General features: G+C 35.7%; 5 protein-coding genes across 5 annotated transcripts; 3 read left to right on the top strand and 2 right to left on the bottom strand.

Annotated features, from left to right (window-relative positions):
• The first annotated feature begins 31,839 nt into the window (after positions 1-31,839).
• Positions 31,840-33,091, top strand: LOC143590002 (DNA-dependent metalloprotease WSS1-like). The gene is made up of 4 exons (XM_077070609.1): positions 31,840-32,000; positions 32,083-32,278; positions 32,342-32,740; positions 32,833-33,091. The coding sequence occupies exons 1-4, from the start codon at positions 31,843-31,845 to the stop codon at positions 33,034-33,036; spliced, it is 957 nt and encodes a 318-aa protein (XP_076926724.1). The 5' UTR covers positions 31,840-31,842; the 3' UTR covers positions 33,037-33,091.
• Positions 33,092-36,277: 3,186 nt separating this feature from the next.
• LOC143589573 (tyrosine-sulfated glycopeptide receptor 1) lies at positions 36,278-39,571 on the top strand. The gene has a single exon (XM_077070299.1). It carries the CDS (start codon positions 36,278-36,280, stop codon positions 39,431-39,433), a length of 3,156 nt encoding a protein of 1,051 aa, XP_076926414.1. The 3' UTR covers positions 39,434-39,571.
• A 1,321-nt stretch (positions 39,572-40,892) lies between these two features.
• Positions 40,893-43,600, bottom strand: LOC143589562 (triacylglycerol lipase OBL1-like). The gene is made up of 5 exons (XM_077070294.1): positions 43,234-43,600; positions 42,167-42,372; positions 42,055-42,088; positions 41,298-41,968; positions 40,893-41,210 (listed from the first exon to the last, which is right to left on the bottom strand). The coding sequence occupies exons 1-5, from the start codon at positions 43,598-43,600 to the stop codon at positions 40,962-40,964; spliced, it is 1,527 nt and encodes a 508-aa protein (XP_076926409.1). The 3' UTR covers positions 40,893-40,961.
• Positions 43,601-50,893: 7,293 nt separating this feature from the next.
• On the top strand, positions 50,894-54,316 carry LOC143589550 (protein STRUBBELIG-RECEPTOR FAMILY 6-like). Its single transcript, XM_077070284.1, has 16 exons — positions 50,894-51,115; positions 51,271-51,403; positions 51,484-51,555; positions 51,645-51,710; positions 51,802-51,873; positions 51,937-52,008; positions 52,096-52,167; positions 52,233-52,298; positions 52,391-52,453; positions 52,530-52,798; positions 52,861-53,150; positions 53,221-53,492; positions 53,559-53,691; positions 53,758-53,876; positions 53,957-54,113; positions 54,194-54,316. Exons 1-16 carry the CDS (start codon positions 50,971-50,973, stop codon positions 54,314-54,316), a joined length of 2,124 nt encoding a protein of 707 aa, XP_076926399.1. The 5' UTR covers positions 50,894-50,970.
• A 2,018-nt stretch (positions 54,317-56,334) lies between these two features.
• On the bottom strand, positions 56,335-59,174 carry LOC143590115 (O-fucosyltransferase 14-like). Its single transcript, XM_077070701.1, has 3 exons — positions 57,973-59,174; positions 57,639-57,888; positions 56,335-56,683 (listed from the first exon to the last, which is right to left on the bottom strand). Exons 1-3 carry the CDS (start codon positions 59,172-59,174, stop codon positions 56,507-56,509), a joined length of 1,629 nt encoding a protein of 542 aa, XP_076926816.1. The 3' UTR covers positions 56,335-56,506.
• Positions 59,175-72,089: the final 12,915 nt, after the last annotated feature.

Below are 72,089 nucleotides of genomic sequence, written 5' to 3'. Positions count from 1 at the left end.
ATAAAGCCAAGATGGTAAGACTTGGCAATAAGCGATTCGCGTCGCGAAAGACGACGCGAAAAACGCTCGTTTTGTTAATAATTGAACAAAACTGACAAGAATACATTTTACAAACTAACTTGTGATATATACACACACACACACACACACTTTAACCATAAAAGACTAAAGTTTTGCTTAAAAACATTGAAATATAAGAAAAACATTGACCGAATTGACATTTAACAAAAACCGGCAAAATCAATAAAATATCTTGTAAAACCTAAAGAACTATAAGTTTTGAAAAGACTTAATTAAATAAGTAAAGTAAAAAGGTAATTTCATCATATTCAAACTTAAAATACCATATTAATATTTAATAAGCAATTTTGAGGTAATTTTGCTTAAGTATCTTATATGCAAAAATTAATGCTAAGTACATTTAAGTGCATGTGATAATATGGAGACATATATATACATATGTATGTGCTTGCATATATATGTGAAAATTTATAAATACTTGTGATGTGTGCTTGAGTGAAAATAAATGAACTAAAAATAATAAATTAGTAAAACTAGTTAAAACTAAAGAGCTTGTGTGAACATTTAAATTTGAAGAACAACTTATGAACTTTATGGGAAATAAATTATTAAAAATGTGTACTAAATAAATAGGACACGAGAAGGGAACAAAACCGACAAATAACAGTCAAGGTGAGTTTCTCATAAATCCCCATGGTTTTGACACATTTAAATGATTTTATAAATGTTTTGGAGGGAAACACGTTTGGGTCAAAACGCATTTTGTCTTGACAACTGTGGTATTGGAATGACTTTAAATTTGACCAATATGGTCGGCCTATCGTGAGTAAAAATCGGGAACAATTCCACAGCCTTATAATCATTAACTGTTAAACATGCATAGAAATATTGATAGATCAATCGGGGTGACGCCCTATCATCACCGGTCGCGCCGGTGGGGTAAGTGATAAATATTTCGCTTGTTGTACGCTTTGATTATAGATTTAAGAGTCTCATATGTATATGTTATATTCCTTGCTAGTCTATAACTATCACACATGTTAAATAAAATGTTGAATTTTACGCAAGTTCATTGCTATAGCGAAAGGGGGGCTAAATGGTCTCTCATGGTAAAGCGGGGACCGGTGTGAAAACTTGAATAACTTTCATGTGTAAGATAAACGTGGACCTTGGCAAATTAAAGGAAAGGAAACGAATTGAACATATTGGTCACGTGTGGACCAAGTGGCATAAGCCGATAAATAATAAATGGGTAAAGTTTTTATTAAATTGAGAACTCACCAACCACTGTGTTGACGTATATTTTAAACGTGTTTTCTGGTAAAGGAAAACAGGGAGCTTCGTCAAGGAGACTCGGGGAAAATAGGGATGTTTTTCCACGTCCCGACAGTTGTTGGGTTTTAAATTAATAAATGTTTAACTTGTATATTTATGGATATGTGTGTGTTTTAAATATTGTGTGGCTAATCGACGTCTGTCACCGCCCCAAGTGTCTTAATTAAGACTTACGCTGCTAAAAAAAACTAAATTAAGCTAAGTTAAGTTTTCGGGGTGTGACAGAAGTTGGTATCAGAGCCAACGGTTATAGTGAATTAGGAATTTTCGGTAGGAAAATTTCTAAACTATAAATAAAATATTTAAACACAACAACGTTTTCCCCACTTCACAAAGTCAAGAAAAATAAATAATAATTCATATTTCATTTAATACAATTATATGTTGCATGATTACTTAGCATGAATTTTCTTATCTTATGTCACAGATGCCTCATACCTTTATTGACCTTACCGGCACGGACATCGAGGATAGGAACATACCCTCCCCGCAGTTGGGACCTTTGACACCCCATGAGCAGCAATTAGCGGAAGCAAAAGCTGCCTTGCGAAGATTCATCAAACCACCCCCCCCCCCCCGAAGATTTCTCCACCTATGCTCATGTGAGCATTACTAACGCGGATTCACGTAGTGGGTGGATTGATGATGACGAGCCATCCCCTCCCGAAATCGGTAGGATATTGGTCCCTCTACCTCCGTCTAGCCCGTTTAGGAGGTTCAATACTGGAGCAGGTGTCTCCTACTGGGCGATTGAGACACCCGAGGCTTAGATCACTACCTTGGAAAAAGCCATGGCGACTATGATTGCCTTGGAGACCACTAAGGCGGCGGTTGAGGCCTCTACACCTGCTAGTGCTCCACTCCCTGTGACCCTACCACCTGTATTGGCCCTACCCGCACCCACTCCGGCCACTACTACTCCCACACCACCACCGACCGCGACCCCTTCCCTCGCTCGAGTGACACCTAAGACACTAAAGGTGTACACTTGAAGAGGGAAGCAGACCACGGAAGACGGTGTTGGCTCTTTCCCTATTTTGTGGGACCCCACCAAAGGTAAAGAGGGTGCACTGGGTGGACCGGTGCTCCGCCTGCAACCAGCAGATAGGCCTCATCCGGGATAAGGTGGCCTCACAGGGCTCTGCCATTGACCATCTTGACGGTCGTGTGTCCCACCTGGAGACGACAGAGGCTTTTACTATTTAGACGGTCTCTGGAACACAGTAGAGGTTGAATCGCGTGAAGGCTTACATGGACCACCTTCAGCGTGTATTGGGATTGCCGCCACCACCACCGGGCCCGAGTGAGTACTAAGGTTATGGGGAGCTAGAAGGCCATGGGGATGATGCTAATGGTGATGATGATGATGATGATGATGATGATGATGATGATGATGATGTGAAGATTGTTTAGATGTTTCTATGTTTTATTTCCATGTATGTTCATAGGCACTTTCGGCCTATTTGTATTGTAACTAGAATGTTTGAGACTCTCAGGATACAGAGTGTACCGGTCCCACATTTTGGTAATGATGCTATGAAAAGTTTCGTTTATAAATTGTGATGTGAGCATAATTACTTTATTAATTAATGAATTATTACTTGTAAAACTTAATGCCAAATCTAATGTTGCTTTATTATGCTTAAAAAGAAAATGCCACCAAGGACCAGGCAAAGCACAGCTCGAGGGACAGGTTTACCCACCTCACCAGAGGAACTAGCCCAGTTAATTGCCAGCATGTTAACACGGCTATGAAACAGCAGAACGTTAACCGAGGACAAGACATGGGAAACAGAACCGGGAACGGTACCCAGAATGGAACCAGTACTGGAACTGTTACGGGTAACCCCTCAGGTAGAAAAAGGATTGAAATAATTTTGTAATTGATTCAAACTATGATTAGTTTAATAATCAGTAATGATTATGAAAACTATGCAATAGGGAGTTAGGTTCTCGGATTTACCTACTAAACATTTCCGGGGTGCAACCCAAAACCTTTTTAAGGAGCTGAAGGGCCTTTAGAGATAGTAAGGTGGATCGAAAAGATGGAATCCGTGATGAAGATTAGTAACTGTTCACCAGCAGAAAGAGTTAAGTACAGCGTTTGTTCGTTTCAAGACGAAGCACTGGAATGGTGGAACTCGCTAATCCAGAACATGGGAGAAGAAGCAGCGTATAGTTTCTCTTGGGAGCAATTAAAGGAATTGTTGCTGCAAGAATATTGCCCTAGAAATAAACTCTAGAAGATTGAGTATGATTTCTGGAACTTAACCATGGAGGGAGCTGACATTAACACGTACACGTCACAGTTTGATACGCTCGCAAGATTGGTGCCCCGCTTGGTTCCTCTGGAATACGTTCGGATTGAGAGATACATCTGGGGATTGGCACCTGATATTAGAGGAATGGTGACCTCCTCTAAACCTGAAAAGATTCAATCCGCTAGTGCTTTGGCAAAAAGCCTCACGGGCGACGCGGTACGTAAGGGTATTTTGATCAAAAAGGGTGACAAAAAGAAACTTACCAAATATGGAGCCAAACCGGAGAACAAGATTGTCAATATCGGAGAAACAAAAGAAAGTGGTTCGGTAAACCAGGAGGTCAATTCAAGAAGGGAAGAAATCAAGGATCAGGTCGCCTGTTTACTGCTAACTCCAGAAACTCTAACCAAGTTCCTCAATGCAACACTTGTGGCGGAAATCATATCGGCATGTGCAGAAGGTGCATTCGGTGTAACCGATTTGGACACTTGGTCCGGGATTGTCGAGACTACCCCGTAGGGCAAGGTGTGAGGAAATGTTTCGAATGTGGGATCGAAGGGCATTATAGGAACAAATGTCCAAGGCTTAAAGGGCAGGCACCCAAAGGAAAGGCATTTGAGATGAACGCAAGAAAAGCTCGTAAGGACTCATCAGTGGTAACTAGTGCGTTTCTGGTTAATGACCACTATGCATATGTTCTTTTCGATACGGGTGCTGATTTAAGTTTTGTCTCTAAACAATTTGAATCATTACTTAACATTAAACCCAGTAAACTAGAAAACAAATACTCCATATAATTAGCTAACGGAAAACTTATCGTAAATGAAGAAATTATTCGCAATTGTTCTATTCAACTGAAGAATCAAAAATTTAAAATTGACCTATTACCAGTTGAATTGGGTTGCTTTGACATCGTGGAGGGGAATGGACTGGTTGTTGAAAAATCAGGCAAAAATTGTTTGCTTCGAGAAACTAGTCCGCATACCCCTAACCAATGGGGAGATCCTATCAATCCATGGTGATCGAAGTAACTCTGATGTAAAATTTGTCAATGTAATAAAAGCCCGTAAGATGTTAAGAAAAGGGTACCCCGCATTCTTAGTTAATGTAGTTAACACCAAAGCTGACAAATGCAAACTTGAAGATATTCCCGTAGTTTGAGATTTTCCAAAAGTTTTTCCAAAAGACTTGCCCGGTCTACCTCCAGAAAGACATGTTGAGTTCAGGATAGACCTTGTTCAAGATGCAGCGCCGGTAGCCAAATCTCCGTATAGATTAGCACCGTCAGAAATGCAAGAACTATCTACCCAACTTCAAGAGCTACTGGATAAAGGCTTCATTAGACCTAGCTTCTCACCTTGGGGAGCCCCAGTTCTGTTCATCAAAAAGAAAGATGGGTCGTTCCGAATGTGTATTGATTACCGAGAGCTGAACAAACTAACCATTAAGAATCGGTACCCACTACCAAGGATTGATGATCTGTTTGATCAGTTGCAAGGTTTCAGTTACTATTCAAAAATTGACTTATGTTCCGGATATCACCAACTTAGAGTAGCAGAGGAAGATGTCTTTAAAACCGCATTCCGAACTCATTATAGCCACTACGAATTTCTAGTTATGCCGTTCGGATTGACTAATGCCCCTGCTGTGTTCATGGACTTAATGAATAGAGTCTGCAAGCTATATTTGGATAAATTCGTGATAGTGTTTATCGACAACATACTTATCTATTCACGAACGAAGGAAGATCATGAGCAACACTTAAGATTAATTCTCGAATTGCTTAAGAAAGAAAAGTTGTATGCAAAATTTTCGAAATGCGATTTCTGGATTCAAGAGGTTCACTTCCTCGGACACGTGGTCAATGAGAAAGGAATACACATGGATCCCTCAAAGATAGAAGCCATTAAGAATTGGGAAGCACCAAAGTCCCTAAGTGAGGTACGCCAATTCTTAGGTCTAGCTGGGTATTATAGGAGATTTATCGAGAATTTCTCATCAATAGCGCAACCATTGACGCTGTTCAGAAAAACAAAAAGTATGAATGGACGGAAAAGCAAGAGGAAGCATTTCAATTACTCAAACAAAAGTTGTGTAGTGCACCTATCCTATCACTCCCAGAGGGAAGAAGATGGATTCGTTGTTTTCTGTGACGCTTCACGGTTAGGTCTTGGATGTGTACTCATGCAGAAAGATAAAGTAATAGCCTACAGTTCCCGACAATTTAAGGTACATGAGAAGAATTACACAACCCATGACTTAGAACTTGGAGAGGTTGTCTGTGGTTAAAAATTTAGAGACATTATCTATATGGCACTAAATGCACAATCTATACTGATCACAAAAGCCTTCAGCACATCTTCGATCAAAAAGATCTTAATATGAGACAACATCGATGGATTGAGCTACTTAATGACTATGACTGCAATACTCGTTACCACCCGGGAAAGGCAAATGTTGTAGCAGACGCGTTAAGTAGAAAGGAAAGAGAAAGACCATTACGCGTTCGAGCACTGGGTCTAACAATACTGACAATTCTTACCAATAAGATACGTGATGCTCATCACGAGGCTCTAAAACCTCGATTCATAAGAGCTGAAAGGTTGAGTGGTCTAGAATGCGAATTTGTCACCAAATCTAATGGTACGTTATATCTCATCGATCGAGTTTGGGTACCTAGATATGAGAACTTGAAAATTGGTTTTGGACGAAGTGCACAAGTCTAGATATTCGATTCACCCAGGTTCAACAAAAATGTATAAAGACCTCCAAGCTTTTTACTTGTGACCTAACATGAAAGGAGACATAGCCGCTTATGTCAACAAATGTCTGACATGTTCAAAAGTTAAGGCTGAACATCAAAGGCCAGCTGGACTACTCCAACAACTTGAAATTCCTCAATGGAAATGGGCAATATCAGAATGGATTTTGTAACCAAATTGCCACAAACACCCAGCAAGCATGATGCTATCTGGGTAATCGTGGATCGATTGACCAAATCCGCCCATTTCATCCCAATTCAAGAAAAGGATAATTTGGAGAAATTAACCAGAATTTATTTTAAAGAAATCGTCGCCAAGCATGGCATTCCTGTGTCAATCATTTCAGATAGGGATGGTCGTTTCGTTTCTCGATTCTGGCAATCTCTTCATGAATCCCTAGGAACACGTTTAGATATGAGCACTGCTTACCACCCACAGACAGACAGTCAAAGTGAAAGAACAATTCAGACCTTGGAAGACATGTTGCGGGCATGTGTTCTCGATTTCGGCAAAAGTTGGGATACTCACCTACCCTTGGCAGAGTTTTCCTGCAATAACAGCTACCACTCAAGTATTAAAGCAGCGCCATTCGAAGCTTTATACGGGAGAAAATGTTGATCCCCACTCTACTAGGTAGAGTTAAGAGAAAAGCAGCTGAATGGACCTGAAATTGTTCAAGAAACCACCGACCGAATTTCTCAAATAAAGGAAAGGTTAAAGTCAGCTGCCGATCGACAAAAGAGCTACGCCGATAATCGCAGAAGGCTGTTGGAATTCCAAGTTGGAGATCGTGTATTACTAAAGGTGTCGCCATGGAAGGGAATAGTCAGATTTGGCAAGAAAGGAAAGCTCAGCCCTCGATATGTTGGTCCTTTTAAGATCATTGACCGAATAGGTCCAGTTGCATATCGATTGGAGTTACCCCAAGAACTCAGTGAAATACACGATGTGTTCCACGTGTCGAATCTGAAGAAATGTTTGTCAAATGAATCCCTAATCATCTCTGTTGATGACTTCCGTGTAGACGATAAGCTCCGGTTTGTCGAAGAACCTGTCAAAGTTATGGATCGAAAAATCCAAAAGCTTAGGCGAAACCGAATCAAGCTAGTTAAAGTCCGATGGAATTCTAGGATAGGCCCGGAATTCACTTGGGAACGTCAAGACCAAATGAAAAGAAAGTGCCCTCACCTGTTTCCTGCTGAATCCAACTCTAGTGCAACCTCCTAAATTTCGGTACGAAATTTCCTAAAGGAGGGGAGAATGTGATACCCGGCCTTTCTAAGCCTAATTAAGCACTAATGTAATCCGGGTTTACCATGTAATGCGATATTATGTTTTATAATAACATCAATATTTTAGTCCAAGAACTCCAAAAATATGTGTGTTATATTTTATTATGTTCAAAAAGTTCCTTTTTGGCGTATATCAAATACTTTGTAAGTGAGGCACGGGCAGCAACCCGGGTTAGGCTAGCAGTCCAAATAAATTCTGAAAGGTTGGGAATAACTTAAAATAATATAAGTAAAGAGAAAATATTAATGTTAGGTCATAAACATAATTCTAGAATGTTCGGTTCGAATAAGCGAGTAAACGCCGGTACCGAACACCGTAAGGACCCGAAACCAACCAACTCCAAAAATTTACATCTTTATATGGTTTTGAAGCTAATTTCATGAGGAATTTGAATATGCAATCAGTTTTGCATACAAATGAACCTAACTAGTTAAAGATGATAAATTTTATCAAAGTAAGGTTAAGATACAAAATTATATAACTTAATTAAATAAAAAAAATAATATAATACCCCCCCCCCCCCTATCCATCCACCACCACCACCTAAGCCCTAGCTTTGAATTGTTGGAGACATGGGGGATTTCCAAGTAAGTCTACTTACATGCATTGATGACAAATATGAGATAACTTCTCATACTTAATCATCACACCACTTTCCCATACCACCACTCCCCAACACAAACCACCACCCCACTCCTCCCCCCTCTCTCTCTCCCTCTCGGCCGAACAAACACACACACACACACAAAATTCTCTCTTTCTCTCTTACACTACACAATCTCTATCACACCAAAAACCCTAAGTTTGAATCCAAAATCAGGAAGTAGGAACATCATAGGAAGGATTGAAGCATAAACAACCATTTAGAAGCCACCAAGATTACTCTCTTTCATCTCTCTTCTAAACCCTAAGGTAAAAATCCGAACCCTAAACTTGTTCTTCAAGATTTGGATGAAAAACATTATTCTTGCACCTTGAAAGAGTTCACACAAGCTACTAAACCATAAACTTGTGTGAAAATGGAAGATTGAAACCCTAGAGTATGTGTGTGCATGTGAACCGTGAGTGTTTGTGTGTGTATGTGAAATCCGAAACCCACATACACATGCAAACACACATGCATACTAAGCTTGGTTTAGTGATTTAAAGACATAAAAGATTTGAAAATGGAACTAAAAATAGAATTGGAAGGAGATATAGAGAGAGAGCCGTGAGGTAGAGAGAGAGTATGTACGTATCATGTATGTTTATGTATATTGCATGCATGTATGTATCATGATTTATTTATAGTTATTAAATGCATGCATGAGAAATTATAACATGAGCATGGATCTTAAAAATGAGTTGATGTCACCATAATATTAATAAAAGAGTCACTTAGATTTATATAAAACCATATTGAAACAACTAATATATTCATGATATACAACATCATAGTTTACTAGCATGCATAATACATGTAGTGAATATTAAGGAATTTCTGAAAAGTAAAAATATAATTAGTGCATGAAGAATAAAATCTGAATTTTTCAAGGATATTAAATGTTTTAAACCATTGGAAAAATGTATCTTAAGTATAGGTTTAAATGCATGACAAAAGGAATGTTAAGGAAAATTTAATGCGTGTTTATAATAAATGAAAATACAAATATAAGTAATAATTATAAATCTAAAAATTTGTAGATATTTATATGTTAGAAAAATTATATTTAGTATAAAATATGATTTACATGCTTTATTTGGTTCAAAACGAGTATAGGTTGCTTAACTAGTCGAAAAATCGGCTTTTTAACGTAAACCGACAAGGATTTTAAGAGCTGAAACAAAAAAGCACCTAAAATACAAAATCTCATATATATTACACAATATATTAAGTGTAATAAGTCCAAGATGGCAAGACTTGGCAATAAGCGATTCGCGTTGCGAAAGACGACGCGAAAAACACTAAAAACGCTCGTTTTGTTAATAATTGGACAAAACCGACAAGAATAAATTTTTACAAACTAAATTGTAATATATATTTACTTTAACCATAAAGACTAAAGTTTTGCTTAAAAATATTGAAATATAATAAAAACATTGACCGAAATGACGTTTAATGAAAAATCGGCAAAATCGGTAAAATATCTTGTAAAACATAAAGAACTATAAGTTTTGAAAAGACTTAATTAAATAAGTAAAGTAAAAAAGGTAATTTCATCATATTCAAACTTAAAATATTGTATTAATATTTAATAAGCATTTGAGGGAATTTTGCTTAAGTATATTATACGCAAAAATTAATTCTAAGTACATTTAAGTGCATGTGATAATATAGAGACATATGTATAAATACTTTCATATATATATATATATACATATGTATGTGCTTGCATATATATGTGAACACTTATAAATACTTGTGATGTGTACTTGAGTGAAAATAAATGAACTAAAAATTATAAATAAGTAAAACTTGTTAAAACTAAAGAGCTAGTGTGAACACTTAAGTTGGAAGAACAACTTAAGAACTTTATGGGAAATAAATTATTAAAAACGTGTACTAAATAAATAGGACACGAAAAGGGAACAAAAACGATAAATAACAGTCAAGGTGAGTTTCTCATAAATCCCCACTATTTTGATACATTTAAATGATTTTATAAATGTTTTGGAGGGAAACACGTTTGGGTCAAAACGCATTTTGTCTTGACAACTATGGTATTGGAATGACTTTAAATTTGACTAATATGGTCGGGCTGTCGTGGGTAAAAATCGGGAACAATTCCACAGCCTTATAATCATTAAACAGGCATAGAAATATTGATAGATCTATCGGGGTGACGCCCTATCATCACCGGTCGCGCTGGTGTGGTAAGTGATAAATATTTCGATTTTTGTACGCTTTGATTATAGATTTAAGGGAGTCATATATTTCTTATATTCCTAGCTAGTCTATAACTATCACAATTGTTAAATAAAATGTTGAATTTTATGCACTTTCGCTGCTATAGCGAAAGGGGGGCCAAATGGTCTGTCATGGTAAAGCAAATACCGGTGTGAAAATTTGAATAACTTTCGTGTGTAAGATGAAAGTGGACCTTGGCCAATTAAAGGGAAGGAAACGAATTGAACATATTGGTCACGTGTGGACCAAGTGGCATAAGCCGATAAATAATAAATGGGTAAAGTTTTTATTAATTTGAGAACTCATCAACCATTGCGTTGACGTATATTTTAACCGTGTTTTCGGGTAAAGGAAAACAGGGAGCTTTGTGAATGAGACTTGGGGAAAAATAGGGATGTTTTTCCACGTCCCGACAGTTGGAAATAAACTATTGAATAAATGTCCAACTTGTATATTTATGGATATGTGTGTGTTTTAAATATTGTGTGGCTAATCGGCATCTGTCACCGCCCAAAACGTCTTAATTAAGAATTCCGCTGCTAAACAAAGCTAAATTAAGCTAAGCTAAGTTAAGTTATCAGGGTGTGACACGTTTCTCGGTTCAAACCCATCATTCTGTCTAACTCTCCAGTCATCTTCATTACTACCATTACGCCTTGATCTTTTTCGTTCCAATCCCCCTCCTCTTCTTCATCTTCGGTATGAATACTGACATGATCTTCGTCATGGTAAATTGGTTGTCTGTGGCATGGGGTATTATGTGGGGCTGATGTTCAGGTCTGTCAAAGTTTCATTTTCTGGATCGTCGGGCTGAATTGTGTGGTTGTTGATTGGTATTGATAGGTGGTAGTTGGTCATAGTTGGGTGGATTTTGGTTCGGTTGAAAGGCATTGTTATCAGGTGGTCGGTTTTGGTTCAGATTCTGGTTCTGGTTTTGATTCTGATTCTGATTCTGACCTTCCATAGACTCTCTGATCTGAGCTCAGTTCTACTAGGCTACACATTCGATTTCTGGCTCGTAAATCAGTGGTGAGTTTCTTCCTAAATAGTGGGTGTGCATAAACCTGCTACCTGCACAATGGGAAAATAAACTAAAACTAAAAATAAAAATAAAAACTAAACTAAACTAGGAAATCAATTAATCACGAAAACACTAAGCGCACTAACTCCCCGGCAACAGCGCCATTTTGATGCTAGATTGTCGCTATCTAGTCAAAAACAATTAAATCTAGTTCCTAATCACCTAAAAAAACTAGGGTAAGTAGGGTGTCGAACCACGAGGAGTATGTGGTCAGTGTTGTCACACCCCAACCCAAGGCGGAAATGCGGGGCGTGATCCGATTGCTCACAGACAGCTCGAAGATACTATCATAACATAAACGTGACAATATCTATTTAATTATTTTATTTCAAATGCACACACCATATCCAAATACAACAAAGCAATTCAAGTAAATAAATATAATAAGTTTAAATGATATTTGTTTTCATTAAATCCTATGGTCTTGTCTAAATATTCAAACTACATTCTTCAATTCACTAGATAACCTGCATATGCGTAGAAAACAGAGTTTGTCACCAACACATGTTGAGTGAGTTTATCACCAGTTTTGCAATAAAATAATGTTAATATAATAAATAAAAGAAATAAGCAAAACGTAATAAATGCGGTAATGAAATCAAACCATGAGCAAATAAGTTGTCGATTAAACCATTGCCAAGCAAATCGGGCGCCGATAAATCAACCATGAGAAAATAATAATAAGAACGTTGCCAAGCGAATCGGGCGTTGGTCAATAATATGATAACCCAATACATGGGGATATGCGAGACCTCTCCGAACACGAATGCGCACATAAACAAGTAAGCACATAAAAAGTATATTTGATTAATCACACACAATTACACATTTACTATTTTTGTTATATATGTATAATATGATATACGCATATGCCCCCAAAACATTGTGAAAATTGAGTAAAATAGGGGAATTATAAAACTCACCTTAGATTAATGACAAACGAATATAAATGCAAATAAACGAGTTAACGAATAAGCGAGTCGTCCACTACACATCACATGATATAAACGATCAGAACCTGAAACCTTGAGATATCATAATATAAGTAAAAACGAACTCGTGGCCGCCTGAATCAATCCAGACGAATGTTTAGAACTCAAGTTATGTTATATTTAAGATTTAAGTGAGCTGGTACAGACTAGAATCCGAACAGCGAGTCGGAAGTCGGGTTTTGGTCAGTAGCCTTAAAATTTCTCTACTAGATTAAAATTCTTCTGTACCGAACGTCGAATCCGACCAGAAGTATGAGAAAACATAAAGTCAAACTTATTGACTGTTTTGCCCTTTAACGAGTTTTAAACGATTTGACCAGTCGACACCCTTCAACCATTGAAATTGATTGAAGTTTATTGACTAGAGAATATATATGAACGATTTCTATGTTTACAACTTCCCCAGAAAGTGAAAGAATCAACAGATACGAAGAGTCAAAGATCCTAAAGCAAGCAAAATCAACCGTGTATGCGCGTATCTTCAACAATAATGCAAAAACCAAAGAGTTTGATGAGGCTCAGGGGCATGTGACGGCTGAGTTTGGTATATTAGGGTATGAGAAAGTTTATGGCAGAGATTAGATGATTTGTTTATATAGAAAAAGCCAAAACGAACCAAATATGGACATATAACTCGTTTAAGCAAGAATATATTGTTTTAATGACAAAATCAATGAAATATGTTAAAAGATATGATCTTGATCAGTAAGGAGCGGATTTAGACTTATATGTTATTTATGATGTGATTTCTTGGTCCTTAATTCACTCCTATATGCCTAAAATACATGATTTTATACTATAAACGAACTAGGAACGAAATCAGCCAACATAAGCTATGTGGGTGGTCCATAGCGTTGCGCGGCCAAGGGGCTTGAGCCCATCATGCGGCACCCTGGGTGGCTAAGGGTAGGATTTTCAACGTTTACACAGTTAGTCCTTGTGGTTTGGTTTTAGGTCATTTAACGAACTTTTTATGTTATAATTAAGGAATTAAACATTAATTAAAGTATGAGGGGTATAATGTGAATATTAGAAACTTTAATATTTATAAATATTTGATTTGATTAATAATAATGGTCTAAAAATGTTCCCGGGCAAGGTTATGAGCAAACGAAAAACGGTTTAGAAAAATCCGAAATGTTACAAGTGTAATGTAAAACTGATTCCTAACATTATGAAGTAAACTATCAACAGTGCTGATCACACTAGCAATTAGATTGATTTAATATTAAACAAGTAACTTAAGCAAAGATTCAAGCAATAAACAAGACAAATCACACTCGGGAATCCAAGTAAGCAATTAACAGTATTCACATGCAACCTAACAGGTTAATTATCCTAAGTCAACTAAAGCTTGATTAACAAGCTAAACCTTAGGTATCCACAATCGCTAGCACACAGGACTGGTTATCAAATGGTCTCTACCATTGTGACTCAACTAAGGGCAATTGTATGCTTCTTTCAATTAACTAGTCAACACAACCCTACAAACAATTATTATTGTAACATTCTTTAAATTTCGGATTCTAAAACTCGATCCGTTTAAAATTTTATTTTTCGTTCTATTTTATTAAATCAAATTAATAAGTTTATTATTGATCATTTATTTTATTTCACGACAACGACTTAGTTCAGTTATTATTTATATAATATATATATATATATAATCTAACTATCATCTATATGCCAAGACAACCCCTAAACTAAACCTTTAAATCTGTTTTGTACCCAACTCTATAGACCAGGGACCAATATGCAACTTTTCATTCAAAGTAATAATAATAAAATACTCTTGCCTTCTTCCCTCTCCTGTTAGCAACGATACCACCCCCCCCCCCCCCCACACCTTGCGTGTTCCTCAATTTTCGGCTTCAATAACTAAAATTGATCTTGCCAAATCGTTCACTAACCAAAGTCGCACCCCACCGACGTTTTAATTGTAGAAATTATAATCAATGGACAGCTAATTAACCCAAATTTTATCCGCGGTTGCACTAACCGTAAAACACTATATAAACGCGTCTAAACTTCAATTAAATCTGCCCACACCTTCCCCTCAATCTCGCGACACAAAGCCCTAATTCAATTTCTTTATATGAAGTCATCAAGAGCCCATTTTGATCTTGTGTTTGAGCCGTAAACCTAAGCCGTCGTTTCCCCTTGATTCGTCATCAATAAAGGTAATTGTGTGGTGCTTATAGTTCGCCCTTAACCACCCAATCACATAAACCTTAAATCAATTTTATCAAACATTGATCGAATAACCGATTTGGAAAATCTAAGCTTTATGGGTTTGGAGTGGATCAGCGCCTGCACTTATATTCATAAGGTTTCGTGTTCTAAACGAATTACACACCTGCCCTGATGGCAGGTGCTTAGCTGGTTAACTAGGAACCGGCCTAGGCGCAGGTTCGAACCTCCCCAGGCCCAATTTGTTTACTTTTTTTATTTATTTTAGTTTTAGCCATTTTAATTGCAATATAATATTAAATGTACATTAGTTTAGCGAAACGAACCCCAAACTCACGTTTTTCCTTGCTGTGAAACCCTGTTTTCTTGATATCTATAATTTATACATACATGTGTGTGTGTGTATGTTTATATATAAATTCATTATATATCATTAATAATAATAAATATGGTATTTATTTTCACACCTTCTAAACTGAACTAATTTGGAGGATCAAATAATATTTTCCATTAATATATATACAATTATGCATTTCATTAAACTTGTGTATAGATATTATATACAATTAATTAATGCATATTTATTTTCACACCTTCTAAACCAAACTAATTTAGAGGATCAAATAATCTTTTTCGTCAATATATATACAATTATGCTTTTCATTAAACTTGTGTATAGATATTATATACAATTAATTAATAACGGTTTCTATCATTCTTTTTCATGAAAAAAAATATAAATAAAATATTGGGGGATTATCAAATAGTAATAACAATAATAATAATAATAGCATTAAATAATAAATAACGATATATTAATAATAGCAATTCACCACCGCTAACCCAACCGATTACTTTGGAACTGAGGGTGCTACAACCCTATTCAATGGTTCGAGCACATGGAAAGCGTGTTCCTCCACTGTGCATATCCGGATAACAAAAAGACCATGTATGCGTCAAGCGTTTTCAAATTGAGTGCCCTTACTTGGTGGAATAGCAAAACGAAAGACCTTGGGGCTGAGGTTACCATGGCCTTGCCATGGGATGACCTCAAGAAGCTCATGTTAGACAAGTTCTGCCCAAAACATGAACTCCGAAAGTTGGAAGACGAATTCTGGAATTTGAAGCAAGAGGGAGGTGATAATACCACCTACAACGATCGGTTTCACGAATTGAGCGTCCTCATCCTGCACATGGTCACTCCCTTGGAGCGTGCAATTGACAAGTTCATCACGGGTTTGCCGATGCAAATCCAAGATTCTGTCCTAAGTCGTGACCCAAAGGAACTTCACGATGCCATTACCCTAGCCGGTACCGTCACTGAAAACCATGTTAAGGCAGGGACCTTGACGCGGAAAAGTTCCAAAAAGCCCAATGATAAGCCCGCATCCGAGCCCAGTAAAGAATCCAAGCCCGAGTCATCAAAGCCCGAACCCTCCAAACACAACCACAAACACAACTCATATTATTACCGCAATAACAAACGAAAGCCCAATTCATAAAACTATGTCTTAGCCCAATCACAAGCCCAACAAGCCCCTCCAACCAAGAAACCATACACCGGCCCACACCCATCCGGCCCAATCCACTTGCCGAGTGTGCACCAATTGCCACCGATTCGGCCACCTTACCCAATATTGCCGAGAGCCTATACGAGCCCAAACATAACTCCTCCATTCCCCAATCATATATCCCACCTTATGCACCCACTATACGAGCCTGCTATCATTGCGGTAGCCCAAACCATCTTCACAACACATGCCTAAAACTCGTTTATCAAATTCAAACCTACCCAAGCCCAACCAGCCAACTCCAAATATATGAAGCCCAAACTTTCCAACCACAAGCCGATCAAGCCGACCAAGCCCAACTAATGCAAGCCCAATCTATCCAAGCTATTCAGCCTCAACCAAACCAAGCCGAGCAAACCCAAACAAATCAAGCCAACCAGGGCACGCAAGGACATATGTACTACATCAACGCCAATGAATTGCAACTTAAGAATCTTGGCACCACTTCACACTAGTCCTTTTGCCCAAAGACCTACCAATCCCAAGAAGACAAACGCTGCAAGCAACATTTGTTTTTATTATCCTTTTCACATTTATAACTTTTGTTTTTGTTTTTCTCTTTTGAATAATGTCTCCTTGTACTCAGATTTTCAATATTATTAATGAAATCGTGTTTACCTTTGATATATCCATCTTCACTTACTCTCCTCATAAAACACGACACGTATAACTTATAGTTATCTTTAGAATTATAATTGTTTGCTCATGATCAACTCAATTTAACCCTATGACCGGTGACCTCAAACGTAATCGTTGGTGGAAACCGGGACCATGTGCATGGCTATGTACCTGGTTATCTAATGGGAACCGTACCCAGGACAGCCTATGACCGGTCACTTTCGAACCGGGGCTGTGTACTTAGTTAAGGCATAGCTATCTAATAGGAGCCCTATGCATGCATTTTATTTTGTTGATTTTATATTCTCATTTACGATTTATCATTATCTCGATATGAGCGTCACAAACTTACACCCTCCCCATAACGGCTAAACTTCCTCAGTAATATCACAACTAACGACCTTGCGTCGATATTTCTCTAGGTTTGTTGGTTTCTTGTGGTTATCATATGTTAACACATTTTTTTAGCCTCTCATGAACCCCAATGTTTCGTATATTCGACTTAACTATTATGATGATTATTTTCGTTCACTATAAAAAGAGTTTTATTTTTTGTTTTAATACCCGACAACTTGTTATGTATTTCAAACGATCTATCTCGATATACATTAACTCTAAGAATGTTAGTGTTGCACTAGTTATCTTGATATTTGACTTTAAGGGGTTTCTTTATTTTTCAATGGTCGTTAACTTTTGTTTCGCCTTTATTCTGAATTTTATCTTAACTCTAAAAAAAAGATTTTTCTTAAATGTGTATGTATGATTTTTAATCCACCCAATGGAACGAAACATGCGGACCATGCGACGAAATAAGTAATTATGAGTGCACGCATAATTACCAAAACCCCCACATGGAAGGTGGTTGGTACGTTGGTGTGCGAACAACTTAGAACCGAGGGACTATAGGACAACGATACAAATGATATATAATATGACAAGGTCATGGTGGATACGCCGCTGGTACATCCTATATATAAGTGAACTTGTCATATTACCCACTTGTAGCATTTTCCGGGTCACTCGAGCATCCGTGTTGTTTCGTTTTATTACGGAAATAAATTAGCATTTTGGTTTATCCTATTTTAATTTTTCTTGTATTCTAATTTCGGGATGAAATTTTCAAAAAGTTATAAATACTGTAACATTCGTTAAATTTAAGATTCTAAAACTCGATCCGTTTAAAATTTTATTTTTCGTTCTATTTTATTAAATCAGATTAATAAATTTATTATTTATCATTTATTTTATTTCACGACAATGACTTAGTTCGGTTATTATTTTTATATATATATAAAATAATCTAACTATCATCTATATGCCAAGACAACCCCTAACTAAACCTTTAAATCTGTTTTGTACCCAACTCTATAGACCAGAGACCAATCTGCAACTTTTCTTTCAAAATTATAATAATAAAATACTCTTGCCTTCTTCCATCTCCCGTCGGCAACGATACCCCCCCCCCCCACCTTGCGTGTTCCTCAATTTTTGGCTTCAATAATTAAAATTGATCTTGCCAAATCGTTCACTAACCAAAGTCGCACCCCACTGACGTTTTAATTGTAGAAATTATAATCAATGGACAGCTAATTAACCCAAATTCGATCTACGGCTGCACTAACCTTAAAACACTATATAAACGCGTCTAAAATTCAATTAAATCTGCACACACCTTCCCCTCAACCTCGCGACACGAAGCCATAATTAAATTTCTTTATATGAAGTCATCAAGAGCCCGTTTTGATCTCGTGTTTGAGCCGTAAACCTAAGCCGTCGTTTCCCCTTGATTCGTCATCAATAAAGGTAATTGTTTGGTGCTTATAGTTTGCCCTTAACCCAATCACATAAACCTTAAATCAATTTTATCAAATGTAAGACCCCGGCTAAAGCGGAATACGCCCGGGTGTGACGTGCAGATCACTTATAAGCTCGTAACGCTATTAAAGCGACAATTATTATATTTAATTCATTTCAATACATCACAAATGCACAATCAAATATTAATACAATAAACTTTGAATTTTCGTCTTTTGTAACCTAATGGTCCAACTATTCTATTCTTCGATCCTTCAACTTCAACCTACAGCACGTTGAAAATAATATATTTTGTCAACAATAATGTTGGTGACAATTCATATAGTTTTTGCATATATATAATACGAAAAGTGTAAAATTCACAAGTAAAGATGTATTGCCTAAATCATAAAGCAAAGAAAAGTAAATACATGATATTCCCGTTCGCTTGATACAAGTCAAATCTACTAAGGAACCCCCGTTCGCCGTGCTACTTGGAGTATAGAATAATGATACCGCCATTTAAAAATGGACGGCGCAAGTACGCCCCGTCGGACCCTCCCGCTATGAGTATGTGTATGAATATCCACCAATAAAACAATAAACAACTAGCATATAACCATATAGTTTGCAAGCAATATGATTCAAAACAAACACATACAAGACACGCATGTGAATTTCGGTTTGCAACATGACACAATGAAATCAAAGTTTGGAACGTGCTACACCCCAAAACGTTAAAAGATGAAAAATGGGGTTATGAAAACTCACCTTTGAAATCAAAGCGGAAATAAAGATAAAACCGAAATGCGTTAAAGGAACCAAAACGATTGAACTTCTCGAACTATAACTAAAAACAAAAGCAAAGTCTAAATATCGGGATTGAAAAGTTGAAGAATAATTCATTTAAAGGGATTTGCATTATTTTAATATGTTTTATTAAAATATTATATTTAAACTTTGACGAAATTCTAACGTTTTAAATTATTTTAACTAATATACTTATTATTTAACAAGAGAATTATGATATTATAGGTTACAGATTTTGTCGGAATGTTAATCTTGAAAACAAGTATTTAAGCGAATTATAAAGTCTAATGAAATAAAAGCTAACGGATTACAAAGCTAACTTTAACGGTTTAATGAGTCATAAAGCTAAAGAATTTAAGTAACGGAAAATAAACTAATAATTTTATTATTTAATAAGGGATTTAATGAAGCACCGATTTTAAAATATAACTTTATTTCCGTATATGATTATGTTAGCGTATTAACGAAAGAAAAAGTTAACGCAATTATATTATGTTTAACGAGTTTACGAACTTTAACGGATTTTTAAAAGATTGGTTTTTGAAAGAAATAGATAAAATTAATTTATAAATAATTTTATTTAAGTTAAAATAATTTTTATTTGATTTATAATAATTTTTAATAATTTAATATGATTAATATAATATAAGAAAAGGGTTAAAAAAATACACACGGAAACGGCCTGACCCGGGTTTGAACCCGGGTCATTCCGTTCACACTTAAGAGAACTAACCAACTAGTCTAACTTGTTGTTTGATTTTGAAACAGAAACAATATATATATATATATATATATATATATATATATATATAAAACCTTAAATTCATCTTCTTCACCATTCAAACCCTAGGCTTTAATTCATTCAAATCGTTCATGTTTGATTAATTAGTGTTGGGGGTTTTAATTGTCGGCCAAAAACTAACAAATACCATATAAAATTTACCCAGAAAGATGAAGGTTTGTTGATGAACACGAGCTCGCCGGAGACGGACTTAGAAGATCAAATTAACAATTACAGAGAGTATATTAGATATAAAAGGTGTTTGGGACGAGTTTAGATGAATGATATGGTCCATTTTATAGTCATAATTGGAGCGTTTAGGCTTTAAATGATCATTAATGGATTTAGTATAACATCCGGCCGGTATGCAACGGTTACGGAGTAGATTGGTTGTTAAAGCATAATTATAATGTTGATTAAAGATAGTTATATTAGTCTACGGCCGTTACATGAATCAATTGAGTCAAAGAGCAAGTTTCGGGGGCATTTGTGGCTCGCCGGCGCCGGAATTACGGTCGTCGGTTTTCTGGCCGGGAAAACGGGGATCAGGACTGGGAGAGTTGGATGATTGATTGATTGATTGATTGATTGATTATTATTATTATTATTATTATTATTATTATTATTATTATTATTTACATAATCAGCCATTAAACTTTAAAGTTATGTTAAAACAGAAATTTAAATATAAATTACAATTTGAACCTTATACTTTGAAAATTATATGTTTAAATATTTATTATACCCGGATAACGCAACTCGTTTAACTTTAATAAACATTTTAAATCTTGTAGTTTTGGTTATTGATCGGAAAAAAATATAAAATGAACGAACGACGATCATAAATCGTCGGGAATATAATATTATTAATAAACGATGAACAAGAATACATTGATACGATAAATCTGGTCTGTTTAACGAATATGAATAAACATTGACGAATATCAATTAAAATGCATGAAACGAAACTTTAGAATATAATATACAATTTATATATACATATATATAAACAAAACCAAAAATTCGAAATGGAAAGGGTTTTCGGGTTTGAAAAGTAACGAATGTTACATCAAACATTGATCGAATAACCGATTTGGAAAATCTAAGCTTTATGGGTTTGGAGTGGATCAGCGCCTGCACTTATATTCATAAGGTTTCGTGTTCTAAACGAATTACACACCTGCCCTGATGGCAGGTGCGTAGCTGGTTAAACTAGGAACCGGCCTGGGCGCGGGTTCGAACCTCACCAGGCCCGGTTTGTTTACTTTTTTTTATTTATTTTAGTTTTAGCCATTTTAATTGCAATATAACATTAAAGGAACATTAGTTTTGCGAAACGAACCCCAAACTCACTTTTTTTCTTGCTGTGAAACCCTCTTTTCTTGATATCTATAATTTATACATACATATGTATGTATGTATGTATGTAGGTATGTATGTATATATATATATATATATTTATATATAAATTCATTATATATCATTAATAATAATAAATATGGTCTTTATTTTCACACCTTTTAAACCGAACTAATTTGGAGGATCAAATAATATTTTTCGTTATTATATATACAATTATGCTTTTCATTAAACTTGTGTATAGATATTATATATAATTAATTAATACGTATTTATTTTCACACATTCTAAACCGAACTAATTTAATCTTTTCCGTTAATATATATACAATTATGCTTTTCATTAAACTTGTGTATAGATATTATATATAATTAATTAATAACGGTTTCTATAATTTTTTTTCATGAAAAAAAAAATATAAATAAATTATTTGGAGTTTATCAAATAATAATAACAATAATAATAATAGTAATAGTAATAATAACAGTAATAGTAATAACAGCATTAAATAATAAATAACGATATATTAATGATTTCAAACCTTAAATGGACTACAAATCATGCAATCCGATTAGCGTGAGAGTAATAAAGCTTTTTTTTGTCGTGATTAGATATATAAATACAAAATAATAATAATAATATAAATTTTAACAATAAAAGTAATAATAATGATAAAAAGAATAATATAAAATATAAAACATAAGTCATAAATAATCTTTAAATTTATTGTTAAACTAATAGTTCGTTGTCTCAAATCACCATCAAATCGCAAATCTGTTATAAGACTCGTTATCTTCTTTTCCTTTATTAATTAATATATCGTTAACAATTAGGCAATTTTTGTTGACATACCTCGAGGAGCGCAATCGTTATCATCTTAATTTTATCAACATATCAACATTTATTCCACCTATAAGGTAAGTAATTCACATCCCCATTTTTACCGTTTTATATTTTGGGGGCGTTATGCGTTCACAAACTCAAATATTTTGTTTTATACTACAATTCCATTATTTGCGTTTATATGATATTGCTCAATTGGTTATACGTGCAAATGTGACTATGTGTTTACTTTTAAGTTATGGTGGTTGGTATCTCATCCTCATCCTCATCCTCATCCTCATCCTCATTAGTATGATCATACGCCGTCAGAGTAGCTCTTTATCTATGTGATTCGAGTGAAAAGACAATTTTTATATTTATTGTTATGCTAGTTGTAGTAGTTCATATTTATCGCAAGGAATTGTCATTTTCAATATTATATGTATTCAAAAATCGTGATTAGTTGCTCAACTTTATGTTGATAAACTATATATTTTCACGCATGGCGCAGGTAACTATATTGATGAAGCAAGAGATTAAAGAGTAAATTGGACTTTGGGTTGCATGAGTAATCAAGACGGATTTTGTTCTTATTTATTTAAGTTGTAATGTTTATTTAATTCGATTCAATGTTTGTGTTTTTGCGTACTTGAATTATATGAAATAAATAATTTAGATATTGACACGTGTATTTACTTTAGTGTCTTTTGAGCTATGATACAATTATGTCACACCCCCGCATATTCCGCCTTAGGTTGGGGTGTGACAATTATAGCAACCGACAAACTAATCATTCTGATCAACAAAAACCTAAATCGACTAAATGCACGGACATACTAAACATCAATACTCATAGATTAACAAAAAGATAATTACAATTAGTTGTTCTAGTACATGAGAAAAATACTAAAAGATTACCAACTATACATCCCGGGCATGACTCAAAGGAACTAGTCGTGTTTCATTATCTCTCGATCTTCAATCTCGATGCTATGGAGCATATAGATGATCTAGGGATGGTTAAAATTGATGGGAGAACGCTCTACTGCTCTGAAAATGGCTTAGAAACTGCTTAATCACGATTAGGGTTGTCAAAACGAAATATAATAAAAGCCCTAATCTTTCTCGTCTGTGGTATCCATCGCATATCGCATTGGTATCCTTCCTGGTTTATCGCGTAGCGCGATGGACCAAAAGTCAATGTTTTTAAATTATTTAATAATTATCGCGTATCACGATGCCATGTCTTCACACCCCATCGCGTAGCGCAATGGGTGGCTTCACCAGCTGAACCATTTTTCCATCTCTTTTTGCGTGCTGGACATCTCGGGTCTTCATCCCGTGCTCATACAGGTCCAAATTAATCACTTTAAGCACATGTGACCTGAAATACAATAAACACGTATGAAGTACCAAACTTCCTATAATAAACTATTAAAACAACTAGATTAACTAACCGAACTATATACAAATAGACCGAACATCAGTTGTTCGCGCGACGCGAACGAACAAGGAGTTTGTCCTTACGCGAAGTAACAAAGTTTTGGCTATAAAAGGGGAGAGATAGATTTGAACCATTTCATCCAAAATTCCACCTCCGTTCTCACACACTTAACCTAGGAAAGCGTGCCAGATATCTGTGACGTGCCGAGACTCTGTTTCTCAAGATACGTGCTTATTGAAGTCCCGAAAAATTGTTGATCAGTTAAGCAAACTAGAAACGAGACCCTGTTTGACATTTGAGCCAAAACAAGGTACACCTCAGTACGTATTTATCGATTAAGCAAATAAACGCTTTTTGCGCAACAAACGAACGATTAACCGAACGGGTCGGGTTATGACCCAGGTATCCCGGGGGGGCATCTATAAGTGATATACGTTTAATATAAGCTAAAATATTAGTAATATGGCCTTAGTTCGATAGCAAACAAGTTAAATGAAAACATGCTCGTTTAACTACCCACTATAGATTTAAACGCGAGAGATAGTTACAAACCAAGCATTGTATCATCCGTTAAGCCGAAAAAGACTTACCAAACACTTATTTGAAATTTTTTAAGCGATCCGTGAAAATATTTTCGATTTCTACAAACGTATAGTATGTTTTTATAAATTTACACAAAAATAGCCGAAACACACTCGTTTCGCACTGTTTGACGCATCCGATATATTTCTCGCGCCAAAAACCGAACCCGGAATAAATTTGGACTTGGCATTTCACGTCCGGGATAGCAAATTCAGAATTTAGGGCCAAAGGGGCCCAAAGGGGCCCAAAAATTCACTCCCGTACACAATGGGTTTTAAACCCCCCAAAAACATCCTTTTTATTATATAATGGAAATTTAAGATATTTGTTGGAACGTGAAAAAGGGTGCAAGGTCTGGAAAGTCCAGGAGTTTCATGAAAACTTCAAAAAAAACTAGGTAAATATCTCTTTTAATTATGTTTTTCATCTTATTAATTAAGTTTAATTTCATATAAACATACTTTGATTACCAAAAATCATTCCTAACCATGTAAAAATCCTAAAAATGGTCCATAAATATGTTTTGATCATACACAAGGTAAGGAACCTGGTTTGATACTTTTTTTGGCCATAAACACGGATTAAAGGGTTGAAACGACATTTTTACGGTTCAAAAGTTCGTTTTTGTGCACTAGCCGAAACCCTAAGTTAAGAGCTGTTATGTTGATGAAAAATTGCTTGGTTTTTGATATAGGACTTTTATCTAGCCTACATAGGAGCACAAGAGCTTGAAAAGTTGATTAGAAAGGCGGAAACGAACAAAAACCGCTAAGGTAATGCCGAAACACTCGCTTACGGGCTGTTTAGGTTAAGGTTGTGATATGCATATTATTAGACCTTGAAATTTTTTAGGGACATCAGGGACCATGTCATTGAGTCCCTGTTCAAATTTGGTAATTTTTCGACCATCCGAGAATATTTGACGAATTTATTACCGAATTGGGACGTTTAATGGGGAAAAATAGTTAAAATCCTTCAAAAATTATGAAATTTTTCAGGGAACTCAGATTTAATGTATGTTCATCACATACAAATTTTGGGATCATTTGGAGAAGTCTAAGAGTGTTTTGTGCATATGCGTTCGTGTGAATTTTTATACCCGAATTTGGGCCGAAAAGAATATTGCACTAGCTTTTTACATTCTGGAATTGATACAAGTTGTTTTGGGACGTAATTTGAGTATTCAGGAATTTTTGTGGAATTTTTGAAAATTGTTTGGGATAAACGGACGATTTTCAGGTAAAATATAGCCGATAAAATGAATTTTTATAAATTAATAAATCAGTAAATAATTCCAGAAATACTTTTATAAAAATATACATATTTTAATTGATAAGTGGCTAAATTTTCATAATTTAATGATTAACGGTTAATTAATTATGCTAATTTGAAGATTAAACAAATTTAGTTTTTATAAAAACCGGCAAGTTCGCGACTAACGAACCTGTGGGAATATCAAAACACCAAGAGTGATCAAAAATCATATTTATGGATTAATTAAGTAAAAACGAACCTTTCTATGAGAAACCTGGACAATCTGGATAGATTGTGCGCGTTTATTCTCAAATCAAACTGAATAAACGGAAACGGGCCTCGTAACTAATCTAGTACCCCAATATGTGATCTTTCTTTATGATTTAATCATTTTATTAACCAATACGTTTACCCAAACTTATTTCCCCATAACTGTTTTCTGAACGCGTAAACGAACAACTTGGCCCAGCTGGGAAAACAGGAATCTGAGCCAAGTTCGGTTTTAAGTATTAGACATTGAACAACATCACAATCTAAGCCTATTGCCACTTTCTCGGCGTTCCAGCTATACCCAGATTAGTTGTAGAGCCCAGTTTAGTATTGGGATTATAATAATATTAAAATATTAATATTATTATAATATTGATTATAGGAAACCGTGATTGCACGTTATACAAACCTCGAACCGATGTGCCACTGATTATCTACTAAACAGTGAGTTTCATGACCCCACTTCTAAACTGTTTTACGAACTTTTGGGATGAAAAACATGTTTGATTACATATACATATCTGAAACATGTATTGATGTGAATTATCTAAGTGCTAACACACGAAAGTCCCCACTAACACAGTGATTAATTTCGAGCCGATGGTTTGTGAATAGTACTATTGGTTTGACAAACCCAAACGGAGACGGCATGTGTTGCTGAGACTTTACCCCGTTTGCACATGACCATTAATATACAAACACGCTATGTAGTGTTAGATATAGCTACTTGGGGCATATTGTGGGCGGAAAGGGAGCCACAGTGGTTGATTGGGCGTGGGAAATGGATGCACGCAGCACAAACAGTCAAGGCTTCACTGTAGCTTAGCATAATTACATCATTTACATACATACATACTTATATCATGATTACAAGTGTTGACTTGTGAATACTCATAACTGTTTTCTTGAAACTCGTGAAACTCACCAACTCTAGTAGTTGACCCGTTTTAAACTGCTTTTCAGGTGTACCTAAATCGGAATGATTTGGTGATCTGTTACTTGCTCAAGATGTGTGGTTGATGCTATGTGAATATAAGCAAGGGTGTTCGTAGTAAGATCGTATAGTTAACAAACTAGTTTTGTTTGTAACACCTAGACTGTAAAACTATGATATAACAATGAAATGTAATATAATGAAAATTAGTTTGTAATGTTTCTTTATAAACAATGTTGTTGATACCAGAGGTGTCTGTTACATTCCCGTTTTACGCTTCCGCATTGTGCTTAGTCGGGTTGTGACACCCTGCCAATCAAGCTATCACTCTTTTCTTGTTATTAGCATTCCCGAGTATACCCTAAGGTAGGATCTACATTTAAGTTATTTTAAGAATGTTATGAGTAGCTTAGACTTAGTCAAGCTATAGCATTCACAAAGGTTTTCAATAAACGTTACTTCTATAAGAAGTAATGTTATACAAAATTATATTTTGACGGCCATGTAGTAACTGGAAGAGGGACATCACTAGTAGTGAGTTTCTTGCCTAAGGAAAGTAATTTGTACAAATCCCAGGGACCCGTTTACTTACCTGGAGAAACTCACCAACGTGTTAGAACCTATTAGGGCAAAGCATGCTATATCAAACGTCACACAAATACATATATGATTTTGTAACATCCAACTTTTTGTTAAATAATAAATGACGGAATGTTTTGTTATTTAACTGTGTGTCGTTAAGTTAATCGTGTGTTAAGTGTTTGGATAATATTTGGATTTAGAATTGTGAGTGGGTTGTGGGGCCCATGGCCCCCTATATAAGCCTAACCACTCCACCTTTTCACCACTTTGTTACCTTTCACCCCACGCACACACACACTCAAGAACACACACACACACACTTTCTCTCTACATTCCTGATCCAAATCCGTGTAAAAAGAGGAAGAATTCCGTGTGTAGACATCATCAAATAACAAGAATCATCGTCCAGATCTACGTATTGTCCGGATCTGAACTCGAACCCGAAGCAAAGGTAGGTTTCGGTTTAATGGTTAAGTTTTATGGTTAGAATCGTCATGCAAACAGATATAATGATAGATCGGGTTGTAAAATCTAAGAAAAATATAAACTTGTTAAATTATAACCTCTTTGGTACACTTAAGATGAAAAGGTGACATTGGACTATGAGAGATATGGGTTCAGGATCAGGTGCATGGGGTCAGAATGTGTCGGAAGATGGCTTTAAAATAGTAAGAACGAAGAAAAGAAGAATTTCGCATCGCATAAGCCATGCGAAGCGAAAAAAGTAATTTCGCATCGCATAGCATCATGCGAAGCGAAACAGTTTCAAGCGAAGCGAAACAGTTGCATGCGAAGCGAAATCCTTCCATGCGAAATTTTATAAAATTCATTTTCTAATGCATTTTTGTTAAAGGACTGTTAACGAAAATAAAATTTTTCCGAGCTGACCTAGCAGCTCAACCCCAGCCAGGGGCGCTGCCCCTTGGACCCTGCTAGGGGCTGCCGCCCCTAGACCCCGCTACCAGGGGCGCTGCCCCCGGACCCCCGTTAGTTGAGTGTGTCATTGACTTAGATATAAGAGGTAGTAGTAGTAATGGATATTTGACACTCGTAATGCGTTATACAGTTAGCCGTGCACAGCTAAAGAAGGGCATTACTATTAACGGCGAGATAAACCGACTTCAGGTGAGTTTCTAGCCCCTTTATCTGTTATGTTTTTTGGGCTGTGTGCATACTCCTTTGTGATAGTTTTTAATACACTTAACTTAAGTGGTAAGTGTATGATATGTGTATGTCATATATATGACTAAGTATTGAATGTTATTATGGAATGTTTATACGAATGAATATGTCATAAGTATGACTAAATATTGAATGTTATTATGGAATGTTTATACGAATGAATATGTATATATACGTATATACATGACCAGAAGATATGTAAAGTATGCATGAACGAAAATGAATGGATGATCGAGTGACGTGACAGTTATAGTTATTGGAGATAAAGGGACCAGGCCCTAAAAATATCTGAGACAGAAGGGACCAGACCCTAGTAATATCTGAGACAGAAGGGACCAGACCCTAATAATATCTGTGATGGTAGAGATAGAATAGCCTATGGTAAATTACAAGGCCTTATGAAAGAAAGTATGTAAGCATGTGTGCATGTATATAAAGTTTGTATGAAAGAAGATAAGAGTAAATAAGGTATGAATACGTATCCTCGGATGCGTATGAGTAAAGATATGAATGTATAGTATGTTAAATGTTTAACTAGAACTCACTCAGCGTAGCTTACTTTTAGTATGCACGCAGGCAAATAGATTGAGGCAGTTGGCTTGAAGAGGGACACATGGCATGGACGGAAGAGATTGGCATCTACGAAGAAGTGTCATGACTGTTTTAATTAACGTTAATGGAAAGACAATTTGTATGTTAAGACAAAAATGAATGTTTGTAATGTGATGTTTGAAGTTTTAAATTATTCCGCGAAAGTTTAAATTAACTCTGATTTTAAAACTGTGTTTATGAGTAAATCCAACACCAAAGTAGGGTTACCGAGAACGGGGCCTTACAGATTTCAAATACAAACATTCACATACCAAAGCAAGGTTAAAACCATACTTAAGGTCCGCAGTCTAATCAAGAAATACCATCAAGGTAATCATACAAACCTAATTATTTATAGGTTAACATCATTCATATTCACAAGAAGGTTTATCAACAACACACCGACAGTACAGGTAAATACGTTAAACCTTTACAAACAGTCAAAATAGTTTTATACTCTATAAGATAAATGAATTGTTTGTCTTAGAGAGTCAGTCAAACGTTTACATGAGATTACGTGATCTCTAAAACGTTATAACACAACTTGGAGAATAAAAGCAACTCAGACCGATTACACATCTGTATGGATCCAAACATAACTATTTAGCCTAAACTATCAAAGGCTACGTGGCCACGGGTTAACAGTTATAACTAGTTCTCCGGTATGGGCTACGTGGCTCGGAGAAACTTGTGTGTGTAGGGTAGTGTTACAAATACCGGAAATAGAAATATTTCCGCCGAGCTTGTCAAGAAACTATATTTGTATTATGATTGTTATTTAAATACTTTTAGAGTCAACGTTTCACCACCACATAGCTGACGTATTTTATTCCTCCATTGCACGTAACTAAGTTCAGTAGCAAATAGCAAGGATTAGAGTCATCAAGAAGATAGAAGCTCGCAATACAAGATGGCTCGATTTTGATTATAAAATCCTTGTAATATAAAACAATATTTTTTAAATAAATACATGGGTATTTAATTCCCAAGTAATTTTTCAATGTAAATTAATATTATAATAATTTAAAGTCTTCCGCTAAATTTAACCCATAAACTCTGATAAATTTACAAAACAGGTACCAACTGAGAGTCGCACGCCTAGACCCTGGGTCGGGGTGTGATAGTGGTGGTGATGGACAGTGGTGGTGGGTTGTGGCGAATGGTGGTTGGTGGTAGTGGACGATGGTTATGGCCGACGGTGGGTGGTGGTGGTGGCGGACGGTGCTGGTGGTGGTGTTGGCAGGATGTTAGGAAGTGTGAAGAACTGTGAAGAAGTTGAATGATATCTTATTTTTTAAGATCATTAAAGCATTTTTCAGTTTTAAAAAAACAAACAGTCTTCAGAAGCTTATTTCTGCGCCCGCAAGCGTAAGCTCCTTGCAGACCTTTTAAGCAAAAACAAACAGCAACTTAGTCTACTTGTAACTTGTTATAAAGTTAAAAAAATTGTTTAGAATTAGGGGGTGTTTGGGATTCCTTGTTTTACCTCCTTATAACTTTTCATTAAGTTAATAAGTTACAAAAGTATAACTTATTAAACTTTTCCTCTCACAATATAAGTAATTCCAAACACCTTGTTACTTTTTAAAAAGTTAATTAGGTAGAAGTTAATGAATATAAGCAATCCCAAATACCCTTTAGTTATTGTGTAAGGGGAAAAGTTACCCCTAAATTTAACCAAGGCCTCGTAGGAAAGAATTAGTAGAAAATGAAATTAGTTTGATCATATACATTGGTATGGGTAGCGTCATCGCTGACGAGAAATTTCTTTCTTGCGAGAAAAGATAATTGTTATATATATTTACCCTTATTTAATTAATTAATTAATTTAGGGGGGTGTTGCAGCAACCCAATACACAGACGAGTTTGATTTCGAGGCGGAGCTTCATCTGGTTCTGATTCTTTCTTGCTGTCTGTCTGTCGGTTTAGGTATGCTCTGATTCCAGCCAAACTATTGGTTTTGTTTTGTTTTGTAGGTGATTTAACTCAAGCTTGCTTTCTTTCTTTCTGTCTGTCTGTCTCTACATTTGAATGTGTGTGTGTGTGTGTGTTTATAGATACATACATACATACATACTTGATGTTATTGTTATTTTCTTCTTATTCATTCCTATTATTTAACTTTCCATCTGCTTCAAATTGTGAACCAGGACCTTTCTCTCTCTCTATTATTGAATTGAATTGAATGAATGCATACATACCTTTCAATGTTTCATGCTAACTCCTTGCTTGCTTTTCTATTGTAAACACACACACACACACATATATATATGTATATAGCTTCTCGTTTTTATATATATATATATATATATATATATATATATATATATATATATACGTGTATATGTACTCACACATTGTTACCACCTAATTGATTCTTATTAATTTCATAGCATATATATATATATAGGCTAAAGTAACTGAATATGAATACGCTCAACGATCTCAACAAAGTCTGGGAAATCAAACCTCTCAAGATGCCCCGAGAAAATGAGGCAACAGAAATTCTTGAAAAGGTAGTTAAACAGGTTCAACCAATTATGCGTAAGCGTCGATGGAAAGTCAAGATCCTTTCTGAGTTTTGGTACTCTTCATCTTTGTTATAACATTTCATTACTTTTACTTTTTGCTGCAAATCTTCTTATAAATATATTCCCAACACTCAGGCCATCCAATCCCGCCCTTCTCGGCCTAAATGTAAACGGAGGCGAGGAAGTAAAATTAAGACTCCGCAGGCCAAATAACCAGTGGGACTTTTTCCCTTACAACCAAATTCTTGACACCATGCTTCATGAGCTTTGCCACAATCAATACGGCCCTCATAATACCGATTTCTACAACCTACTTGATGAAATTAGAAAGGTACGTAATATGAAACGCCTTAATCAATGCTTGATATCGTTAACCTTTTTCTGTTAATCACAGGAGTGTGAAGAATTTATGGCTAAAGGAATAACGGGTACGGGCCAAGGATTTGACCTTCGTGGGAAAAGATTAGGTGGATTCACGCGCCAACCCCCTTTGTCATCCCTTAGGCAGAAAGCACTGGCTGCTGCTGAAACTAGAGTCCAATGGGGAACTTTACTGCCTTCTGGCCCACGACGTCTTGGTGGTGACAGCAGTTTGAGCGGTGCCCTTACACCCATTCAGGCAGCCGCCATGGCGGCAGAAAGAAGACTGCATGATGACTTGTGGTGTTCTTCTCAGACCGAGGAGCCTTCCGGAACCTCTGAAACACCTGCCCTGCCAGAAATAACAAGAAATGATGAAAAAGAAGAAGCAAAAGCATCATGGGAATGCGGAGTTTGTACATTGTTAAACAGGGTAAAGTTGTTATTGTGCAGTTATCCAGAATATTAGTGAGCATGTGAAATAAATTAAAAGGTTTGCTAATCTGTATTTGAATTGTGTTGCAGCCATCTAGCCTGAAATGTGAAGCTTGTGAAACTCAAAGAACAGACGTGAAGAATACAAACACGAATACGAGTACCAAAATGTGGTCGTGTAAATTTTGTACTCTACAAAACCCTGTTGCAAAGGAACGATGCTTAGCTTGTGGAGAATGGAAATACTCATACGGTCCTCCTACAGCTACACAGAGCCCGTATCTTGGTACATAAACACACATTATTTTCAAGATTAACGTATATGCTATTGTTTTGGATATTTTGTTTTGCTTTGCTTTGCTTTGGTTTGTATCATATCATTACTATCCACCATATTTCATATTCAATACGTTGCTCATCACTCTATCTTATTATAACTGCAATAAACTTTATTTAAATGTTGACGCAATGAATTTTTTTAGCAAATGATGTAGTTATTTTTATAATGTTAGCATGGATCTAGTATGATATTATGAAGTAGAATTAGAAGTGATATCAAATGATGGAAGGGTGAAGATTTTAGCAGAGAGACAGAGCCTTTATATTTGCTTAGTGGAGGGACCGAAACTGTTAAATTCACATTGTTGTTAATTTTTTTTTTTTTTTTTTGGGGAGGGGGGGGTGTGGTTAAACAATTTTCTTATTGTGAGGTGGAGTGAAATGAGGAAAAACTACATGATTTGGTGTCAACGTGAAGCTAAGGAGCGTGTGAATGTATATCCTATGGCCTAAGGATGTAGATATTTGTAAACCCTCTTTATTTATGTTGAAAAACAATTGGCCATCTCAAAAAAGAAATTACCTAAATCTCCATTTCTAGACAGGCAGACCGACCATTTTTACATGTCAGCCGCAAATTTCTCATTCTATAGCGCGCCATGTGCTAACATGTAACCGTTGATCCGACGGTTTTTATGTTTGTTATTTTGAATAAAATGATTGGGACTCAAAAAAAGGTTGGTTAGGACTCAAAGATTTCACCAGACTCATGTAAATTACAAAAATTTCGTTGGACTCACAAATTTGATCGTGACTCACAAATGTATCGTCAGTCGTCAGAAAATATATCATCAGTGCTCATATAAATTTGTTGGGGACCCACCAAAAATATAGTCGGTGCTCACAAAATTCAATATGTAATAACAAATTTGGCCGGACTTTTAAGAAACTAGTCGGTTAGACCTTATTTATACGACATGACGCTATGTAATTGGTCTAAAATACCGTTTGTCTGACATATGTAAAAAGGGCAGGTCCGACGATATTTAAATAGAAGACTCCATGCCATGGTTGAAACTATATCGATTGATAGGGAAATTATATCTATTGAAACTATTTAGTTTTTTAAACTGTCAAGTGATAGCCTCTTTGATCACTAGACTGAACCCGATGAAAAAGAGTACCAAAGTTAGTTGGATTACTTGTCACACCACTCAAATGCGAAAGAGCTAAATAGCGGGGCATTAATCTTGACACTTCTCAAAGGCTTATATAGCTATATTCTTATTGTCTTATATATGGTGATGATATAATATGGTTTAGGTTTTTTGGAGAGAAAATTACAAAACTAATCATTTTTTCAGGACGTTTGTTAAATTGATTTAAATGTTAATACGAGAAAGAAAGATAATGCGTACAAAACAAACCGATCACGTTGAATGCTTAAAGGGCCGGACTTAATTGTTGATACAAGAAAGAAAGGGGATACCCAAAAGTGGAGAGTGTCTGTCTTGTAGGAAGTTTAAACTGAAATTTATATAATAAAGTGAAATACATGAATAAAAGGTGATACGATTATATTGTCGTGAAACATCTTATATAGTGGTACTTTGTTTATGACACTGATAATGATGATGTATATTACAATACTAAATAAATATTAGAAAAGATTAATTTCCTAGGTAGCTTTGTTTGACAAACGTATTTGTTGACCGGGTCAAATAAATTCCACAACAACCAATACATAAATATATAAATATATGTGTCTTCCTTGGGTTAGGTGTGCTGATGTGCTTTACATACCAAAACACACACACATAGACTCTTAACTATTCATTATTTACTTACATCTTGACAATAAAGAATGTACCATAGAAGATACTCTTACATGCCAATTGCCCATTAAACAATACCACACGCCAATAATCATAATGATAGTAATAATTGTTATTATTAATGCATTGCATCACAGAATAGCACAAATGGTCTAATGTATGCAACTTGGTTAAAAGATTTAAATCTATTTTGTTTCTCTTCATTGACATATAAGTTATCATGTCACGTTTTACATATAGATATTATACGGTGTGATAATAATGGTATAAATATTTAAGCATATTGACATTAATACAGCATAAGCATTTAAAATGAACAACTACGTAGAATGAAAGCGATAACATTATATGTTGAAATGAAGAACAGGAATTGCGTGAGGTTGAGGTATATGGCCGGAGACCGGAGGGCTTTTGGTCATGACAAGGCCCAAGGGCTATTAAAAAACAGCATTTGACTTTATTCTTTTTTTTACTCCTGGTGGCTGATGACGAATGCACGAAGCAACATGCTTTGTTTTTATTGTAATTTATTATTATCATTTTTTAATTAATTTCAGGCCAGCCTACCCCTGGTCAACTACTATTATTGTTTTTTAACGGCAATTAGTCTAAATAAAATACATAAATGGATCATCATGTGTTGCTTTGGGCTTCAAGCAATTAAACAAAACACTCTATTTAGCAGCCCAATAAGATTCACTTTCTTCATTCATTGCACTGCATTTGCTTTGAATTTGATGGATACAATTTTGTTTTCTTTTCTTTTAATCAGCTAAGTCAATCTACGTTAGTATCTACAACCAGATTAAAACTCTCAAAACCAATTAGAAAAAAAATCAATATATCTATCTAATTTTGTAGACCATCTGATTAATTATTATTTTTTAAAAGAGTATCTTTTTACCTCCACTTGGCTGTATCTGTGTGTGTATGAGTTGTGATTGGGGGTGGGTATCACTAATAAATAATAAATAAGAGTAATAGAAAATATCCTTTTGATTTAATAAGATGTAGTGTAATTGTATAAATTTGTTTTGTCGTCCACCCCACCCACTAGCTAGTTAAATATAAATAAAAAAAGGAAAAGGAAAAGGAAACGCACTTGTGATGGCTGATTTGATTTGATAACCCACCCAATAAACAGAAAAACCCACCATTCACTAGCATTACACCACCACCAAAACCAAAATATACTAATACATAAAATAACAAAGTAAACGCTACCATGATGATGATGATGATCAACTCGATTATGTTATTGTTGTTATTAATATTGGTCTGCGTCAACATCCACTTGTCTTCCATGGATCATTCCTCCTTCTCCAACATCATCTCCATCTCACTAATTTCTCATCATCCTTGATTGATCCCTCTTTCTTTCTTTCTTCAATTTCAATTTCAATTTCAATTTCAATTTCATCATGCTCCGTGGTTTCATTTCTTCTTCTTGTTCTTGTATTATTATCATGCTTCTTTTACTTTACCCGGCACTGACAGACGCGGATGACAGGGAATCTCTCTTGTCATTCGCCTCTAGCTTCCCCAGTCTCCTCCTCAACTGGTCTGCTTCCTCCTCCGTCGATTGCTGCTCTTGGGATGGAATCACTTGCGATGATGATCAAGGAAACCGGGTCATCGGGTTGTCCTTACCCGGAAGAGGCCTTCGCGGTGCCATCCCGTCTTCTGCTATTGAAAAGCTGACATCCCTATCTTTGCTCAACCTGTCTGGCAATTTCCTCTCTGGTCCCCTACCCACGGGGGTTTTCAGCAAACTCAGCGTCATTGACTTGAGCTACAACAGACTATCTGGATATCTTCTACCAACCTTGGACTTGGACTTGGACTTCAATATCAAATCACTCAATCTCTCCAGCAATCATTTCACCGGTCCATTTCCATTTCAATTCCAAATCCAAACCTTGAATTCTCTTAATATCAGCAACAACAGCTTCACCGGCTCCATTCCCCCATCCATCTGCACCGCTTCACCCTCTTTACTTGTCTTTGATTTCTCTTTAAACGACTTCACAGGCGTCATCCCCCAAGGCTTCGGCGCCTGCGCTAACCTCCAGGTTCTCAGTCTCGGCTTCAACAATCTCACAGGCCAGATTCCACCTGACATCACTCGCGCCATATCGCTTCGAGAGTTATCCTTACCTGGAAACTCGCTTTCCGGTGGGATTGATGAAAGCATCACCAGCCTCACAAACCTCAGGAGTCTTGTCCTCTTTGGTAACATGCTCACCGGTCCCATCCCTCGTGGTATTGGGAAGCTCTTGCTGCTGGAGAAGCTGGAGCTTCATATTAATCGTCTCAGCGGATCCCTGCCTTGGTCATTGATGAACTGCACAAAGCTTCAGCTGCTTAATTTGAGGGTCAACTCTCTAAGTGGCAACCTTTCTGACTTTGATTTCTCCAATTTCCGTCAGCTCACCATCGTTGATCTCGGTGAGAATCAATTCAGCGGCCTGCTGCCTAAAAGCCTCTTCTCCTGCAAGTTGCTGACTGCGATTCGGCTGGCCACGAATAAGCTAGAGGGGGAAATCTTGCCTGATGTACTTGAACTGCCATCTCTGTCCTTCCTCTCGCTTTCCAACAACACCTTCAGGAATATCAGTAAAGCGTTCAGTATTCTAGGCAGGCATCAGCAGCTCACCACACTCATCCTCTCCAAGAACTTCTTCAATGAAACCGTCCCCACTGCAGGCGTTAAAGGCTTTTTCAATCTTAAGATCATGGGACTAGGCGGCTGCAAGCTGTTCGGTCAGTTTCCGACTTGGGTGATGTCGCTAACGAACCTAGAGGTAATTGACCTCTCTCAAAATAACATCAATGGCACAATTCCAGTCTGGCTGCAAACACTTCCAAATCTATTTTATCTGGATTTATCTAATAACTCTCTGTCGGGAGGCTTCCCGGTAGAGCTTACCAGACTTCCAGCACTGGCATCACAGAAGGTGCTGGATCATGTAAATAGTAGTTACTTGGAACTACCTGTGTTTGTGGCCCCGCAGAACGCTTCCTATTTGCAGTACAATCAGCTGGCCACCCTCCCCCCAGCTTTGTACCTATCAAACAACAACCTCAGCGGTAGCATCCCCATCGAGATTGGTAATATGCAGTCCATCCACTATCTTGAGCTCAGCAATAACAATTTCTCTGGCACCATTCCGGATTCAATGTCGAACCTCACCAACCTGGAACGATTGGATCTGTCTCATAATCTTTTATCTGGTGAGATTCCCGAGTCTCTAAGCAGCTTGAACTTCTTGTCCACTTTCAATGTTGCATACAACAATCTGCAAGGTCCCATACCAACCGGAAGCCAATTTGACACCTTCTCCAACCAGACTTATGAAGGCAACCCAGGGTTATGCGGTCCGCCCATACAAAAGGCTTGTAACAACCGATCAACAACACTGGATTCTTCTGGACACAAGAAAGGCCCAAACAAGAAAATGATTATTGGGCTTATACTCGGGATATGTTTTGGAGTCGGGATCACTCTCACGTGTCTGGCACTATGGATACTGTCAAAAAGAAGGATTCTCCCGAGAGGTGATCCGGAGGTGTTTCATATGGACATGGCGTCGTTCAACTCCACGTCAGCAGTAGATGTCCCAAAGGATACAAGTGGAGTCATATTGTTCCCAAACAACGCGAAAGACATCAAGCATCTGACCATAACCGATATCTTGAAAGCAACCGAGGATTTCAGCCAAGCAAACATCATCGGGTGTGGGGGTTTCGGTTTGGTTTATAAAGCAACGCTAACAAACGGAACAAAACTGGCTGTTAAGAAGCTTTCGGGAGATATGGGACTGATTGCACGGGAATTCAAAGCTGAAGTGGAGGCGTTATCAACCGCTCAACACAAGAATCTAGTTTCTTTACAAGGCTACTGTGTGCACGACGGCTGCCAGCTGCTGATTTATTCTTACATGGAAAACGGAAGCTTGGATTATTGGCTGCACGAGAAGAATGACGGTGCATCTAGACTTGATTGGCCGACGAGACTAAAAATAGCTCAGGGAGCAAGCTGTGGGCTAGCTTACATGCACCAGGTATGTGAACCACATATCGTGCATCGTGACATAAAGTCCAGCAATATCCTTCTGGACGGGCAGTTCGAAGCATATTTAGCAGATTTTGGTTTGTCTAGATTGATCCAGCCGTATAACACGCACGTGACGACTGAACTGGTGGGCACCCTGGGGTATATCCCACCAGAGTACAGCCAGTCATGGATTGCCACCTTAAGAGGGGACATATATAGTTTCGGGGTTGTGATGTTGGAGCTGCTTACAGGAAAGAGGCCTATGGAGGTGTTTAGGCCCAAGGAGAGTAGAGAGCTGGTTGTGTGGGTCCAGCAGTTGAGAAGAGAAGGGAAACAGGAGGAAATATTTGACCCGATTCTAACGGGCAAAGGTTTTGAAGAAGAGATGTTGCGGGTTCTTGATGTTGCGTGCATGTGTGTGAATGTTAACCCGGTAAAGAGACCAAGTATTAATGAAGTGGTGGATTGGCTCCATGATATTAATGTTGGGTCCAACTCCAACTATTGGATACCAAAATAAGGAAGGGCAACTGTAAAAACACATAAAGCCTTGAAAAAGAAAGTGGAAATTGTGTTGTAATTAGCTGTCTGTGTTTTTCATTTTTGTTTATGCAAAGGAAGTTTTACCTGATGACTGACTGACTGACTATGTATAACCTCTCATACGGTTTTTTTCCTTCTCTTTTTCCAGCTACGGCTGAAACGTATATTATACATACTTAGTTTGATTTAATGGCAGGAGTCCTGTTTCTTTTGAACAATATGAGCAGTGTTTTATACTCAATTTTTGTTGGATGTAAATTAAATGTTTTCTGAATGAAGATATTGGTGTGCTGGTGCTTTGTTTTTCTGAAGCTCCCTATGCAGTAGTTGGTTTAAGGCTGCTAGACCATATGCTTTACTTTAAAAGTTTGGTTGATTCATGGTGATTTTCTTTCCTGGTGTGGTGTATGGTTTTTTGGAATCCTTAAAAGATTAGTTTAATTTAAATTGACACAGGAAAGTTTTAGGATCAAGGATAGAACTGTCTTTTGGCTATAATTATAAATAATTCATTTCATTTAAAAGATTAAGAAAACCATCTAAACATTGATGTTGGGTAAGAAACTAAGAATTCCATTCCTTGAAACCTTAATCAATATCAGATTGATTATAATGTTTTCTGATGTGTTTCTCAGAAAAAAAAAAGTTTTTCTTCATGATAAATGAAATATGATCTTGGGGTTCCTATATATATATATATATATATGTTCATTGTTCCCCATTCAATTCTAATATTGTGAGGAAATCAATAACTTAAAAAGTGCTTTTTTTTGTGCAATTTATCAAGTCATGAATAAGGTTTCATCACTAATCCTCTTTTATGCTCTTTTACGTCACACGAATTATTTTCTTTAAATTTAATCACACTTTTTGCTGCAATAGCATCATGTTAAATAGTTTGATTTGTTCATTTTAACAATGATATATCTCCTACAGATTTTTTTAATATTGTATTTATTCATTTTATAATATTTTACAATTTTTGTATTGGTAGCTTTATAATTTGACTTTTATTATTTGCACATAGATGTACCATTCATAGTCCTCATTTTGTTGAGAAAAAACTGATAAATGGGCCACCTCAATATTTAGTGTTTCTGATCCTTTTATTTCTTGAGTGCTTCTATAGTAAGCGTTTTCTCATCTAGTTAGTTATAGATCATAGGCATGTATGCATAGGGGGTGTTTGGGATTTGCTTATTTTGAGCTAACTTATGACTTATTTAACTTTTGAAAAAGTTAAAAGGTGTTTGGTATTGTTATTTATTGTGAGGGATAAGTTAATAAATTACAAAGTTGCAACTTATTAACTTATGTGAAAAGTTACGAGGTAAATAAGGAATCCCATACACAAAGACAAGTATTTCCATTATGATGCTTTTGGACACACATAGGATGTTCTACATGCATATGCAACAAGAAGAAAACATAACTAGACTAGATCAAGAAAACAGAGACAAAAAGTCCATAACATACAAAACAACAAGTTGAAGAAGGAAATAGATTTACATGTGAATATGTTTTTGAGTTCCAAGTCTTATCGAGTTAACATAATTAGGAGTGGCATGAGCCGAAAGCCCAGGAATCGCCAAACCTATGACCCGCATCAGTAGTCCTTCCCAAGACTCCTTGTATTCCGGCCCATACATCATTCCCATTCCAATACCTCTCACCAATTCCCACACAGCATTCAGATACTCTGGAATCAGGTACAACAACCCAAAGTAGTTCCTGTTTGGTTCTTCATCCACTTTCTTCATTTAACAACAATAAAGACGCTATTATTACTATTATCATTATTTTTATCGTTTAACATAAAGAAAAGACAATAATGAACTTACTTTCTGGACATATAAGCTATCATAGTAGAGGCACACCCCAAAGTGCTTATACAAGAATGTTTTGTCATCATAAGGCAACCTTGGGACAAGGTCATTGCAGTAAACCATTCTATAATATCTAGGATTAGGTTGTTGTAACTTTGATTCCACATACCTCCCTAGTTCCCTGTTCCCGACTCTCGGCTGTCCAAACGTGTGCACACCTAACAACCTCTGTAAAACAGCCTCCTCCTCATGCAACAGGAGCACTGTCGGGAATAATATGGCAAGGGCCCCGCCCAGGCTATGCCCCGTCACCATAAACTTTGCATTCTTATGCTCCTCAAGCAAGCTCTTTAGCTTGCTCCTCACAACAAAATATGCACTCATCTCCACCATCAACGGATAAACATTCTTTTCACTTTGATCGTTGGTCACACTTTGATTGTCGGTTAGTTGAAGAAGTTGCTGGAAGGAAGACGTGTTTGTTCTGTTTCCGAGACCCAAGGCTTCTAGAAAACCCATGTGGACTTTTCCTAGGTTTGGGATCTCGTACCAGGAGTAATCAAAATCAGTAATCCAGTCATCGGCATCAAATGGCTCGGTCCCTCTGAAACTAATGACAATCAAATTTGCGTCTCTTGGCTTGTCACAAAATATAAACACTTGGGTTGATCTCTCCTTCTGAAATTCTGCAGCCCGAGCCCAACATATAATTAACGATATTGTCAATGTGAAACTATTTTAACAAATTAATTGGATGTCGGATTTTCCATACCGTTCCAACAGTTGTAGAAGTCGACAAAATGCATCTGTTAAGCAGAAAATATGTATACAGTTAGCATCTAGATAATATATAAGAACAAGTAGATTCAAAGTAGGAAACTAGCCTTCCAGTGTAGATCGACAACATTCTTAATAACAGTAGCATTTTCGTAAGACAATTTAGAAGCCATCATAGAGAGGTCCATAAGTGACTTGTTCCCAGGTTCTAACTCGATAAAAGCATCAGTAGCCTCCAGGTTGATTCTCCCGTCAATATGTCCAATGGTGCTAATAAATGTTGCTGACCCTCTTTCTGGAATTAATATCTTTCCTGCAGATATTTGTCAACACATTAACATTGCATTATATAATTTTTTTTCTCATTTCCAAGTTATCTGTTTTCACAAATTTTAACATAAAGTTCTTCACGTGTTGTGGTGACATATGTATGGACCATAGATAATCTTTGTGAGTTTAGATCTACCTCAGATTTCTTCATTGACTACTTGTGATGTGTGTTTTAATCATATCTCATCTGAAAATCTAAAACCCTTTTTCTTCTGATCTTGAAGCTAAGTTTGAGGTAAACATATGTCTCAGAGTTCTAGAAGAGTGTATCTTTATCAATGGTTTGACTTTCGGGCCTCTTTGCAAGATTCTTTAGAAAAAACTTTTGATTAAAACGTTTTGTTTTGGGGGTGAACTGATTGAAACAAGATCTTTCTTATATTGAATTTAATATGTGCATGCTCGATGAAATGCTGGAGGTGTTTACTAAAAACGGTAGAAGATACAGATTTGTAATTTTTCTTTACTCACGGTATTCTTCATTTTTGAAAATGACCCGAACCAAAATAGCCATTTCTAAAACGACATCTGTCTCAGGTTGATAGTGCGCGAAAGTAGGAAAGATTAAACACTTTGTGATTTGTAGTTGTTAAAAAAGAAACGCTTACAAGTGTTAAGAATGAAGTTGTAATTGATGATTTTCAAAAGATGAAATCTGGCAGTGGTCAATTGTAATATTAATATGTATTTTGTTGCTTACATTTCCTTCTTTATTTAATGAAAATTTTTTACCCTGCGCATTTTGGTTTGACCTGACCAGTTGTAGGTCGACCATTTTGTCACCCACCGGCTAAAATTAAGTATGATCGATGACTGAGTAAGTTGGAGAGTGTTACTAACTTACCTTGCAGACAATTGAGGAGCAAATTGAAGAAGCCATGGTTGAGGGAGAGCAAGTTAAGTAAAAAGTCGACAAGGTAACCGAAGCGCTCCAAGGGCTTCCCAAAGAACTTAATCAGCCGCATCATGATGATGGACACCAGGATGACCAACCTATGGTCAGAAGTAGTCTGGAGTTGATCATCAGTGTGGAGGAATTTAGCAGCGCTGGCTTGGTTGTTGAATATTCCGTACCTAACGAGGTCGCTGATTCCGCCATTGCCAGGCTGCACTATCAGGTGCCTATTATTATTATTATTATTATTATTATTATTATTATTATTATTATTATTATTATTATTATTATTATTATTATTATTCTCGATAGACATTGTTACTAACGAAATGAAATGAAATGAAATTGGATGCTATTTATTTAACTTAACTTTTGATGGATGATGACACGTAACAGAATCCATGCCTCGTGTCTTTGCCGTTGCAGTTGTGACACCATCTTGCTTTTGCTTTGCTTCCTTAACAAACAGATACATAAACCAACCTCATTCCTTCCTTCTGACTCTAGAAAACCTAGATATTATTATTAAATTTATTAGTATATTTTGAAGAAATATCAGGACAAAATAGATAAAAGCCCAGCCCAATTGCTTAAATAACCCACAATTAGGCCTTTTAAAATTGCAATGGGTTGCTTAGTTTTCATTGTTCAAGCCTTTTTTGGATGAGACCACACTAGAGGTGTATAAAATAACCGGTTTGGAACCGGTTTTAGGCAAATCAAACCGAACCGGTTTGGGTTTAAAACCGGTTTCTAAACCGACCCAACCCGCCAGTTTCAAGACCGGTTCCCCTTAAGATTTACCAAACCGGTTTGAGGAAAAACCGGTTATACCGGTTTATAAACCGAACCGAACCAACGTGACCAGACCGGCCTATCTTGTGTCTAAACCGGTTTGGGTCAAACCAGTTTTGACCAGCCGTTGACCAAACCGGTTTTGTTTGGGTTTAAAACCGGTTTTGTACACCTCTAGACCACACTACTTAGACTAAACAGCTAGCTACGTACCCATTGTTAGAGGTGCACAAAAAACCTGAACCTGGAACCGGACCCGAAAAAAAACCCGGAATCGGTTTTTTTAAACCCTGGTTTTTAATACCCGAACCCGACACTACCCGTAGGGTACGGATAGGGTATGACTTTCAATGTTGAAACCCGTACCCGATATAAATCCAATAATACCCAAAACCGGTTCTAGTTATACCCGAAACTCAAAACCCAGTTTTAGTTATACCAAAAACCCAAGTTTTTTGCATACCCAAACTTGATTTTTTTGCATACCTGGATATTAGTGTTTGTGCACATGTGTCTGTGTGGCACTTGGTAGTAGTTGTGTGACTATCCACAGATCTATAGCCGTTCTTCAACGGATCTTTTTTGAAGCACATATTTGATATAAATACTTATTTAGAGCAACACCTTTTGATATACCAAATAACAATTTAAAACACATAAAATATATGTTTTTTTATATCATTGTTTTGTTGTTTACACATGTTTGAATGAGCTTTGAAGTTTGTATGCAAAAAAATGGAGTTGGAATAAAAAAACGAAGCAGGCCCGTTAACAGAAGAACGTTGTAGAAAAATAGTTTTTTTAATACCCGAAAATAGGGTATTCAAATACCCAGAAAACGGGTTTTTTCAATACCCGAAAATAGGGTATTCATATACCCGGGTATTGAAGACCCGGTTCAATACCCGACCCGGACCCGGTACATAGGGTATGGTTTTTCAAGCCAATACCCGGACCTGAACCCTACCCGGGTATTACTAATACCCGATTTTCCAATGCCCGATGATACCCGAACCCAGTTTCATACCCGAACCTGGGTTTTTTTAATACCCGATTTGTGTACCTCTACCCATTTTTATTGAAATCAAGTTGGCTCATTTACAAATAATAATAATATCTATAAGACAAAGAGAAAATAAAATAATAATGGAATGCAGGGCCGGCTCCGAGAAAGAAAAAAATTTTGGGTCGCAGGCGAAAATTGTTTGGGCCTTAAGTAAAAGGAGTATTTTGTTGAATTTAAACAATTTAATTTTGATATGGGCTTACTTAGTTATAAATTAGGTTGCGTAAAACACTTTTGCATAAAAATAGGATTAAACATGTCTCAAATGAAACTACAACCTATAATATTTTGGTTGGGAGTAATACCCCTTTGCCACTAACCAAGTTAGTGGTTATGTAATGCAATTTAAACACTAAATATACATATTGTTTTAATAAAAATACATATAATTTAAAATTAAAAAAATAAAAAATTTGGACCTAGCGGGTGTCGGGCTTGTGGCCTGCCCTGGCTTGCATTGCAATTGCAGGATGTGGTTTAAGAGCATTCTCATAACGTTCCCTATCCCTATATATCATATAATTACACTAAAAAACACTATATTTTTCTCTCATGTTTAATTAAATAATATTTTTTTATACATTTTTCATTACAGTTTTCTCTCTCCACCCTATAATTTACAAAAAAATCACCATCTTTTCCTCAAATTTACAAAAAATCACTACCTTTTCTTTTTCCACCCTATAATTTACACTCACAACCCACCCTATAATTTACAAACCCTCCTCACATAATTTTAGGGGATGGGTTAAGAGCATTCCCAACCCATCTCTTAAAATTATGTGAGGAGGGTTTGTAAATTATAAGGTGTGGTTGTGAGTGTAAATTATAGGGTGGAGAGAGAAAAGGTAGTGATTTTTTGTAAATTTGGGGAAAAGGTAGTGATTTTTTTGTAAATTATAGGGTGGAGAAAGAAAACTGTAATAAAAAAGGTATAAAAAATATTATTTAATTTAACAGGAGAGAGAAATGTAGTATTTTTTAGTGCAATTATATGATATATATGGATAGGGAACTGAATGAGAATGCTCTAACACCATTAACCAACCAACCGTGTCATTTCATCATTTCACTCATTTTATTTTACCAAATCTTTTATTGTCTTATTTCAAATATATGCTAAACATAATTCGTGAAAAAAAAAAATGAGGCTGTAAATGTGTACAGCTTTAATGACGAAGCACAAACCAAGCTGGCTCGGCTCGGCTCGACTTGTTTACAAACAAGTATTTATTCAAGCGAGCCACGCGCATTTTAAACAATCCTACTTACCAGTCTATGGTTGTCTCACTCACCTTGTGTGTCATCATGTGAGTGAGAGTGTGTTCTTCACGTTTACATGCTTGAATAATTTCATATCTATTTTTGAAAACTAGTGAGAGATATATCTGATTATACTAGGGGTGTTCACGGTCCGGTTTGGCTAGTTTTTGGGTCAAACCGTAACCAAACCGTTAGTATCAGTTTTTCATTATTGAAAACCGAAACCGAACCGTTGAAATTTTAAACCAAAACGAACCAAACCACTACCGACGGTTTGGTTTCACGGTTTAGACTATATAAAAGATATAAAAGCTAGCATAATACTTCTCTAAAAAAGAAGACACTAGTTAAAAAAATGTTTATAACAGTCCATATAAGTTAGCAGTTAGCATGAACATAAAATGCATAAGTGAAAAAAGAAAAACATAAGCACTACATAAAACAATTTCAAGAATCAAAATGCTTTTTCAATGGTCAATAACTGTTACATATATTTCAATAGCTAATCAGGGAGGGTTGAGATTTGAGAACTTTATATCCACTTAGCCAATTTACTTTGGATAAAGTAGCCTTCATTCAACTGTACTTAGGGTGTGTTTGGGATTGCTTATTTAAGAGAAAAATGACTTTTTGTTAAAAGGACTTATTAACTTATGAATATTTTAAAATAAGTTTTGAAAAAAATGTTTGGATTAGCTTATGTGTTGGGAAAAACCAAAATGAGTAAAAAGGACACTCTTTTTTAAAAGGAGTGTAATGGGTTTGAGGGTTAGAGGGGTGTAATAGGTAAATCAAACCCATTAAGTTAATAAGTTACAAATTCCTAACTTTTCAAAACCCCTTTATTTTGCCTTCTCCATAAGTTAAAATCCATAAGACCTTATGGTTTGCCAAACACCTTATACATCTTATAAACTTTTAGTTTATAAGTTATAAGTTGATGAAAATAAGGAGTCCCAAACACCCCCTTAAGTGTGATGTACAATACTAATCATATCTAATATAATGCATTTTTAAAAATTTTAAATCTAACGGTTCGGTTTTATATGGCCGGTTTTTTGTGTAAACCATAAACCAAACCATTCACTACGGTTTGAAAATTTTGAAACCGACCGACCACAAGCTAAGAAAAAAAAACCGACCGTGAAACCAAACCAATGACCGGTTCGAACGGTTTTACGGTTTCAAACCAAACCATGAACACCCCTAGATTATACACATCAAAAGTTGACTTCAGTATCAGTTTAAAAAACATGACTATGAACCCGGATTAGATGTGCTGGTTCACCTGCAAAAATAAAAATAAAATAAATTCTTGAGAAATGAAGAGAAGCTAGTTAGGGAGGCAGGTTTGGTTGGTTTAAGTCGGAATCATATTGAAGTATTATTTATTATAATTAAAATTAGAACTAGATTTAAGTACCCGCGCGTTGCGCTGGGTTTTGAGAAGGGTAATATATAAGCATAGGCGTATTGCATTATAAGTTATATTATTGTAGTTACAAAAAGAGTTAAATGGATACATAATATCCTAGTCCTAAGAACCTAGTATTTATACACTCACCCGAATCAAAGAAGCTGCTAGCTACGTCTAAAGCACCTTGAGCATGTTGCAATAGAGATTTTAAACCCATCTTCGTTTAATTCATTCAGTAGTCAGAAGTTGTCATATACTTACCATCTTTATTTTCCATGTAATTTACATCTTTCCATATCATCTGCACATTAAACATGAACTTATCAAAATATGTAAAAAGACATCTTTTGAAGACAACATGAGGCAAAGCTTAATAGCTACAATACCTTATGTTGGCTTTCAAGACCTGCACAGTGAACATGTCCCCTAAGCTACCATTCAATCTTCCTTATGCATAAACCACAAATTCATTAGATACCAGACATTGAGTCCAACATTAAATTAGAAATAATTGTTGTGATGATTTAAACCTGAAGAATTTGGGGATAAAGGAAAGCGGTTGGCGTGGAATTCACTAAATAAAAGGAACCTGCACAGCTCACGAAGAACAAAAGCACGACGCAAATACGCTTTCAACAGTGACGAAATCGGATTGCGAGAAAGAAAAAAATACATAAACATTTGAAAATATAACACCACTTGAACCATAAGTGAAAATAATAAATATACAACGAAACTATAAAAAACTCGAAACATGATTTGTGGCTCAGATCCCCATTATGGTTGCAACATACGTTGCCATTCCAAATAACGGAGCGTCATCATAGTGTAGACATAAAACTCAAGAGACAAACGGAGAACAACAAACGATTGAGGGCCGGTGAACAACCACCAAAATCAGTTACTAAATTGTTGTTACACAACAAATTAAATCATAATCAACGCCTGCAACATAGGTTGCCACGCCAAATAGAGGAGCGTCATCATAGTGTAGATTGTAGATTTAAGGAAAAAATTGACAATAGCATAAGGCAGCATGACGGGCAGAATGAGACCGGAAAACACCACAACCATAGACTTCTAGTTTTATGTATATTCAGTGCTCAGCAAAATCTTGACTGATTTTGTACACATTGACCAAAAAAAGGTCAAATATGGTCGTTCAATTCCGACATCCCTGTTATCAAACACCCATACTAAAATCTAGATAGATTATGTAGGAGTTGACAAAAGAAGTCAAGCTTGGTTCTTATGAATAGAACGAGGATTAGACTTGATTTACAACAACAATATGAATATTATTCTCTTTTGTCAACCGCATGCATCAGTCTAAATTAACAGTTACTTACCGGTCTTCTAAATGAACTGAAATCACAACTTAAAAATCCAAATTTGTAATAAGAAAGAGATTTACAAACCTAAACCCATGAGTTCAGGTTGGGACATGTTTGGCCATTGAACGAAGTAATAGGCTCTCAGCCACTGGCCCCGCCTTCTCAACCCACCAACGTAGCACAGAAGATGGTGATAATCCGGCGCAGTCACACTACCGCCACCTAAAATGAAACCCGGCAACAGTAGGAGCTCGAAATTAGCCCTCTGTTTTTCTCTCCTCCAAAATCAAATCAATAGTGGTTGTGGCATGACCGGAATCGGGAATGACGGTTGCGACCATCCACGCCGACCGTCAGTGGCTGTGGCGGAGATGAAGTTGTGGTTCTGACGATTTACATAGAGAAAGGAAAGAAGAGAGTGGAAAGAGAGAGTCATCAAAGGAGCTGACATAAAAAAAAAAACAAAACAAATCGTTAACAGGTAAAGATTGCCATACACGTGGAGCTTCCAAAATTGAATGGAAAATGTACAACATAAACAGCCAAAGGTACAAAATTTATAAGCATAAAGTCAAGAAACAGTGATTTTGTGGGTGTCAAGATTGTTAAAATTTAAATATATATAATAATTATAGGTTTGAAAACAATATAACTTGGGGTAATGAAGTGAAGCCATACGCATGTTTGGTATTCTATCACTTATATGGTCGAAAGTCTAAGTTGTTAGTTATGTATATTTTAAACGTGAATGTTAAAAGAAGCCCTTTAGACTCGTTAAAATGTCACTCTTTTTGTAAATAAGAAAAGAGAAAATTCTCAAAATAAGTATTTATAAAAACAAATTTCTAGTTTTAGGTATTATTTACAAAAAAATTTAAAAATAGATATTATAAACTGGTCGTGATGAGTAGTTTATAGAAACCAATCCGAACTTGCCACGCATCCTTAAACTAACCGTAACGAGCACGTTTACTAATCAATTACTCGTCACGACTAAATAAGTTACATGCCTCGTAATCAACACCCACGAGTAATTCATAAGTTCTTTAGTCGCGAAGAATAGATTATAATGTTAAACTAGTCGTGACGAGTTGACTACTAATAAACTACTCGTGTAGGGAATGTAAACCAAGTAAACTAGTCGTCGCGACTAAAGGACTTTTAAATAACTCGTGGGTGTTGATTACGAGGCATGAAACCTATTTAGTCGTGGCGAGTAAATGATTAGTGAACGTGATCGTTACGGTTAGTTTAAGGACACGTGGCAATTTTTAATTGGTTCTACAAACTACTCGTCATGACTAGTTTATAATATCTATTTTTGAAAATTTTTGCAAATGATATCTAAAAATATAAATTTGTTTTCATAAATACTTATTATGGGAATTTTCCCATAAGAAAAAGGTAAGAGTCGGTGTGGCTTGAGGATTGTCACTCGTTTGTCAATGCTCCATACCCAACAAAAGAAAGAAAAGATCAAGGGCAGATTCGTCCTTTCAGGACAGGATTCCCGTGAGTTGCATAATAATAATAATAATAATAATAATAACATTCATCCAAGTTAGTAAATACAAAGTTAAAATTACCAATATCAATCAATTCCTTACTGAAAATGATATTCCACCCACTTTGTTTTTTTTTTCTTTTTTAATTTATCTTTATTTTATTTTCATTAGTACACGCATCAACAAATATATATATCATATCATATGTTAGTTAGTATAATAAATATAAATATAAATATAGGGAGGAGAGTATATTTGTGTTGCTTCGGTGCCTGCCAGCTTTCTGTTCCTATAGAATAGAAGAGAATGAAGAATTATTATCTTGACAAAACAGCAGAAACATGTCTTCTTGGTTCTGAGATGATGATGATAATGATGAGGCTACTGCTACTATTTGGCTTTCTTGTATTGGCTCCAGCCTTAATTAATGGCGACACAGATCCATCTGATGGTTTGTACTTATTATTTCCTTTTTTTATTTTTTTGGGACATTGTATGTGGTTTTAATCCATTGACATGATGATATTATATTACCAGACAGAAGAATTGAATCCAAATTAAAAACATGATATAATTTTAAGAATTTGATTAAGTTGAGCCTTGCAGCCTCTGCTCTTAGAGTCATGTATCAAAGCTTGAATTCCCCTGGGCAGTTGACCAAATGGACCTCAAATGGTGGGGATCCATGTGGAGATAACTGGAAAGGTGTCAAGTGTTCAGGCTCAAGAGTCACACAAATGTATGTATATATATATGCTCTTTGTTTGTTTGTTTCACTCACACATGTTTAACTAATTTATATTGTATATATTGTTTCAGCAACTTATCTGGTCTTGGGCTATCTGGTAATATAGGCTACCAGCTTACAAGTTTGACATCATTAACCACCTTGTAAGATACACAGACGACTCTGCTTATTTTGTAAAAGAAAGAAATTTGTCATTCATGAAAATACATTTTTATATATGCATGTAATGCAGTGATATAAGCAATAACAATCTTGGCAACCAGATACCTTATAACCTTCCTCCAAACTTGCAAACATTGTATTGCTCTCTCTTCTCTCTGTCTTTCTACACCTTCCACTTTTCATTATTGAATATTGTTGCACTTGTCATAAATACTCTTGTAATGCAGAAATTTGGCTGGATGTGGTTTCAGTGGCAACCTTCCTTATTCCATATCACTAATGACATCTCTTAAATACTTGTAAGTGGGCTTTCTAACTTTTTTTTTTAGTATCGTATATGATTCCTCTGATTTTGTGACCAGAAATGTTGCACACAATCAAATTAATGGTGAATTGCAAGACATGTTTGCAAAACTCTCATCTCTATCCACACTGTAAACCTTCCATATCCTTTATTTTTTTATTCATGTGAATATGTGAGATCATAGAGCATTAATACTTATGTTTATGTTATGCTTCAGGGATCTATCTTTTAATTCTATAACGGGTAATCTTCCCGAGAGCTTCAGCTCACTGTCCAGCGCAACCGATATGTAAGTTCAAATTTAAACTTATAAAGGTGTATTAACCCTTAACTATTTTGCTTGTTATGATGCAGGTATTTGCAAAACAACCAGTTTACAGGCACTATTGATGTCCTTGCTGATCTCCCCCTTAAAAACCTGTGAGCTTATAAATTATAATCCACTTTGCAACCGGAACATTTTGGTTTCTGTAAAACAAGCATATTAATTACCAACACGTTACATTTTACAGGAATGTGGCCAATAACAAATTCAGTGGTTGGGTTCCTAGTCAGTTAAAGAGCATAAACCTACAGTAAGCATCTGATTTGAAATATTATTATCCGTAACATTATCCAACTTGGATGTTAAATTGATAATGTGAATGGCAGAAAGGATGGTAACTCATGGAACTTAGGAACCGCACCCCCACCCCCACCGGGTACACCAGCAACCCGAGGGAACAGGGGCTCACCTACCAATAATTCTAGTGATGGTGGCAAGAAATCCGGGGTTAACGGTGGAGCTATAGCAGGAATTGTGATATCCGTTTTGGTTGTTGGTGCAGTCATTGCATTCTTTTTATTAAAGAAAAAATACAGAAAATCACCTACAGACATTGAGGACCAACCTTTTGCTTCTCTTGCTTCACACCCACAAGGTACAAAAACTTAAATATTATATGAATTCCATTTCGATCTAATCGTTTTTGATCTCTTGCAGAACTGAAGTCTGTTCAGGCTTCCTCAATGGCGAACACAAAAGCTTTTGAACTTCCATCTGCAATGAATCTTAAACCCCCACCCGTCGAACGCCTTAAATCATTCGATGATTCCGAGAATGATTTCTCAGCAAAACCAGTGGTTCCCAAGAAAATAAGCGTAGCCCCAACGAATGTCGTGTCGTATTCAATAGCAGATCTCCAAATTGCTACTGATAGCTTCAGTGCTGATAACCTTATTGGTGAGGGGTCCACTGGTCGGGTTTTCCGTGCTCAGTTTGAAGACGGAAAGGTATAATATTTTGAATTTCCCACGTTGATGTTTAACTTGTTACAGTACATGATATTGCATTTGTTTGTAGGTTGTTGCAGTAAAGAAAATAAAGTCATCAGCTGTAAGTGCAGGTGGTGAAAGTTTCATAGATATAGTTTCTGATGTATCAAGGTTACGACATCCAAACGTGACAGAACTCGTTGGGTATTGCTGTGAGCACGGGCAGCGCCTGCTAGTTTATGAGTTTCTTAAGAACGGTTCACTCTATGATTTCCTGCACCTATCAGACGAGTACAACAGCACGCCTTTAACATGGAATAACCGTGTGAAGATTGCTTTAGGGGTAGCACGCGCATTGGAGTAAGTTGGTGCTCTTTCTCTTATCTCTAACTGACACATTATTTTTATTTTTAACTTTTGTTGAAGATATCTGCATGAAGTATGCTCGCCATCTGTTATTCATAAAAGTATAAAGTCGGCCAATATTTTGCTGGACTCAGAGCTGAATCCTCGTCTTTCTGACTGTGGTTTAGCAAGCCTTGTTCCATATGCAGATCAGGTAATTGGGTCTTTTAGAAGTAACAAACAAGTAAGTTACTTACATGACTGTTTTTAACTGTTACAGGAATTGGACAATAGTGCCCCAGAGGTTTCCATGTCTGGTCACTACACGATAAAAAGCGATGTATATGGTTTTGGTGTCACCATGTTGGAACTGCTAACGGGAAGAAAACCGTTTGATAGGTAATTTTATTTATGGCACAACAGACAGACGAGCTTGTTTGTTTTATAATAAAAAATAATAATGATGATGATTTGTACAGCTCAAGGGTAAGATCAGAGCAGTCATTAGTGCGGTGGGCAACACCTCAGCTTCATGACATTGATGCCCTTGCCAAAATGGTTGATCCTGCATTGAAAGGACTGTATCCGGTTAAATCTCTCTCTCGGTTTGCAGATGTAATTGCTCTATGTGTGCAGGTAGGTAATTTATATATATTCACGTTAATGATACCCCATGTTATTATATATATTGTGTAACGAGTGGTTGATGGTGTCAGCCTGAGCCTGAGTTTCGGCCGCCAATGTCTGAAGTGGTGGAGGCATTGGTTCGACTTGTGCAGAGGACAGACATGAGCAAGAGAACAGTTGGGAATGATGCTCCCCGTCCATCTGAGCTTTGAACATAATTTATTCTACTTATATTGTTTGCTTTCAGTTTGATTGTTGTAAAATAGAAAGCAAAACATGTTAGTGTTGTTTATACCAGCTGGATATTATTCACTTTACAAGTATAAATAATAAATGTTTTTTAGTTAAAAGGGATATAATCACAAATCAACAACCAAGTTTTAATATTTGTTCTAACAAACGTCTCACTTTTTTCTTTTTCCTAGCAAAACCATTTTAGTTCTCAAAATTTTCAAATGTTAAAATTAAGTGATATATGAGCAATGGTTACTATTTAAGGCTTACCTTTTTTTTAAGTTGACTTGAACGAAACATTTATAAAGCTAGTACAAGTCAATAGGAAGAAATAACCAAAAAAAAATAAACATCTCTATGATGCAGTAGGGCACAAACATATCAGGTCTGCAAGGTAGCATTAATATCAACACAAATAGACACACACACACACACACATATATATATAACCAAATTCATTTTTAAATATCACATACCTATTTGTGGTCAGAACTTTATTACCACGAGCATCAAACCCGTCCAGCTGAATCACAATCTCAAGCATGGTTTGCTGGACTTCATTATCTCCACCAACGCCATCATCAACCATGCACCTCTGATCACATCAACTTCATCAAACAAAACAATGCACGCCTTTTTCAATATTGCCATCTGCCAAAAAAAGACAACCTAAATATGCTGTCACCAGTCAGGGACAAATATCAGATAGCAGTGTTATGGACTGAAATCCCATTAATGCAAGGCATGGGACATCGGTTGTTTTGTTTTTATGTATTTGATTAATTTACTGACTGACACAAGGTTTAAGGAGGGCAATGTCGTCTTCAATGTCAGCCGTCATCTTCTCTTCTCTTGCGAAACAAACAAACAAACTATAAGAATAAACACAACGCTTTGACTAATTATTAATTTATTTTGACCGACTTTATAACAAAGAAACAGAAAAGGTTACATTATATGCATATATAACTCCCACTGTTTTCCACTCACACACCCTTCATTCTTCTACTTCTACTTCTACTTCAACTTCTCTTTATGCCACCGCCATCACAAATCAACAAGCCAGTTATTTTTCTTTCTCTCCTTTTTTAACATTTTATCCTACAAAAACTTTTGTATTTAAACACTCACCTTAATACTAATAAGTAATAATAAATAAATTTATAATTTCTTTTTCTAAACTAAATAAAAATTAAGTGTTACTAAAGAGATCACATTCTAATAGTAACAATGTAAACACAAACATCCCATTTCTAATAATAATATCTATTTCGAATGTTTGGTAACTCGTCGTATAGTCGGTAAAGCGCACAACCAAGATCACTGACGTTTGTTTCTAAACAATTCCACATCTCCACAGCCACAATCAATTATCAAAATCACACCGGTTTTAATTACAAGGTTATCAAACCCTGCATTCACTCATTTGTTTTATTGTGCTACGATTGTTCATGCGTGCTTTATAAGTGTTTGCAATCTTGATTGTGTTCTTATGACAATGATGGCGGTGGTAGAAAGCGGGAGGTTTACTAAGGTTGTCAAAGAATGTAGACGTTTCGACGATGACCAATGCAGACGATAATATGTGGCTTTAATGCGGTTTTGCTTTGCAATGAAAAATAATAAGAATAGAACTATAATGTCCCTTCAGGGTTATATACAAGAGAAAATCAAAGTGGTCATTTTTCTATAACGCAATAATTAATTAATTGATTATGGGGATGCATCACATTATACGAGCAGTTGCAAGACAACTTGAATTTTCTCATTTAACATACAATAAACTTTAAAACAGGCCAATTATCAGCAAACCTTAAGTTTACCAAAAATGTTCGGTCATCCCATCAACCAGTAGTTATAGGCTAAAATCTTTTCAAAAACAGTATGCAAGTGGTACATGAAAACAAAAAATGATAAATCACACGCAAAAAGCCACTGTTCAGGATTTATAATACTTGTATCAGACAGAGCAAACTCTGCATAGAGTCAAGATTCACATTGCTGCTATTATAATGAGGTATGAAACCCAAACTTGTAATTGAATGAAAAAATGACTCAAGTGTACATCAAAACCAAACCAAAACAAAACCAAACAGCAGCTTGTTCTAATTCTAACTCTAATTATAATACTGTCATCATATGTTACAATGTAACTTTTACCAACCCCTTTATTCATCTCCTGCAATGAAATTTGGGACTTCACCCTCACAGAGGTACTCATCACATACTGATGCTGTTCCCCAGCCTCTGCGTAACCGAAGAATATCCTCTGTGAATGTTGATCCTGGAGCTCCGATAAAAACAGCAGATAAAGCAGAAATAGTCTTATCAAGCATAGCTTCCACCTTCGTTTAGATAATTACAATTCATGAAACTTTATAGGATGTCAAGAAAACCAAATTCAACAAGTGTCAACTCTCCCTAACCCTCACAACATATACAAGAATAAAAGAATCTAGCATTTACTTTTTGCACATTGCCAGCCATTACTTCATATTTCCAGCTTTGACTTTAGTCAGCCTGTGTCATGTCAAATGTTGAAAGTCTATTGAATGTATTCTTATTCAGCCCAGGAAGTAATCTGTCTTGTGTTTAGTTGAGGCTAGTATATCCAACTGATAGGGATTTAGTTCAAGACTTTTTGACAATTTGTCTTTTTGCAAAAGTTAGGCTGTGATTTTAATCTAACTACACGATTTTGATGTAAAAAGTAGGGAAAAAAATGGTAAGAATAGTTGGTTGCAAAGAAAGATTAACAAAAGATTTATACAATGCAAAAGACAGGTTTCTGAAACATTATACGTTGGATTGAAAGAAAGTCAAAAGGTAAGATGTTAAAAGGTCCGGTTTTTAGATGTGTTCAGGAATGAGCAGGGTGTAAACCTTATAGGAGCTCAGAATGAGTGTTTAAAAACAAAGGCAGGTTAACTGTATAAAATAATCCTGCATTCATGGATGTAAATCTAATAGGATCTCACTGACTTTTGGTCAAACCAATGTTCTATATTTTAAACCATCCTATTTAGTTGGATCATAAGTCAAATCAAAGTCCTATTTAGTTGGATCATAAGTGTACGAAACTGTTTTTAAGTGGTAAAAAGCTGCCATGCAACTAGAAAACTTTAACATAAAATGCATAAGGACATGTCATCAGAGCAGCTTTCAAAAGGAAGCATATTCTAATCTTGATCAGCAGGCAATGATAAACAATATACTACTTAGTGGCCACAGAGACAAATACTAATCCACTATAAAAACAGATCGATATCATGAACAGAAAAAAAGATGTGTTAAACTGACCTGTGGATCTCCATCAAGTTTCTTTCTATATAATAAAGCATCCCACTTTTCAGCTGAATTACGAGCTGGCCGTGTAACGAGCGGCACAGTCTTCCCATTTAGTGTAACCAATGACTGCAGCAACCCGGTTTCACTCTCTGCAGCATCTGTAGAAAGATATATGACTGGCACATTGGCTCTTTCAACAATACGACTAATACACTCTGCAGCTTGTGGAATTGGGAAAAAACAGCTCGGATTCTTGGCATTGCTACAAAATATATGTAAAAGTAGTTATACAGAATATCATATTCACATTTTGCAAAACCAAGGATCCTCGTAACTACATGCATACCAAAACTTAAGAAATCCATGGCGCCGAAAGTGAAGTGCCACAAAATTTTCCCCCAAGAAAGTTTGTATAAACCGTTGGGCGGTTAACAAGATCACATGACTCGGTTCAATCAAGGTCTGGCATTTATGAGCAATGGGGCCACCCGGCTGCATCACCCACTCTTTCTCCACATCAGCAAAGAAAACATCTCCAATGGCAAGCACATCGTCATTCGTCGAGAACTTTTCAGTCACCTCGTGCACCGTTCTGTCCGTCGGCTTCTTCACATCCTCAGTCCACACAGTCTTAAGCTCACTCATGGTAACACCAATAGCCTTTAACTTCTTCACATGCTCATCATCCACATAACACGGTTGCGGCAGCGAGAAGTAACACAAAACTTTATCTATATGCATACGGTTCTTCTTACGATCCGCAAATTCCTCAAACGTGAGCACGACTTCCCTGCCCAAACACTTGTTAATGTGATCGATGTCAAGCACCCGGTTAAACTCGTAATCCACCTTAGCACTGGGAATGACCAGGACGCGGTTGAGTACGGCGGCGAAAAACATGTGTTTCTCTAAGCAGATCAAGTGGTTGGACATTTGACCGGATGTGCAAATGGCAAAGAGGTACTTATCTTGGTTGGGCTTCCATTCAATCGTGCGCCTTGTTCGGGATAAGCCGCGGTCTGTTTTGGTGCAAGCCGTAAAATTAGGGTTTGTGAGATTAGGTTCCAGGCGGTCGAATTGATGAGAGGACAATAGGGCCTGCTGAATTTTGTTATTGAGTGAAATCTGATAAGCGAGAGCAGATCTGAGATGCTGAGTGTGGTTGTTGGATGATAATAAATGAACAAGGCGTGATTGCTGTTGTTTTAATAGGTATAAAGCTTGCAATTCGGATTCACGCATGGTGGAGGAATGAGCATGGAATTGGGGTGTGCTGTTAGTACGGAAGAGGGATTTGAAATCGGAGTTGAAGTAAATGTAAATGAAGAGGAGGATGAGTGGGAGAGTGATTGCGAACAGGTACCTTGTTCTTTTATTAATGTTGTAGAAGAAGAAGAGGAGGATGTTACCAGTGCTGTTGTTAGAATGAGAATGAGGGTGCTGGTGTTCTTCATCATGATCGATCTGGAAGCTGGTTGTCTCGTGTTGATGAATTAAATGGCGGGTGTCTTCTTCCTCGTCGGAGGAGGAAGATTCTCCTCGCTCCATTAAGTTTCAGAGATCTACTCTACTCTGCTCCACTGCCGGTTGCTTTGCTTGAATCTATAACTCCCTAAATCAACAAAACATTTATTTATTTACCTTAATTTTTACTCAACAAGTAGATTACAAGATTTTACACTTTAATCTTACCGCCTCCAAATCTTCTTTATTATGGGTTTAGGTCTATATTTTCAAATAAACCAACAATACTTATTAGATTTGTATAACTGAGCTATTTTATAGTTTATTATATTATATTTACACTAGATTTTATCCCCCCGTATTACAGGGGTTGTTTTACATTATTCGTTTTTAATATTTATATATGTATATTTGTATTTTAATTTTATTTATTGTAAGAAAGTTAATAATTAATATACTTGAGGTTTGATAATGAAATGGTTTAACAAATAAATGATATGTTATAATCCGGTTTAAAAGCTACCTGAGTTTGGTGATACCCATTACCCGTTTATTTTATTTATTATAAAATTGTTTCTTAATTATAAATAATATCTTTTTTTAAAATAAAATAGGATATTAATTTTCAGTATATTTCTATTTTATAGGATTTTCATATCAAATATTTGATGAGATTATTTTTTAATATAATGAGATGTTATAACCCATTTAAGAGTTATCTGGGTTTGGTGAGACCTTTACCCGTGAATTCGGGTTAAATGCGTGAGAAACCTTCATTTACAAATAAAATAATCTGATGGCTTGCGAGAATGTTTGTTTTACATTTTTTGTTTTTTAATATTTATTTTTTGGATTTTAATTTTCTTTATTGTAAGAAAGTTAATAATATACTTAGGGTTTGATAACGAAAAATGTAAAACAACCATTTCCTCAAGATATCAGATTGCTTTATTTGTAAATGAAGGCTTCTCACGCATTTGATCCGAATTCACGGATAAAGGTCTCATCACACCCAGATAGCTAACTTTTAAACCGGAATATAACATATCTTTTGTTTGTGAAACCGTTTAATTATCAAACATCAAGTATATTAATTATTAACTTTCTTACAATAAATAAAATTAAAATCCAAATATACATATATAAATATTAAAAACGAATAATGTAAAACAACCCCCATAATACGGGGAATAAAATCTAATATTATATATAGATAAGAGTTAATTACTTGGATAGATAATGTGATTTTCTTATATATTCGTTTGCTTATCTTTCGTTTTCGTTTGCTATTATGAGGTTCTGTCTCGTTGCGACGTTCTTATTCTTAGTTACGTTTGATTATATATATTCTGTCTCGTTGCGACGTTCTTATTCTTAGTTACGTTTGATTATATATATTTTGTCTCGTTGTGACGTTCTTATTCTTAGTTACGTTTGATTATATATATTTTTTTAAAGCAGCCTTTACGTGATAATATACATCTAATTAATTGATGCACGTACATATGCATACTTCGAGCTTTGCTCTTTTTTTCTTTTCATTTTTGTATTTTAATTGCATTTCAGTATAAGTCTCTTTTTTTCACGAGTTTAGCACCGGTGTACAGGTCGTTAAACCAAGGCTTACAAATTTAAACATCCGTCGCAGAATAGCCACCCCCGCGGCGAAGAGCGGCCTAACATCCTAGCATATATACAAGGGTGGAATCCAGTAGAATAAAATTATAAAACCAACGCCGTGGCAATTGTGTGATTAAGTCAACTATTCTTTTTAATGGAATTTGTAAAACTTTCAATGAATTTTATATTTAAACTTGCAATTGAAAACATTTCAAACGATTTTTTTTATTTGAAACATACTTTTGGCAAGTCTAAACTTGATTATTGATGATGACATGTGAATTGGAAATTTTGTTAATCAGATATGAATTGAAATGTAATTGAAAATGAATATCAATTAACAATTGACATTCTGTTTTGAATTAGTATAGAAGAATACGTATTCTATATATATGAATTTTGATTTTCAAAACATCACCTAAGACTTTTAAATCTAATGAACTTTTGTGTATATATGAGCTTGTACAACTGCATAATTATATGCATAACTAGAGTAATTATTTGCATAACTAGCGTAACTATTTAGTTATAACTAGATTAATTATAAATTATTGATCTTAAATCTGATGAATGTGTATGCAAGCGTACAACTAGCGTAATTATGAATCATCGATTTGGAAGTTGATGAAGTTTTGCATATGTATTTGTATAACTAGCGTAACTGTTTGGATAACCGGCGTATTAATTTGTTTAACTAGATTCTTTGACTGAAATTATAACTAAAGTAATTATATTGTTTAACTAGATTGATTATGTAACTAGATATGTAAGTACATTAATTTTTTGTTTGACTAAGGTAATTAAAAAGAGTAATTTGTCACACCCCAACCTACGGCGGAACATGTTGGGGCGCGACATAATTTGTATCATAGCTCAAAGACACTAGTAATAATAATAAGTGTTAATATATGAATTTATTTATTCACAGCAATCGTACACAAATAATTCAAATGAAAAAAAATTTAACAAAATATTTAAACTTTATAACTTTTAACCTAAAGTCCAAATCTATGTCTTCACTTTAATTAACTTCTTATAACTGTTTTGGTCAAAAACTGACAATGGTAGTTTCGTAACCAAATTAGTAATCGGGACTAGGTGCTTGTATAAAGTGAAAGTAAAAGTGCTTGAACACAAGGATTTGTTGCGAGGAAAAAACCCGTTATCCTTAGGATAACAAGCAAAAAACCCCGGGCGGTGAAAACTATCACCACCGGTTTATTAATAACAAAGGTGATTACAATGGTGGAGCTCAAACTTGATCGTGATTACAGAGAATGCGAGTACTAGTAAGTCTCGTGTGTCTAGAGTGCGTGTTATGATCCTTTGTTTTAAGCTCTATTTATAACAAATTAAGTCTAACAAGAAATCCTATATTTAAGGAAACTCCTAGACTAAATCAATTAGCTGTTAATTCTTCTTATCAACACGTTTCCTTATTGGTCACGTCCTAATAACAGCAAGTGCGAGTTCTCGGGTGATCAAGCAACCGTCTTTGACCTGGTAAACATGGAAAGTAACAAAGATCGTGTTAGTTATATAATGTAATTAGGATACCTGTTATCTTTGACGATACCGCATCCTGAATTTGCTCTGAATAATGTTTCCTGAGGATACCGGAAATCCGTGCCCTAACAATAACAACCTGCATTATGCGTTTTAAATAATTTGTCAACAACACATGTTGAGAGAGTAACCATGGTTTAGTGTAAATATAATATAATAATAATGAGAAATAAACAATTCCTTGCGTATGTGAATAGCACTAATTAATTTTAACAAGTATAAGTGTCTTTTCGATCATGCCACTAGAATACGGACATGTCTACTCGGACGAATTTGCAACCAATAACAACATAAAATATAAGTAACAAAAGTGTCTTTTCGAACATGCCGCTAGATTCGGACATGCCTACTCAGACGGCGTATGATCATACTATGAGAATGAGGATGAGATACCAACCAAATATAAAGCAGTAAACACATAATTCATATAGCAATCAATAATCAATTGAGCAATACCACAACCACACAAATAATGGAATTGGTTTAAGTATAATAATTAATTTCTAATGCGCATAATGCCCCCAAAACAAAAATAGGAAAAAAAAGGGATGTGGATTACTCACCTCAAAATAAAGACGATAACGAGAAGACGGGTAAAGCGGGCTAGTTATTTCCACGAGAAGTCTCGACGATATGCCCTAAGTTTAAAGGTATAACTAAAATAAATATTCGAACTATATAAATGAACACAACTCAATGTAATGGGTTTATAACGGATTTGGGATCGTTAGAGGTGTTTTATTAAAATCAAATTAAAAGCGTAAGCGATTAAAATTATTGCTTATCGATTTTTAAACAATGATATACTAATTTAATATATATATATATATATATATATAAACAGGATCAAATACATTTTATTCTTAACATGAAAACAGTGAGAACTAATTTGCTGTTATTATTAGGTTTATTTTTATAAGTGTTTTTTGTTATTTTTTGCTCGTATTTGCTAATTTTTTATTATGAGACGTTATAAGTATTTGCTTATTTATATTTTGTTGTTATTATTAGATTTTTTCTTTGGCTGATATTGGTATTTGCTGTTATTATTTTGTTCTTGATTTTGATTCTTTGTTGTAATTTTTAGGTTTTTTCCTTAGTTATTACAAATAATTGTTTATGTAGATTGGTATTATAGTTGGTATTGTTTCTTACGTTCTCGTTTTTTTATAAATTGGTATTATTTCCTATGTTCTCATGTTAAGACTAAAATGCACATGAACCTTCCCCTATATATATATATATATAATTATTTTATTTCAAATGTGCACACAATATCCAAATATAACAAAGTTATTTAAGTAGATAAATGTAACAAGTTTAAATCCACGTTTTTCTTCATTATAACCCTAAGGTCTTTCTAAGTGTTTTTTGTTATTTTTTGCTCGTATTTGCTAATTTTTTATTATGAGACGTTATAAGTATTTGCTTATTTATATTTTGTTGTTATTATTAGATTTTTTCTTTGGCTGATATTGGTATTTGCTGTTATTATTTTGTGCTTGATTTTGATTCTTTTGTTGTAATTTTTAGGTTTTTTCCTTAGTTATTACAAATAATTGTTTATGTAGATTGGTATTATAGTTGGTATTGTTTCTTACGTTCTTGTTTTTTTATAAATTGGTATTATTTCCTATGTTCTCATGTTAAGACTAAAATGCACATGAACCTTCCCCTATATATATATATATATATATATATATATATATATATATATATATATATATATATATATATACACACACACATATATATATATAATAAACGAAAACTTGTTTTGAAGCTTCGAGATGATCGGTTTGTTGAGACGGGTAAAATTGTCACACCCCAACCTAAGGCGGAAATGCCGGTGCGTGATCCGATTGCTCACAGCTCGAAGATACTATCATAATATAAAGGTGACAATATCTATTTAATTATTTTATTTCAAATGTGCACACAATATCCAAATACAACAAAGTTATTTCAAGTAAATAAATGTAACAAGTTTAAATCCACGTTTTTCTTCATTATAACCCTAAGGTCTTTCTAAGTGTCCATACTTCAACTTCAAACAACCTGCATATGCGTAGAAAACAGAGTTTGTTAACAACACATGTTGAGTGAGTTTATCACCAGTTTTGCAATAAAATAAGGTTAATATAAGAAATATGATATAGTATGATAAATAAGCAAAACGTAATAAATGCGGTAAGTAAATCAAACCATGAGCAAATAAGTTGTCGATTAAACCATTGCCAAGCGAATCGGGAGTTGGTAATCAAACATGAGCAAATAAATAGAGTAAGACCGTTGCCAAGTGAATCGGGCGGTGGTCAATATGTGAACCCTCTCCAAGGGGATATGTCAAGCAATTGCATACAAAGACAAGTAAAAACATAACAAGTATATTTGATTAATCTCACGCAATTACATGTTTGCTATTTTTGATATATATATATATATATAAAGGATATAATACAATAATCGTTTATCGTACATTACGTACGGGACACCCTTAGCCCTAGATTTCAAAAAACACACGGTGACAAATTTGTAAATTATTTCAAATCGTTTCCATCCTAATTAACCGTTGCGTCGATTCAACCATCGTTAACGACGCCATTTTCAGACACACGCTTCAATTGAATTGAATGAAATACACCATTTGCAGAAACCCAGTTAAAGACGTTCCATATTTTGTTCATATAATGATATCGATGATAAAATTGAAGGTCGATTGATAATTGTTTAATGATTACGAGATTATATGAAATGATTTCAGTGTTCAATTTCATGTTACAGATGTTTAAATTCATATCTGAGCTTCTGAACGTTTAAGGTTTGTTCAAGTTTTATGTTACTAAACATTTAAAGGTCTGAATGTATAAGCTGAACTTCTAAACTTTTTTTGTTAACCTTGAATGTTTAAGCTGAACGTATAAACTTGAACGTTTAGACTTGAAATTTTGAATTGAACTTCTAAACTTGAACGTTTAAACTTGAACTTTTGAATTGAACTTCTAAACTTGAACGTTTAAACTTGAACTTTTGAACGTATTACTTGAACGTATTAGTTTAAGAGTATTAATTGAGGGTAATTGAACGTATTACTTGAACGTTTAAAGGTGTTTGTTTTGGTCAGAACGTTTAGTGTCTTCAGTTTTGTTCAGAACGTTTAAACGTGATATTTTGAACCATAGTAAGAGCGCAATTGAGTATAGTATTCTGCAATTTCATAATCGATTGATGAATCTAAATCCTTCTACACATCAATTTGATTGATTAAATTATCATTTTTGATCAATTTTTGAAGATTCTTAATATTCAACGACGTTTCATTTTGATTTTGATTTTTGACTTTAGAGATTTCATACTTTATGCTTTGATTAGGGTTTAGAAATTGGATGAGACGATGAGTTCAGAATTTGGATCAGATTGGATTTGTAATCGACGAATTTGATCATGAACTAGTTTGGGTTATTTACGAAACTGCCACCGCGTGCTTTTTAATCCAACACTGTGGAAGGTCGCGTACGTAATGTACGATAATATATTATTGTACAATAACCCTCCCCTGTGTGTGTGTGTGTATATATATATAGTATGGTATACGCATATGTCCCCAAAACATTTTAGAAAACTGAGTAAAATAGGGGAATGATAAAACTCACCTTAGATTAAAGGCAAGTGCATATAACTACGAATAGACGAGTAAGGTTTAAGCGAGTCGTCCACTAACGCGTCAAATGAGATAACTAATCAGAACCTGAAACTTTGTGATATGAAACTATAAATAAAAATGAATTTAATGCCGCTGGAATCAATCCTAACGAATGAGTAGAACTCTAGTTATGTTGAATTAAACGTTTTAAGTGAGCTGGTATTGACCAGAATCCGAACAGCAAGTCGGAAGTCGGGTTTTGGTCAGTAGCCTTAAAATTACGTTACGAGAATAAAAGTCTTCTGGACCGACGTTGAATCCGACCAGAAGCATGAGAAAACGTAAAGTCAAACTTGTTAACTGTTTTGCCCTTTAATGGGTTTTAAGTGAATTGACCAGTCAACACCCTTCAATCACCGAAATTGATTGAAGGTTATTGACTATGGAATATGTATGAACGATTCCTATGTTTACAACTTACCCGGAAAGTGAAAGGATCGATGAGAAACGGAAGTCAAAGGTCCTAACGCAAGCAAAGTCAACGAACAAGTCTTGTATCTTCAACGAATATGCAAAAACCGAAGGGTTTAAGGATGACTAGAGGTAGGTGATGGCTGGAGGAGGTGTATTAGGGTTAGATTAAAGTTTACAGCAGGGAATTATGATGTGTTTATATAGGAATAGTAAAAACGAACCAATTATGAACATGTCACTCGTTTAAGCAAGTAAATATGGTTTAAGGAAAAGAATCATCGAATTATTCATAAAGATCCTCTCTTGGTCAGTAAGAAACGAATTGGGAATGATATTTTAATTGTATGATGTTTACTCGGTCCTTACTTCTCTTAAACATGCTTAAAATAAACGATTTTATACCTTAAACGAACTAGGAAACGAAATCAAGTAAACGATCTATGCAGATGGTCCAAGTCGGTGCACGGCGGTGAAGGGGAGGCCCACTACGCGGCCCTCTGGTGAAACAAGGTGGAAATTTCAATTTTGGCAATAATGGTCCCTAAACTATAATAAGACGAGCATTACTTGAACTAGTTTGGTATAATTTGGTTTTGAACATTGATTGAAGTACAAGGGCTTAAAGTGAACATTAGGAAACTTAATTACTTATAAATATTGGATTTTCAATAATAATAAAGATTTAAAAATCTTCCCGGTCGGGTTTAAACGTAAACAAATATGGGTTTGAAAAATCCGAAATGTTACAGTCTCCCCTACTGTGACATTTGAGCAAAAACGAGGTACACCTCAGCTCGTATTTACCGTTTAAGTAAATAAACGCCTTTTGCGTAACAAACGAACGATTAACCGAACGGGTCGGGTTATGACCCAGATATCTCGGGGGGCCATTTATAAGTGATATACGATCTATATAAGCTAAAATATTAGAAATATGGCCTTAGTTTGATAGCAAACAAGTTAAACGAAAACATGCTCGTTTAACCACCCGCTATAGATTTAAACGCGAAAGATAGTTACAAACCAAGCATTGTATCATCCGTTAAGCCGAAAAAGACTTACCAAACACTTATTTGAAATTTTTTTAAGCGATCCGTGAAAATATTTTTGATTTTTACAAACATATAGTATGTTTTTATAATTTTACACAAAACTAGCCGAAAAAACACTCGTTTTCGCGTTGTTTAACGCATCCGATAAGTTTTTCGCGCCAAAAACCGAACCTGAACTAAATTTGGACCGGGCTTTTCATATTTGGGCTTGAGAAATCAGAAACTTGGGCCAAAATGGGCCCAAAGGGGGCCTATGATGGTCCGACACCACTTCTGTTTCAGCCAGAAAACTTCCAAAACCCTAAGGTAAGAGCTTAAATAAGTAGCTTTTACACTTGTTTAAACTTGTTTAATACCATAAAAACATGTCTTGGTTACTAAAAATCATTCCTAACCGTGTAAAAATCCTAAAATTGGTCCATAAACATGTTTTGATCATACACATGGTAAGGAACCTGTTTTGATAATTTTTTTGGCCATAAACACGGATTAAAGGGTTGAAACGACGTTTTTACGGTTCAAAAGTTTGTTTTTGTACACTAGCCGAAACCCTAACTTAAGGGCTGTTATGTTGATGAAATATTGCTTGGTTTGTGATATAGGACTTGTACCTAGCTTTCTTAGAAGCACAAGAACCTGAAAACTTGATTAAAAGGTCGGAAACGAGCCAAACCCGCTAAGGTAATGCCGAAACACTCGCTTACAGGCTATTTAGGTTAAGGTTATGATGTGCATATTTTTAGGACTTGAAATTTTTCAGGGACATCAGGGATCATGTCAGCGAGTCCCTGTTCAAATTTGGTAATTTTTCGACCGTCCGAGAATATTTGGCGAATTTATTACCGAATTGGGACGTTTATTTGGAAAAAATAGCTAAAATACTTCAAAAATTATGAAATTTTTCTGGAAACTCGGATTTAATGTATTTTGATCACATATGAATTTTTGGATCATTTGAATAAGTTTAAAGGTGTTTTGTTTATTTACGTTCGTGTGAATTTTTACAGCCGAATTTGGGCTGAAAAGAATATTGCACGAGCTTTTTACATTCTGGAATTGATACAAGTTGATTTGGGATATGATTTGAGAATTCAGGAATTTTTGTGGAATTTTTGGAAATTTTTTGGGGAAACGGACAATTTTCAGGCGAAATATAGCTGATAAAATGAATTTTTATAAATTATTAAATCAGTAAATAAATTCCAGAAATATTTTTATAAAATCTACATATTTTAATTGATAAGTGGTTAAATTTTCATAATTTAATGATTAACGGTTAATTAGTTATGCTAAATTGAATATTAAACAAATTCAGTTTTTATAAAAATCGGCAAGTTCGCGACTAACGGACCTGCGAGAATATAAAAACACCAAGAGTGATCAAAAATCATATTTTTGGACTAATTAAGTAAAAACGAACTTTTCTGTGAAAAACCTGGACAATTCGGATGGATTGTGCGTGTTTCTTCTATCAAACTGAATAAACGGAAACGGGCCCCGTGGCTAATCCGGGACCCCAATATGTGATATTTCTTTATAATTTAATCATTTTATTAACCAATACATTTACTCAAGCTTATTTTCCCATAACTGTTTTCTGAACGCGTAAACGAACAACTTGGCCCAGCTGAGAAATCGGGAGTCTGAGCCAAGTTCGATTTTAAGTATTAGGCATTGAACAACATCACAACCTAAGCCTACTGCCACTTTCTGGGCGTTCCAACTACACCCCGATTAGTTATACAGCCCAGATTAGTATTGAGATTATAATAATATTAAAATATTAATATTATTATAATATTGAATACAGGGATTACTGATAGCAGACCAAACGAACCACGAGCTGATACAGTACTGATTATCGACTAAACCGTGAGTTTCATGACCCCACTTTTAAACTGTTTTACGAACTTTTGGGGTGAAAAGCATGTTTGCTTATATCTATATACATACCTAAAACATGTGATGATGTGAATTATCTAAGTGCTAACACACGAAAGTCCCCACGATCACAGTGATTAACTTCCAGCCGGTGGCTTGTGAATAGTACTATTGGTTTGACAAACCCAAACGGAGCCGGCACTGTTTGCCGAGACACCAAAACCGTTTGCACCTGACCATAATTTTTGCGAACCAGCTATGTAGTGTTAGACATAGCTACCGGAGCATGTTGTGGGCGGAAATGGGCCACAGTGGTTGATTGAGCGTGGGAAATGGAGGCACGCAGCACGAACAGTCCAGGCTTCACTGTAGCTTAGCATAATTACATCACATACATCATTTACATACATACATACTTATTTCATGATTACAAATGTTGACTTGTGAACACTCGTTACTGTTTTCTTGAAAATCGTGAAACTCACCAACTCTAGTAGTTGACCCGTTTTAAACTGCTTTTCAGGTGTACCTAAATCGGAATGATTGGGTGATCTGTTACTTGCCTGAAGTGTGTGATTGATGCTATGTGAATAGAAGCAAGGGCGTTATTAGTAAGAATGTGTAGTTAACGAACTAGTTTTGTTTGTATCACCTAGACTGTAAAACAATGATAGAACAAAGAAATGTAATATATTGTAAATTAGTTTGTAATGTTTCTTTATAAACAGTGTGTTGATACTAGAGGTGTCTGTTACATTCCCGTTTTACGCTTCCGCATTGTGCTAGTCGGGTTGTGACAGAAGTTGGTATCAGAGCCACTGATTATAAAGGATTAGGTTATCCCTTAGGGTACCTAAAATATAACCGTATGCTCGATTAACTCTGGGAAAATAATTAAATAATAAATTAATATTATATACTGATGGATGTCGGGATGAACTTGTAGAGCAAGTGAGTTATTGTGGTCCGGAACATAATAACAAACTTGCTTGTACGAGGGAATTCTGGGAGAAGTCGCGGAACGCGTGGTTAGGTAAAAGCGACAACATATGTGTATAAAAGGTAATGGGAAAGTATATATATATGTAACACTTATACGTGTTTATGTGGAACAAGGTGTATGAATACGTGTACGTACGATACTGTTGATGACGGTAAATTTTACTATGAATATTATATTCATTTATATTCAGTATTGATTTAAATAATAATAATAATTAAAATTTTAATAAAAACTAATATTATATTATGATATAATTAATATTAAATTTGGTTTAGTTAATTAATCTCCTCGACAATAGTTAGCGATAGCAATAGGTATCATTCTTATAACTAACCTCTGTGCAGACTCATGTCAAGGAATAACGACTACGTAACGGAAGAAGAACCGGTAATATCTATAGAGGAGGATCCCAAAGAAGAATCAGAGGAGGATCCAGAGGAAGAGGATCCAGAAGAAGAAGACCCGGAAGAGGAACCGGAGGAGGAAGAGGAAGAGGTGGAAGAAGAGGTTATTTGTAGAGAGCTACCCAGGAATGTGCCTGATCTATCTGGTTACAGATGCGATAGTTATCCACCCAGGTCACCACGTAGGGATCAAGGCGAAGTTAACAGTCAGTATCGTTCACCAGCTAGAGTAGCCAGATTACCCACTCCACCTATACACTTGTCGCCGACGACTTCAGCTACTGCGCGAGTCCGGCAGACTGCTCGTATTCGGGTAACCCCGATTGACCCTACCTCGATTCCATTCAGATCTACCCATGACCGGGGAGGACCTTCACGCCCTAGGGTAGATACTTCATCTTCTCGTTCATTGAGTATACCTACCCCTCGTCCTGACATCCCAAACGCAGGAAACAACTCTTGGATGGCTGTCCTGACTGACCGTGTGATAGACCACTCGATAGCCATAGCTAATATTAACCGGGAGAGGAGGGACGTGACTCAGTGCCTATCGACATTACAGCAGACAGTACTGAACTTGCAGCAGTCAGATGCATACCACCACTAGTGTTTGGATAGGGTGACAGTTCGGCTGTGGAACTGTTACTGGGTGATTACGGTGCTGTTATTTTTATGTTTGTGGCTAGCCTATCGTCTGTATGGATAGATGCGGAATATTACAACTATGTGTACATGATCTTTTGATACCCCATGTATGTATATAGTAATATGTTATGTTAATATGGGGCACAACTTTATACATTATTACAAGCACTGACCCTTATAGGGTTAAGTCTAACAGTCACGTAGTGACAGATTTTGATATATACATGCAAGCACTGTCCTTTATCAGGCTAAGTCTATGTACCTTTTATTATCAATGTACAGAAAAATTTGTGAAATGTTAGTATGTTATCTGGTTTACCTGTACAACATTTATTGTGATTACTATTACATAATGCCATAGACTGGAATTAGTACTAATTGGTTTATATTTGTTTATCATTATAGAATGGCCCCAAAGAAAGCAAACCCTATGACTGAGGCAGAAATAGCCGAGATGATTGCTCGGCAAATGCAGGCAGTAATCCCGCTTATTGTAACACAAGTAACTGCCGGCGTAAACGCATATATGCAAACAAATCAACAACAAAACAATAATGCTCCCCCAACCAACAATGAAACAGTTGCAAATAACAATCCCCCACCTAATGCAAATACCCCTACCAAAGCAAATAATCCCCCACCGAACCCAAACAATAACAATAACAACCCTAATCCCCCACGAAGGGAATATTCGATCAAAAACTTTATGGC

Source organism: Bidens hawaiensis, unplaced genomic scaffold (assembly GCF_021521415.1).
Source record: "Bidens hawaiensis isolate Kalapana, Puna unplaced genomic scaffold, B.hawaiensis_p1.1 tig00001597_1, whole genome shotgun sequence".
NCBI classification, from domain to species: domain Eukaryota; kingdom Viridiplantae; phylum Streptophyta; class Magnoliopsida; order Asterales; family Asteraceae; genus Bidens; species Bidens hawaiensis.
Note: the sequence above shows the minus strand (reverse complement) of the source record. Positions and strands in the feature narration are given on the sequence as shown.

What these genes read in the sequence shown, in the direction of transcription:
- LOC143590002 (XM_077070609.1), top strand. Translation starts at nt 31,843, where the DNA reads ATGAATACGCTCAACGATCTCAACAAAGTCTGGGAAATCAAACCTCTC. An exon ending in AAGATCCTTTCTGAGTTTTG is followed by an intron (nt 32,001 to 32,082) that starts GTACTCTTCATC and finishes CCCAACACTCAG; the next exon opens with GCCATCCAATCCCGCCCTTC. An exon ending in TTTGTACATTGTTAAACAGG is followed by an intron (nt 32,741 to 32,832) that starts GTAAAGTTGTTA and finishes ATTGTGTTGCAG; the next exon opens with CCATCTAGCCTGAAATGTGA.
- LOC143590115 (XM_077070701.1), bottom strand. Translation starts at nt 59,174, where the DNA reads ATGGAGCGAGGAGAATCTTCCTCCTCCGACGAGGAAGAAGACACCCGC. An exon ending in CATGGATTTCTTAAGTTTTG is followed by an intron (nt 57,889 to 57,972) that starts GTATGCATGTAG and finishes TATATTTTGTAG; the next exon opens with CAATGCCAAGAATCCGAGCT. An exon ending in AACTTGATGGAGATCCACAG is followed by an intron (nt 56,684 to 57,638) that starts GTCAGTTTAACA and finishes ATCTAAACGAAG; the next exon opens with GTGGAAGCTATGCTTGATAA.
- LOC143589573 (XM_077070299.1), top strand. Translation starts at nt 36,278, where the DNA reads ATGCTCCGTGGTTTCATTTCTTCTTCTTGTTCTTGTATTATTATCATG.
- LOC143589550 (XM_077070284.1), top strand. Translation starts at nt 50,971, where the DNA reads ATGAAGAATTATTATCTTGACAAAACAGCAGAAACATGTCTTCTTGGT. An exon ending in TTAAAGAGCATAAACCTACA is followed by an intron (nt 52,454 to 52,529) that starts GTAAGCATCTGA and finishes TGTGAATGGCAG; the next exon opens with AAAGGATGGTAACTCATGGA. An exon ending in TTGTTCCATATGCAGATCAG is followed by an intron (nt 53,692 to 53,757) that starts GTAATTGGGTCT and finishes TAACTGTTACAG; the next exon opens with GAATTGGACAATAGTGCCCC.
- LOC143589562 (XM_077070294.1), bottom strand. Translation starts at nt 43,600, where the DNA reads ATGTCTATCGAGAATAATAATAATAATAATAATAATAATAATAATAAT. An exon ending in TTGTCGATCTACACTGGAAG is followed by an intron (nt 42,089 to 42,166) that starts GCTAGTTTCCTA and finishes TCTGCTTAACAG; the next exon opens with ATGCATTTTGTCGACTTCTA. An exon ending in ATAGCTTATATGTCCAGAAA is followed by an intron (nt 41,211 to 41,297) that starts GTAAGTTCATTA and finishes TGTTAAATGAAG; the next exon opens with AAAGTGGATGAAGAACCAAA.